The 72,089-nt window shown below is 47.5% G+C and overlaps 2 protein-coding genes and 1 pseudogene across 3 annotated transcripts; all 3 read right to left on the bottom strand.

Moving 5' to 3' along the window:
* Positions 1–27,111: 27,111 nt before the first annotated feature.
* On the bottom strand, positions 27,112–39,388 carry LOC308163326 (histone H3.3A-like; the record flags this gene model as incomplete). Its single annotated transcript, XM_080537523.1, has 2 exons — positions 27,112–27,291; positions 39,149–39,388. 2 exons carry the CDS (start codon positions 39,386–39,388, stop codon positions 27,112–27,114), a joined length of 420 nt encoding a protein of 139 aa, XP_080393649.1.
* A 1,250-nt stretch (positions 39,389–40,638) lies between these two features.
* LOC308163327 (histone H3.3A-like) lies at positions 40,639–41,045 on the bottom strand (annotated as a pseudogene). The gene has a single exon. The product of its transcript is annotated as a histone H3.3A-like (transcript).
* Positions 41,046–65,186: 24,141 nt separating this feature from the next.
* Positions 65,187–71,706, bottom strand: LOC308163737 (histone H3.3A-like; the record flags this gene model as incomplete). Its single annotated transcript, XM_080537926.1, has 2 exons — positions 65,187–65,366; positions 71,467–71,706. The coding sequence occupies 2 exons, from the start codon at positions 71,704–71,706 to the stop codon at positions 65,187–65,189; spliced, it is 420 nt and encodes a 139-aa protein (XP_080394052.1).
* Positions 71,707–72,089: the final 383 nt, after the last annotated feature.

Below are 72,089 nucleotides of genomic sequence, written 5' to 3'. Positions count from 1 at the left end.
ATTAAGCCCTACAGGGCCAGAGGTCAGCCCAGGACCAGGGGTCCCCAGTCTACAGAGGTCCTGAGGACCAGGGGACCCCAGCCTACAGAGGTCCTGAGGACCAGGGGGACCAGGGGTCCCCAGCCTACAGAGGTCCTGAGGACCAGGGGACCCCAGCCTACAGAGGTCCTGAGGACCAGGGGTCCCCAGCATACAGAGGTCCTTAGGACCAGGGGACCCCAGCCTACAGAGGTCCTTAGGACCAGGGGTCCCCAGCCTACAGATCAGCCGTGTGTGTGTGTGCGCGTGTGCATGCGCAGGGGTGATGAGTGAGCTGCGTAATCTCATGACCCATGTTGCTGACCAGGGGCCAGGCACTTACGGAAGGCAGTGGCAGCACCCATCTTACCTTACTTTTTTATTTTATTTTTTATTTTTATTTTATTTCCACATTTATTTTCAAGAGACTTAGGAAATGGGTATTAAAACATTCCTTTTCTCTATTACCTAACAAAAGTGTGCACAACAATAAGTTGCGTACATTGAAGTGTGAAAAAAAACCTTTACCCAATGAAATAGAACAACAAACAGTGTACATTGAACTATGAAAAAAATCTTTACCCAATGAAACAGCCAAAACATGAAGTGTATAAATTGTGTAAATTTGATTACAATAAAATGTAGCTGCTCACTCAGACTGATGACAAGATGAGTGATTATGGAAAACCTTTGGTGAGCCACCGCATAATAATAATAAACTGTAGTCCAGGGGGCCATTCCACTAAAGGTGGATCAGTATAGCTGCGATATAAATAAATGCGGCGCTCAGGCAACTCGAGATTGGAATTCAAGCCTCAGGTGATTCCTCGAACGAGGATCAGCCTTGTGTCATCTGTGTTCACAGAAGACAGGCTTACAAATCTTCGATATGGGCGCGTGCACGCAGACATACGCAGCCCCGAAGAGTCGATCTGTCGAAATGAAGATACTCCACTCTGCAGGGGTACTACATTTGCGCAGCATTCCGAACTATTGATTTTTATGAAGACGGAAAAATAAGATGTAAAATAGTGCAATACTGCTGCAATTAACAAGGCGAGGGAAATGGTTTGGCAAGAAATTGCTGACCGATTAAATGCGTAGGTCATACTAGCCCCAGTTATTGTTATATGTTCATATTTTAATAAATGAATATTACTACTGTGGTGATATCCGCAGCAGGCTACAAACCGTCATATCGCCACAATGGCCTAGTGGTATCGACCGCTGCCATAGGATTTACTCGTCATTTTATATCGGTGGTTCGTTTAATGTTTGGAGCCACTTCAGTTGTGATTTTTCTCAAATTGCTCAAGATCCTCAGCGTCAAGCTTCTCTATTTTCTTGTCTATGGAGGTGGAAAAGTGTAAACAGTTAGTGTGAACCCTGTCTTTTGGATGCATCAATGTCAAATCTTGAGTGCTCAATCTAGACAAAGAAACAAACATACTGAAATGTTTTTCGATTCTGTTGAGAATGTTCATGCTGTGTTTGCTGTCAACCATATTGACTGCAAGCCCCCTCTTGCCAAAACGTCCTGTGCGACCAATCCGGTGAAGGTATGTCTCATTGTCATGATTTTAATCAGATGGTATGGGAAGCGGCTGCCACGGATCTGGTGGTTCTTGTCATATGGACACTGAAGGAGTTTGTTTGGGTCACTGGCATCTTTTATTTCAGTGTCTTCGAAGTGTTGCAGCTCCTCAATTGTAGCAGTGGTCTTCGTGGGAGTGCAAGTTGATCCCAATGTGAAGGCCATGCTTCTACTGCGTCACTCTCAGCTCCAGGTCCATGCATCCACGTGGCAAACGTTTAAATAAATTGAGTCAGTGCGTTAGCGAACTCTGCCGTTTTTGCTTTATACTGTACCATACATCCAGGGTTCGAGTTATGTGGGAGCCAATGGGAGCTCTCTAGACCAGGTTAACACAAAGATCTAATCCTTGAGTTCAGTTGAAAAAAAACTATCTGTAAAAACAGATTAAAAGGCGTTACAGGTTGATTAGGCCTCCAACCCTTCAAGAACTTAGAGGTGCACCTCAGCACTGTCCAGGTCTTCGCTATTCACAGATCTCCTGTCCTCACAGTTCAGGATGTGGTGTGATAGCTCATGTTTGGGCATCAGGTGGCGGGCATTGAAAGGGCAGGTTTTCAATTTATTGGCCAGTTCTGGGTGATTCTTACTGCACTTGATCAGATGGTATGGGAAGCGGCTGCCACGGATCTGGTGGTTCTTGTCATATGGACACTGAAGGAGTTTGTTTGGGTCACTGGCATCTTTTATTTCAGTGTCTTCGAAGCGTTGCAGCTCCTCAATTGTAGCAGTGGGGGGAGACGGCGTCTAAGCACGCTCCCCGCGGATGCGGCGTGCCAGCTGGATGTCTTTTGGCATGATGGTGACACGCTTGGCATGGATGGCGCACAGGTTGGTGTCCTCAAACAGACCCACCAGGTAGGCCTCGCTGGCCTCCTGCAGGGCTCCGATGGCAGCGCTCTGGAAACGCAAGTCGGTCTTGTTAGTCCTGAGCAATTTCTCTGGCACTGAGCTTGCTCAGAAACTCCGCCTCCGCTGCAGACGGACCGTTGGGTCGGTCTGTGGTGATTTTCGCAATGGCGGCGTTAAATACGGCGATGTTATTCGCCGCCGCCGCCGCCTGCGCACCGAGCTCATCAGAGCTTTCTGATTCTGACACCGGCACCAACCACTCAGATGGGTGAGGGCGGCGTGATGTCAGGGCCGGCTGAGCGGGCGGGACCATCCCTACTTGGGGAGGTGCCTGCCCAGAACGCCGCTCTGGGGCCTGTCCGGACGCATCATCGGCAGAGCTATTCGAGTCGGATAGCATCCCCGAGATAGCGCCCGCCAGGGGAACGCTCTCCTTGAACCAGGCCATCCCCTTTCGCCTTTCCGCGACGGAAAGGAGGTGGAAGGGGAGGCAGCTGGGGGAGGCGACCAACGCCGCCTCGGCATGTTCGGGGGCGAGGCAGACGTGGCAGAAGTCGTGCTTGTCCTCCGCTGCTAGGAAATCGCAGCGGCAGGTGTCCCGGAGGAACTTCTTCGTGGTCGGCGGCGGACGATCCATCGCTGAAGGGAAAAGTCTCCTCCGCTGAAAAGTGTCCTCCGCTGCTTGGAAGTCGCAGCGGCAGGCGTCCCGGAGGAACTTCTCCAAAGGCGGCGGACGATCCATATCTTGAAGGGAAAAGTCTGGCGGGTTCTCCAGTCTTAGTAGTCGTCCTTCTCAGTCTTCAGATATAAACCCGTGCTGAACTTTTTGGGAGAATGATGGAGCGAAGTACGCCCCTTTATACAGCACCCCAGGCGGGCGCAGGCATTGAAAAATTCAGTCATTGGCTACTTTAGGTAGCGGGTAAACCAATAGGAGCAGAGCTCCCCTATGGGGCGGAGCTCCACGATATAGAACCAGTCTACGGGTTGTCTGCTTCAGAGCGCTGTGTTTATGACAGAAAGAAGAGGGGGTGGGCAGTGGGAGATGTTGGAGGAGGCGGGCTAGTCTGCCCACCCAATCAGAAGTTAGAAACGGTACCGGTATTTTCTGTGATATTTTTCTAATTGGTGAAGACTATAAATAGGGTCCCCCAATGTTGGGCATTGTTTCTCAGCCCCCCCGAAAAAATTAATATTGGGAGAAAGTATTTGTAAAAAAAATAAAGATAATAATAATTCTCATTAAGATTTTTTTCTCATAATTTTTGATAGGGTGGGCACGACTCATGTCAGGAGACGCAGCAGACAGCCCATTGCTAGAACCGGCCCTGCTGCAACATACTGTACTGTATGTTTCATGCTCCATTTTAGAGTGTGTTTGTGTGTACCAGCTAGCCAAACAAGTGTTAGCTTGTTAGCTAGCTAGCTTTGTTAGAGATATAATAGATTATAGAAAAGGTAAATGCTTTTGTAATGAACGGTAATGTTGTGCGGAATCAAAAAATAATGATAAATTCATTGACTTGTAGATTTGCTGTAGAATAATACTGTGGATTGAAATTATTTCACTAGCCTACTTCTTACAGTACAAGTACAGTACACTGAGAGTCTATGGAAAACCTACACTATAGAAGTGTCCACACCTCTGACCTGAAATTGTCCTTGTATAAGCAATTATATATATAATTTTTTTTCCAGTTAATTCTTAAGTCTTTATTATCAAAATGTATTTCTTAAAACATTTACAAGAATTACTTTTTTTCAAAAGAAAATCTCTTTTTAAAATGGTGCTGTGTCAGGTAACAGCATAATATATTCAAATACAGAAAACAGTATGAAGAAGAAACAGTACAGACATTCACCCTAATGTGTTCAAGAGAAAAAGAAACGTCTGACGAGTGACAAGTAACATAACACAGGAAGTACAAGAAAAGTAAATGCACAACTAATCTCAAATAAGAAGTAAATACAGTAGTGAGTTTCCAGGCTGTGCGCCTATCGGTGGGAGGGAGGTGTGAACATCATGAGGTCGCTGGGACAGACCGACTGCCTTATCCTATCGTTCTCTGGGGTGAACAGCAACATTTCCGACTCAACTGGCTTTGGGGTCCATTGTGTGAACATTGGTGCCTCACTGTGAAAGACTGTGACGGGAAAGGCTGTGGGAGTCATGACTTCCTCCAGAGTCGATTCTCCAGGCTTCGCTACGGGACTATCCATTTGCACGTCGGTTTCCATGGGTGACAAAGACTCTGTAGCAGCAGCCGCTTGTGGCGACAGGCTGTACCTTGCTGCAGGTTGAAGGTAGCGCTCGAAGTCCAACCCTGGAACATCCTCCGTGACTGAGGTGTCAGGGGTTACACTCATGGGGACATCTGCATCAGCATGAACGCCATCAGTGCCAGAGACATGTAAATAGTCCTGCTTTGGTAATGATCGGTAACATTTGGTAATGATCCCGATTTGGTAATGAAACCCCATTGTTCTCCCTGGATGATTGGCAGTACCAGAACAAATTAATTAAAATTAAGCCCTACAGGGCCAGAGGTCAGCCCAGGACCAGGGGTCCCCAGTCTACAGAGGTCCTGAGGACCAGGGGACCCCAGCCTACAGAGGTCCTGAGGACCAGGGGGACCAGGGGTCCCCAGCCTACAGAGGTCCTGAGGACCAGGGGACCCCAGCCTACAGAGGTCCTGAGGACCAGGGGTCCCCAGCATACAGAGGTCCTTAGGACCAGGGGACCCCAGCCTACAGAGGTCCTTAGGACCAGGGGTCCCCAGCCTACAGATCAGCCGTGTGTGTGTGTGCGCGTGTGCATGCGCAGGGGTGATGAGTGAGCTGCGTAATCTCATGACCCATGTTGCTGACCAGGGGCCAGGCACTTACGGAAGGCAGTGGCAGCACCCATCTTACCTTACTTTTTTATTTTATTTTTTATTTTTATTTTATTTCCACATTTATTTTCAAGAGACTTAGGAAATGGGTATTAAAACATTCATTTTCTCTATTACCTAACAAAAGTGTGCACAACAATAAGTTGCGTACATTGAAGTGTGAAAAAAACCTTTACCCAATGAAATAGAACAACAAACAGTGTACATTGAACTATGAAAAAAATCTTTACCCAATGAAACAGCCAAAACATGAAGTGTATAAATTGTGTAAATTTGATTACAATAAAATGTAGCTGCTCACTCAGACTGATGACAAGATGAGTGATTATGGAAAACCTTTGGTGAGCCACCGCATAATAATAATAAACTGTAGTCCAGAGGTAAACAAGTAAAGGTTCATGTTGATGTTGTTGAAGGCCTGATGATCTCCACTGTGGTTGTCAGAACTTTCTTCTGTTAAGCCATGGCGATGCTTAAAATGTCTGTGCTTCTACTCGCAGGACAAGTCTTTGCACTTGTTACAGCACTCTACCTGTTTCTGTACCAGGAAGTCACAGGTGGACGCCCTCTCACAAATGACCGGAGCCTGGATGAGTGGTGACTCGATGGGGACCCCCTGGCATACCCTGTACCTCTCCAGGTCCAGGAGTAGGGTCACCACGTGGGTCACACAGTTCAGACAGGGCGGGTGGAGTTCATAGAGCGGGTGAGTGAGGAGCAGAGACTGTCCCTGCACAGTGACCTGATAGTAAAAGCCCGGGTCGATGTGCAGGATCGTGTCCGTCATGGCAGACAGCTTGGAGCACTGGAGCAGCTGTAGCCGCGGGCCCTCCACCATGATGGCGAACCAGAGGATGGGGAGAGCTGACGTCCTCAGGTTCTCTAACAGCTGCAGCAGCCCTTGGTCCTGGTCCGTCCTGGTGGCGCTCGCCATGCTGTCGGCCAGACTGAAGATCTGAGTGATCTGGGAGATGTTGACCAGTACGTTGGTGTTCTGCATGTTGGCCACCCTGATCAGGCCCTGCTGGATGATCCTCTGGCCCTGGACCTGGACGTTGGGTACGGAGGCCCGGGGGGCCAGCAGCAGGGGGGGGGGCCCGGAGCCAGAGTGCTGCTGCTGCTGCTGCTGCTGTTGGTGCTGCTGACGAAAGCTCTGGATCTGCTGGGGAGACACGGCGATGGGCTGCGCCCCGCTGACCAGGGGTGGCATGACGATCTGGGGGTTCTTATTGGACGGGATGTGCTGGCCGCCGCGCACCAACGGAGGGGGAATGACTGTGCCTGAGCTTCTGCCTGATGACACCTGGAGAGGTCCTTTGCCGGAGGTGATGCTGCCTCTGACCAGAGGAGGGGGCGTGGCCACGGAGCCTGTCGTCATAGGTGTGCCCTCATCTTCCACGTCCGGCTTTCTAGAGTGCGCGTCTACTTCCTGGTCCACGGCTAGTCTCCCTCCGTCCCCTCCATTCAGTCTGCCCTCGGCTGATGCACTCTCATATCTCACAAGAGGATCAGCCTTTCTGAACACAGTGTCTGTTGCTGGAGAAGCTGCATGGTTTCTGATACTGGGGATGCTCTCAGGAAGCCCATTCCTCTGGAATGGTTCCACACTTTCTCTTGTCGCCTGGACTCTCGGTTGGTGATTTCCAAAGTGCCTCTCATGAAAGCGTCGTTTACTACTGCTGGTCTGCTCAACGCCCCTGGCCCAGCGTCCTGTTCCCATGGAACGCTCATCCTCTTCCTCCTCCTCCTCCTCCTCCTCCTCATCAGTGTACTGCAAGTCAATCGGCACTGCTTTACTGCTTTTCCTTGAGGTTGTCTTGCGACCGTATGTATACTGAGGTTTTTGCCTGCCATCCTGCACCCTACAGGGGACCTACAGAGGTCCTGAGGACCAGGGGTCCCCAGCATACAGAGGTCCTTAGGACCAGGGGACCCCAGCCTACAGAGGTCCTTAGGACCAGGGGTCCCCAGCCTACAGATCAGCCGTGTGTGTGTGTGCGCGTTTGCATGCGCATGGGTGATGAGTGAGCTGCGACCAGAGTCGATTCTCCAGGCTTCGCTACGGGACTATCCATTTGCACGTCGGTTTCCATGGGTGACAAAGACTCTGTAGCAGCAGCCGCTTGTGGCGACAGGCTGTACCTTGCTGCAGGTTGAAGGTAGTGCTCGAAGTCCAACCCTGGAACATCCTCCGTGACTGAGGTGTCAGGGGTTACACTCATGGGGACATCTGCATCAGCATGAACGCCATCAGTGCCAGAGACATGTAAATAGTCCTGCTTTGGTAATGATCGGTAACATTTGGTAATGATCCCGATTTGGTAATGAAACCCCATTGTTCTCCCTGGATGATTGGCAGTACCAGAACAAATTAATTAAAATTAAGCCCTACAGGGCCAGAGGTCAGCCCAGGACCAGGGGTCCCCAGTCTACAGAGGTCCTGAGGACCAGGGGACCCCAGCCTACAGAGGTCCTGAGGACCAGGGGGACCAGGGGTCCCCAGCCTACAGAGGTCCTGAGGACCAGGGGACCCCAGCCTACAGAGGTCCTGAGGACCAGGGGTCCCCAGCATACAGAGGTCCTTAGGACCAGGGGACCCCAGCCTACAGAGGTCCTTAGGACCAGGGGTCCCCAGCCTACAGATCAGCCGTGTGTGTGTGTGCGCGTGTGCATGCGCAGGGGTGATGAGTGAGCTGCGTAATCTCATGACCCATGTTGCTGACCAGGGGCCAGGCACTTACGGAAGGCAGTGGCAGCACCCATCTTACCTTACTTTTTTATTTTATTTTTTATTTTTATTTTATTTCCACATTTATTTTCAAGAGACTTAGGAAATGGGTATTAAAACATTCCTTTTCTCTATTACCTAACAAAAGTGTGCACAACAATAAGTTGCGTACATTGAAGTGTGAAAAAAAACCTTTACCCAATGAAATAGAACAACAAACAGTGTACATTGAACTATGAAAAAAATCTTTACCCAATGAAACAGCCAAAACATGAAGTGTATAAATTGTGTAAATTTGATTACAATAAAATGTAGCTGCTCACTCAGACTGATGACAAGATGAGTGATTATGGAAAACCTTTGGTGAGCCACCGCATAATAATAATAAACTGTAGTCCAGGGGGCCATTCCACTAAAGGTGGATCAGTATAGCTGCGATATAAATAAATGCGGCGCTCAGGCAACTCGAGATTGGAATTCAAGCCTCAGGTGATTCCTCGAACGAGGATCAGCCTTGTGTCATCTGTGTTCACAGAAGACAGGCTTACAAATCTTCGATATGGGCGCGTGCACGCAGACATACGCAGCCCCGAAGAGTCGATCTGTCGAAATGAAGATACTCCACTCTGCAGGGGTACTACATTTGCGCAGCATTCCGAATTATTGATTTTTATGAAGACGGAAAAATAAGATGTAAAATAGTGCAATACTGCCGCAATTAACAAGGCGAGGGAAATGGTTTGGCAAGAAATTGCTGACCGATTAAATGCGTAGGTCATACTAGCCCCAGTTATTGTTATATGTTCATATTTTAATAAATGAATATTACTACTGTGGTGATATCCGCAGCAGGCTACAAACCGTCATATCGCCACAATGGCCTAGTGGTATCGACCGCTGCCATAGGATTTACTCGTCATTTTATATCGGTGGTTCGTTTAATGTTTGGAGCCACTTCAGTTGTGATTTTTCTCGAATTGCTCAAGATCCTCAGCGTCAAGCTTCTCTATTTTCTTGTCTATAGAGGTGGAAAAGTGTAAACAGTTAGTGTGAACCCTGTCTTTTGGATGCATCAATGTCAAATCTTGAGTGCTCAATCTAGACAAAGAAACAAACATACTGAAATGTTTTTCGATTCTGTTGAGAATGTTCATGCTGTGTTTGCTGTCAACCATATTGACTGCAAGCCCCCTCTTGCCAAAACGTCCTGTGCGACCAATCCGGTGAAGGTATGTCTCATTGTCATGATTTTAATCAGATGGTATGGGAAGCGGCTGCCACGGATCTGGTGGTTCTTGTCATATGGACACTGAAGGAGTTTGTTTGGGTCACTGGCATCTTTTATTTCAGTGTCTTCGAAGTGTTGCAGCTCCTCAATTGTAGCAGTGGTCTTCGTGGGAGTGCAAGTTGATCCCAATGTGAAGGCCATGCTTCTACTGCGTCACTCTCAGCTCCAGGTCCATGCATCCACGTGGCAAACGTTGAAATAAATTGAGTCAGTGCGTTAGCGAACTCTGCCGTTTTTGCTTTATACTGTACCATACATCCAGGGTTCGAGTTATGTGGGAGACAATGGGAGCTCTCTAGACCAGGTTAACACAAAGATCTAATCCTTGAGTTCAGTTGAAAAAAAACTATCTGTAAAAACAGATTAAAAGGCGTTACAGGTTGATTAGGCCTCCAACCCTTCAAGAACTTAGAGGTGCACCTCAGCACTGTCCAGGTCTTCGCTATTCACAGATCTCCTGTCCTCACAGTTCAGGATGTGGTGTGATAGCTCATGTTTGGGCATCAGGTGGCGGGCATTGAAAGGGCAGGTTTTCAATTTATTGGCCAGTTCTGGGTGATTCTTACTGCACTTGATCAGATGGTATGGGAAGCGGCTGCCACGGATCTGGTGGTTCTTGTCATATGGACACTGAAGGAGTTTGTTTGGGTCACTGGCATCTTTTATTTCAGTGTCTTCGAAGCGTTGCAGCTCCTCAATTGTAGCAGTGGGGGGAGACGGCGTCTAAGCACGCTCCCCGCGGATGCGGCGTGCCAGCTGGATGTCTTTTGGCATGATGGTGACACGCTTGGCATGGATGGCGCACAGGTTGGTGTCCTCAAACAGACCCACCAGGTAGGACTCGCTGGCCTCCTGCAGGGCTCCGATGGCAGCGCTCTGGAAACGCAAGTCGGTCTTGAAGTCCTGAGCAATTTCTCTGGCACTGAGCTTGCTCAGAAACTCCGCCTCCGCTGCAGACAGACCGTTGGGTCGGTCTGTGGTGATTTTCGCAATGGCGGCGTTAAATACGGCGATGTTATTCGCCGCCTGCGCACCGAGCTCATCAGAGCTTTCTGATTCTGACACCGGCACCAACCACTCAGCTGGGTGAGGGCGGCGTGATGTCAGGGCCGGCTGAGCGGGCGGGACCATCCCTACTTGGGGAGGTGCCTGCCCAGAACGCCGCTCTGGGGCCTGTCCGGACGCATCATCGGCAGAGCTATTCGAGTCGGATAGCATCCCCGAGATAGCGCCCGCCAGGGGAACGCTCTCCTTGAACCAGGCCATCCCCTTTCGCCTTTCCGCGACGGAAAGGAGGTGGAAGGGGAGGCAGCTGGGGGAGGCGACCAACGCCGCCTCGGCATGTTCGGGGCCGAGGCAGACGTGGCAGAAGTCGTGCTTGTCCTCCGCTGCTAGGAAATCGCAGCGGCAGGTGTCCCGGAGGAACTTCTTCGTGGTCGGCAGCGGACGATCCATCGCTGAAGGGAAAAGTCTCCTCCGCTGAAAAGTGTCCTCCGCTGCTTGGAAGTCGCAGCGGCAGGCGTCCCGGAGGAACTTCTCCAAAGGCGGCGGACGATCCATATCTTGAAGGGAAAAGTCTGGCGGGTTCTCCAGTCTTAGTAGTCGTCCTTCTCAGTCTTCAGATATAAACCCGTGCTGAACTTTTTGGGAGAATGATGGAGCGAAGTACGCCCCTTTATATAGCACCCCAGGCGGGCGCAGGCATTGAAAAATTCAGTCATTGGCTACTTTAGGTAGCGGGTAAACCAATAGGAGCAGAGCTCCCCTATGGGGCGGAGCTCCACGATATAGAACCAGTCTACGGGTTGTCTGCTTCAGAGCGCTGTGTTTATGACAGAAAGAAGAGGGGGTGGGCAGTGGGAGATGTTGGAGGAGGCGGGCTAGTCTGCCCACCCAATCAGAAGTTAGAAACGGTACCGGTATTTTCTGTGATATTTTTCTAATTGGTGAAGACTATAAATAGGGTCCCCCAATGTTGGGCATTGTTTCTCAGCCCCCCCGAAAAAATTAATATTGGGAGAAAGTATTTGTAAAAAAAATAAAGATAATAATAATTCTCATTAAGATTTTTTTCTCATAATTTTTGATAGGGTGGGCACGACTCATGTCAGGAGACGCAGCAGACAGCCCATTGCTAGAACCGGCCCTGCTGCAACATACTGTACTGTATGTTTCATGCTCCATTTTAGAGTGTGTTTGTGTGTACCAGCTAGCCAAACAAGTGTTAGCTTGTTAGCTAGCTAGCTTTGTTAGAGATATAATAGATTATAGAAAAGGTAAATGCTTTTGTAATGAACGGTAATGTTGTGCGGAATCAAAAAATAATGATAAATTCATTGACTTGTAGATTTGCTGTAGAATAATACTGTGGATTGAAATTATTTCACTAGCCTACTTCTTACAGTACAAGTACAGTACACGGAGAGTCTATGGAAAACCTACACTATAGAAGTGTCCACACCTCTGACCTGAAATTGTCCTTGTATAAGCAATTATATATATAATTTTTTTTCCAGTTAATTCTTAAGTCTTTATTATCAAAATGTATTTCTTAAAACATTTACAAGAATTACTTTTTTTCAAAAAAAAATCTCTTTTTAAAATGGTGCTGTGTCAGGTAACAGCATAATATATTCAAATACAGAAAACAGTATGAAGAAGAAACAGTACAGACATTCACCCTAATGTGTTCAAGAGAAAAAGAAACGTCTGACGAGTGACAAGTAACATAACACAGGAAGTACAAGAAAAGTAAATGCACAACTAATCTCAAATAAGAAGTAAATACAGTAGTGAGTTTCCAGGCTGTGCGCCTATCGGTGGGAGGGAGGTGTGAACATCATGAGGTCGCTGGGACAGACCGACTGCCTTATCCTATCGTTCTCTGGGGTGAACAGCAACATTTCCGACTCAACTGGCTTTGGGGTCCATTGTGTGAACATTGGTGCCTCACTGTGAAAGACTGTGACGGGAAAGGCTGTGGGAGTCATGACTTCCTCCAGAGTCGATTCTCCAGGCTTCGCTACGGGACTATCCATTTGCACGTCGGTTTCCATGGGTGACAAAGACTCTGTAGCAGCAGCCGCTTGTGGCGACAGGCTGTACCTTGCTGCAGGTTGAAGGTAGTGCTCGAAGTCCAACCCTGGAACATCCTCCGTGACTGAGGTGTCAGGGGTTACACTCATGGGGACATCTGCATCAGCATGAACGCCATCAGTGCCAGAGACATGTAAATAGTCCTGCTTTGGTAATGATCGGTAAAATTTGGTAATGATCCCGATTTGGTAATGAAACCCCATTGTTCTCCCTGGATCATTGGCAGTACCAGAACAAATTAATTAAAATTAAGCCCTACAGGGCCAGAGGTCAGCCCAGGACCAGGGGTCCCCAGTCTACAGAGGTCCTGAGGACCAGGGGACCCCAGCCTACAGAGGTCCTGAGGACCAGGGGGACCAGGGGTCCCCAGCCTACAGAGGTCCTGAGGACCAGGGGACCCCAGCCTACAGAGGTCCTGAGGACCAGGGGTCCCCAGCATACAGAGGTCCTTAGGACCAGGGGATCCCAGCCTACAGAGGTCCTTAGGACCAGGGGTCCCCAGCCTACAGATCAGCCGTGTGTGTGTGTGTGCGCGTGTGCATGCGCAGGGGTGATGAGTGAGCTGAGTAATCTCATGACCCATGTTGCTGACCAGGGGCCAGGCACTTACGGAAGGCAGTGGCAGCACCCATCTTACCTTACTTTTTTATTTTATTTTTTATTTTTATTTTATTTCCACATTTATTTTCAAGAGACTTAGGAAATGGGTATTAAAACATTCCTTTTCTCTATTACCTAACAAAAGTGTGCACAACAATAAGTTGCGTACATTGAAGTGTGAAAAAAACCTTTACCCAATGAAATAGAACAACAAACAGTGTACATTGAACTATGAAAAAAATCTTTACCCAATGAAACAGCCAAAACATGAAGTGTATAAATTGTGTAAATTTGATTACAATAAAATGTAGCTGCTCACTCAGACTGATGACAAGATGAGTGATTATGGAAAACCTTTGGTGAGCCACCGCATAATAATAATAAACTGTAGTCCAGGGGGCCATTCCACTAAAGGTGGATCAGTATAGCTGCGATATAAATAAATGCGGCGCTCAGGCAACTCGAGATTGGAATTCAAGCCTCAGGTGATTCCTCGAACGAGGATCAGCCTTGTGTCATCTGTGTTCACAGAAGACAGGCTTACAAATCTTCGATATGGGCGCGTGCACGCAGACATACGCAGCCCCGAAGAGTCGATCTGTCGAAATGAAGATACTCCACTCTGCAGGGGTACTACATTTGCGCAGCATTCCGAATTATTGATTTTTATGAAGACGGAAAAATAAGATGTAAAATAGTGCAATACTGCTGCAATTAACAAGGCGAGGGAAATGGTTTGGCAAGAAATTGCTGACCGATTAAATGCGTAGGTCATACTAGCCCCAGTTATTGTTATATGTTCATATTTTAATAAATGAATATTACTACTGTGGTGATATCCGCAGCAGGCTACAAACCGTCATATCGCCACAATGGCCTAGTGGTATCGACCGCTGCCATAGGATTTACTCGTCATTTTATATCGGTGGTTCGTTTAATGTTTGGAGCCACTTCAGTTGTGATTTTTCTCGAATTGCTCAAGATCCTCAGCGTCAAGCTTCTCTATTTTCTTGTCTATGGAGGTGGTAAAGTGTAAACAGTTAGTGTGAACCCTGTCTTTTGGATGCATCAATGTCAAATCTTGAGTGCTCAATCTAGACAAAGAAACAAACATACTGAAATGTTTTTCGATTCTGTTGAGAATGTTCATGCTGTGTTTGCTGTCAACCATATTGACTGCAAGCCCCCTCTTGCCAAAACGTCCTGTGCGACCAATCCGGTGAAGGTATGTCTCATTGTCATGATTTTAATCAGATGGTATGGGAAGCGGCTGCCACGGATCTGGTGGTTCTTGTCATATGGACACTGAAGGAGTTTGTTTGGGTCACTGGCATCTTTTATTTCAGTGTCTTCGAAGTGTTGCAGCTCCTCAATTGTAGCAGTGGTCTTCGTGGGAGTGCAAGTTGATCCCAATGTGAAGGCCATGCTTCTACTGCGTCACTCTCAGCTCCAGGTCCATGCATCCACGTGGCAAACGTTTAAATAAATTGAGTCAGTGCGTTAGCGAACTCTGCCGTTTTTGCTTTATACTGTACCATACATCCAGGGTTCGAGTTATGTGGGAGCCAATGGGAGCTCTCTAGACCAGGTTAACACAAAGATCTAATCCTTGAGTTCAGTTGAAAAAAAACTATCTGTAAAAACAGATTAAAAGGCGTTACAGGTTGATTAGGCCTCCAACCCTTCAAGAACTTAGAGGTGCACCTCAGCACTGTCCAGGTCTTTGCTATTCACAGATCTCCTGTCCTCACAGTTCAGGATGTGGTGTGATAGCTCATGTTTGGGCATCAGGTGGCGGGCATTGAAAGGGCAGGTTTTCAATTTATTGGCCAGTTCTGGGTGATTCTTACTGCACTTGATCAGATGGTATGGGAAGCGGCTGCCACGGATCTGGTGGTTCTTGTCATATGGACACTGAAGGAGTTTGTTTGGGTCACTGGCATCTTTTATTTCAGTGTCTTCGAAGCGTTGCAGCTCCTCAATTGTAGCAGTGGGGGGAGACGGCGTCTAAGCACGCTCCCCGCGGATGCGGCGTGCCAGCTGGATGTCTTTTGGCATGATGGTGACACGCTTGGCATGGATGGCGCACAGGTTGGTGTCCTCAAACAGACCCACCAGGTAGGCCTCGCTGGCCTCCTGCAGGGCTCCGATGGCAGCGCTCTGGAAACGCAAGTCGGTCTTGTTAGTCCTGAGCAATTTCTCTGGCACTGAGCTTGCTCAGAAACTCCGCCTCCGCTGCAGACGGACCGTTGGGTCGGTCTGTGGTGATTTTCGCAATGGCGGCGTTAAATACGGCGATGTTATTCGCCGCCGCCGCCGCCTGCGCACCGAGCTCATCAGAGCTTTCTGATTCTGACACCGGCACCAACCACTCAGCTGGGTGAGGGCGGCGTGATGTCAGGGCCGGCTGAGCGGGCGGGACCATCCCTACTTGGGGAGGTGCCTGCCCAGAACGCCGCTCTGGGGCCTGTCCGGACGCATGATCGGCAGAGCTATTCGAGTCGGATAGCATCCCCGAGATAGCGCCCGCCAGGGGAACGCTCTCCTTGAACCAGGCCATCCCCTTTCGCCTTTCCGCGACGGAAAGGAGGTGGAAGGGGAGGCAGCTGGGGGAGGCGACCAACGCCGCCTCGGCATGTTCGGGGCCGAGGCAGACGTGGCAGAAGTCGTGCTTGTCCTCCGCTGCTAGGAAATCGCAGCGGCAGGTGTCCCGGAGGAACTTCTTCGTGGTCGGCGGCGGACGATCCATCGCTGAAGGGAAAAGTCTCCTCCGCTGAAAAGTGTCCTCCGCTGCTTGGAAGTCGCAGCGGCAGGCGTCCCGGAGGAACTTCTCCAAAGGCGGCGGACGATCCATATCTTGAAGGGAAAAGTCTGGCGGGTTCTCCAGTCTTAGTAGTCGTCCTTCTCAGTCTTCAGATATAAACCCGTGCTGAACTTTTTGGGAGAATGATGGAGCGAAGTACGCCCCTTTATACAGCACCCCAGGCGGGCGCAGGCATTGAAAAATTCAGTCATTGGCTACTTTAGGTAGCGGGTAAACCAATAGGAGCAGAGCTCCCCTATGGGGCGGAGCTCCACGATATAGAACCAGTCTACGGGTTGTCTGCTTCAGAGCGCTGTGTTTATGACAGAAAGAAGAGGGGGTGGGCAGTGGGAGATGTTGGAGGAGGCGGGCTAGTCTGCCCACCCAATCAGAAGTTAGAAACGGTACCGGTATTTTCTGTGATATTTTTCTAATTGGTGAAGACTATAAATAGGGTCCCCCAATGTTGGGCATTCTTTCTCAGCCCCCCCCCAAAAATTTAATATTGGGAGAAAGTATTTGTAAAAAAAATAAAGATAATAATAATTCTCATTAAGATTTTTTTCTCATAATTTTTGATAGGGTGGGCACGACTCATGTCAGGAGACGCAGCAGACAGCCCATTGCTAGAACCGGCCCTGCTGCAACATACTGTACTGTATGTTTCATGCACCATTTTAGAGTGTGTTTGTGTGTACCAGCTAGCCAAACAAGTGTTAGCTTGTTAGCTAGCTAGCTTTGTTAGAGATATAATAGATTATAGAAAAGGTAAATGCTTTTGTAATGAACGGTAATGTTGTGCGGAATCAAAAAATAATGATAAATTCATTGACTTGTAGATTTGCTGTAGAATAATACTGTGGATTGAAATTATTTCACTAGCCTACTTCTTACAGTACAAGTACAGTACACTGAGAGTCTATGGAAAACCTACACTATAGAAGTGTCCACACCTCTGACCTGAAATTGTCCTTGTATAAGCAATTATATATATATTTTTTTCCAGTTAATTCTTAAGTCTTTATTATCAAAATGTATTTCTTAAAACATTTACAAGATTTTTTTTTTTTTTTTTTAAATCTCTTTTTAAAATGGTGCTGTGTCAGGTAACAGCATAATATATTCAAATACAGAAAACTATATGAAGAAGAAACAGTACAGACATTCACCCTAATGTGTTCAAGAGAAAAAGAAACGTCTGACGAGTGACAAGTAACATAACACAGGAAGTACAAGAAAAGTAAATGCACAACTAATCTCAAATAAGAAGTAAATACAGTAGTGAGTTTCCAGGCTGTGCGCCTATCGGTGGGAGGGAGGTGTGAACATCATGAGGTCCCTGGGACAGACCGACTGCCTTATCCTATCGTTCTCTGGGGTGAACAGCAACATTTCCGACTCAACTGGCTTTGGGGTCCATTGTGTGAACATTGGTGCCTCACTGTGAAAGACTGTGACGGGAAAGGCTGTGGGAGTCATGACTTCCTCCAGAGTCGATTCTCCAGGCTTCGCTACGGGACTATCCATTTGCACGTCGGTTTCCATGGGTGACAAAGACTCTGTAGCAGCAGCCGCTTGTGGCGACAGGCTGTACCTTGCTGCAGGTTGAAGGTAGCGCTCGAAGTCCAACCCTGGAACATCCTCCGTGACTGAGGTGTCAGGGGTTACACTCATGGGTACATCTGCATCAGCATGAACGCCATCAGTGCCAGAGACATGTAAATAGTCCTGCTTTGGTAATGATCGGTAACATTTGGTAATGATCCCGATTTGGTAATGAAACCCCATTGTTCTCCCTGGATGATTGGCAGTACCAATACAAATTAATTAAAATTAAGCCCTACAGGGCCAGAGGTCAGCCCAGGACCAGGGGTCCCCAGTCTACAGAGGTCCTGAGGACCAGGGGACCCCAGCCTACAGAGGTCCTGAGGACCAGGGGGACCAGGGGTCCCCAGCCTACAGAGGTCCTGAGGACCAGGGGACCCCAGCCTACAGAGGTCCTGAGGACCAGGGGTCCCCAGCATACAGAGGTCCTTAGGACCAGGGGACCCCAGCCTACAGAGGTCCTTAGGACCAGGGGTCCCCAGCCTACAGATCAGCCGTGTGTGTTTGTGCGCGTGTGCATGCGCAGGGGTGATGAGTGAGCTGCGTAATCTCATGACCCATGTTGCTGACCAGGGGCCAGGCACTTACGGAAGGCAGTGGCAGCACCCATCTTACCTTACTTTTTTATTTTATTTTTTATTTTTATTTTATTTCCACATTTATTTTCAAGAGACTTAGGAAATGGGTATTAAAACATTCCTTTTCTCTATTACCTAACAAAAGTGTGCACAACAATAAGTTGCGTACATTGAAGTGTGAAAAAAAACCTTTACCCAATGAAATAGAACAGCAAACAGTGTACATTGAACTATGAAAAAAATCTTTACCCAATGAAACAGCCAAAACATGAAGTGTATAAATTGTGTAAATTTGATTACAATAAAATGTAGCTGCTCACTCAGACTGATGACAAGATGAGTGATTATGGAAAACCTTTGGTGAGCCACCGCATAATAATAATAAACTGTAGTCCAGGGGGCCATTCCACTAAAGGTGGATCAGTATAGCTGCGATATAAATAAATGCGGCGCTCAGGCAACTCGAGATTGGAATTCAAGCCTCAGGTGATTCCTCGAACGAGGATCAGCCTTGTGTCATCTGTGTTCACAGAAGACAGGCTTACAAATCTTCGATATGGGCGCGTGCACGCAGACATACGCAGCCCCGAAGAGTCGATCTGTCGAAATGAAGATACTCCACTCTGCAGGGGTACTACATTTGCGCAGCATTCCGAATTATTGATTTTTATGAAGACGGAAAAATAAGATGTAAAATAGTGCAATACTGCTGCAATTAACAAGGCGAGGGAAATGGTTTGGCAAGAAATTGCTGACCGATTAAATGCGTAGGTCATACTAGCCCCAGTTATTGTTATATGTTCATATTTTAATAAATGAATATTACTACTGTGGTGATATCCGCAGCAGGCTACAAACCGTCATATCGCCACAATGGCCTAGTGGTATCGACCGCTGCCATAGGATTTACTCGTCATTTTATATCGGTGGTTCGTTTAATGTTTGGAGCCACTTCAGTTGTGATTTTTCTCGAATTGCTCAAGATCCTCAGCGTCAAGCTTCTCTATTTTCTTGTCTATGGAGGTGGAAAAGTGTAAACAGTTAGTGTGAACCCTGTCTTTTGGATGCATCAATGTCAAATCTTGAGTGCTCAATCTAGACAAAGAAACAAACATACTGAAATGTTTTTCGATTCTGTTGAGAATGTTCATGCTGTGTTTGCTGTCAACCATATTGACTGCAAGCCCCCTCTTGCCAAAACGTCCTGTGCGACCAATCCGGTGAAGGTATGTCTCATTGTCATGATTTTAATCAGATGGTATGGGAAGCGGCTGCCACGGATCTGGTGGTTCTTGTCATATGGACACTGAAGGAGTTTGTTTGGGTCACTGGCATCTTTTATTTCAGTGTCTTCGAAGTGTTGCAGCTCCTCAATTGTAGCAGTGGTCTTCGTGGGAGTGCAAGTTGATCCCAATGTGAAGGCCATGCTTCTACTGCGTCACTCTCAGCTCCAGGTCCATGCATCCACGTGGCAAACGTTGAAATAAATTGAGTCAGTGCGTTAGCGAACTCTGCCGTTTTTGCTTTATACTGTACCATACATCCAGGGTTCGAGTTATGTGGGAGCCAATGGGAGCTCTCTAGACCAGGTTAACACAAAGATCTAATCCTTGAGTTCAGTTGAAAAAAAACTATCTGTAAAAACAGATTAAAAGGCGTTACAGGTTGATTAGGCCTCCAACCCTTCAAGAACTTAGAGGTGCACCTCAGCACTGTCCAGGTCTTCGCTATTCACAGATCTCCTGTCCTCACAGTTCAGGATGTGGTGTGATAGCTCATGTTTGGGCATCAGGTGGCGGGCATTGAAAGGGCAGGTTTTCAATTTATTGGCCAGTTCTGGGTGATTCTTACTGCACTTGATCAGATGGTATGGGAAGCGGCTGCCACGGATCTGGTGGTTCTTGTCATATGGACACTGAAGGAGTTTGTTTGGGTCACTGGCATCTTTTATTTCAGTGTCTTCGAAGCATTGCAGCTCCTCAATTGTAGCAGTGGGGGGAGACGGCGTCTAAGCACGCTCCCCGCGGATGCGGCGTGCCAGCTGGATGTCTTTTGGCATGATGGTGACACGCTTGGCATGGATGGCGCACAGGTTGGTGTCCTCAAACAGACCCACCAGGTAGGCCTCGCTGGCCTCCTGCAGGGCTCCGATGGCAGCGCTCTGGAAACGCAAGTCAGTCTTGAAGTCCTGAGCAATTTCTCTGGCACTGAGCTTGCTCAGAAACTCCGCCTCCGCTGCAGACAGACCGTTGGGTCGGTCTGTGGTGATTTTCGCAATGGCGGCGTTAAATACGGCGATGTTATTCGCCGCCGCCGCCGCCTGCGCACCGAGCTCATCAGAGCTTTCTGATTCTGACACCGGCACCAACCACTCAGCTGGGTGAGGGCGGCGTGATGTCAGGGCCGGCTGAGCGGGCGGGACCATCCCTACTTGGGGAGGTGCCTGACCAGAACGCCGCTCTGGGGCCTGTCCGGACGCATCATCGGCAGAGCTATTCGAGTCGGATAGCATCCCCGAGATAGCGCCCGCCAGGGGAACGCTCTCCTTGAACCAGGCCATCCCCTTTCGCCTTTCCGCGACGGAAAGGAGGTGGAAGGGGAGGCAGCTGGGGGAGGCGACCAACGCCGCCTCGGCATGTTCGGGGCCGAGGCAGACGTGGCAGAAGTCGTGCTTGTCCTCCGCTGCTAGGAAATCGCAGCGGCAGGTGTCCCGGAGGAACTTCTTCGTGGTCGGCGGCGGACGATCCATCGCTGAAGGGAAAAGTCTAAAAAAAAAAAAATGACACTTTTTTGCCGATCAGCAACACTGGATGAACTTTATTCAGTGGCTGGAGAGGTAACCAGGCTAGATGTTTGTACTTCTGCTGTAGTGCACCGACAGGATGGGTGTGCTCTGCCAGACCCAGCTGCTCGGCGGAGAATGCACTCTGGATTATCCGGCTCGAAGGACCATGTCTGGCTCAGTGGTCATCCTGGAAGTAGAAGTCCTCCTCCTCACTGTCGTCAGAAGCAGCCTCCTTATCAGAGAACATCTTCCACACAACAAATGAATCATCTTCCTCACCCGCAACGCATCTGCTCATCGCCCGCTTCAATGATGGAGTTGGTATATAAATCGTGGCAGACCGGGCTTGTTTAGGAACTTTGCTTTGGCCTTTCTTCAATCTTTTATGAAGTCGGTAGAGATAGGTGTCATTGTTTCCGTCCATGGGGCCCATCATCCCAGGGGTGATGTGGAGGCACTTAGGGGTCTTCTTGGCTGAGAAGCCTGAGGTCTTCTCTGGGTCGGTCTGTGGTGATTTTCGCAATGGCGGCGTTAAATACGGCGATGTTATTCGCCGCCGCCGCCGCCTGCGCACCGAGCTCATCAGAGCTTTCTGATTCTGACACCGGCACCAACCACTCAGCTGGGTGAGGGCGGCGTGATGTCAGGGCCGGCTGAGCGGGCGGGACCATCCCTACTTGGGGAGGTGCCTGCCCAGAACGCCGCTCTGGGGCCTGTCCGGACGCATCATCGGCAGAGCTATTCGAGTCGGATAGCATCCCCGAGATAGCGCCCGCCAGGGGAACGCTCTCCTTGAACCAGGCCATCCCCTTTCGCCTTTCCGCGACGGAAAGGAGGTGGAAGGGGAGGCAGCTGGGGGAGGCGACCAACGCCGCCTCGGCATGTTCGGGGCCGAGGCAGACGTGGCAGAAGTTGTGCTTGTCCTCCGCTGCTAGGAAATCGCAGCGGCAGGTGTCCCGGAGGAACTTCTTCGTGGTCGGCGGCGGACGATCCATCGCTGAAGGGAAAAGTCTAAAAAAAAAAAATTGACACTTTTTTGCCGATCAGCAACACTGGATGAACTTTATTCAGTGGCTGGAGAGGTAACCAGGCTAGATGTTTGTACTTCTGCTGTAGTGCACCGACAGGATGGGTGTGCTCTGCCAGACCCAGCTGCTCGGCGGAGAATGCACTCTGGATTATCCGGCTCGAAGGACCATGTCTGGCTCAGTGGTCATCCTGGAAGTAGAAGTCCTCCTCCTCACTGTCGTCAGAAGCAGCCTCCTTATCAGAGAACATCTTCCACACAACAAATGAATCATCTTCCTCACCCGCAACGCATCTGCTCATCGCCCGCTTCAATGATGGAGTTGGTATATAAATCGTGGCAGACCGGGCTTGTTTAGGAACTTTGCTTTGGCCTTTCTTCAATCTTTTATGAAGTCGGTAGAGATAGGTGTCATTGTTTCCGTCCATGGGGCCCATCATCCCAGGGGTGATGTGGAGGCACTTAGGGGTCTTCTTGGCTGAGAAGCCTGAGGTCTTCTCTGGGTCGGTCTGTGGTGATTTTCGCAATGGCGGCGTTAAATACGGCGATGTTATTCGCCGCCGCCGCCGCCTGCGCACCGAGCTCATCAGAGCTTTCTGATTCTGACACCGGCACCAACCACTCAGCTGGGTGAGGGCGGCGTGATGTCAGGGCCGGCTGAGCGGGCGGGACCATCCCTACTTGGGGAGGTGCCTGCCCAGAACGCCGCTCTGGGGCCTGTCCGGACGCATGATCGGCAGAGCTATTCGAGTCGGATAGCATCCCCGAGATAGCGCCCGCCAGGGGAACGCTCTCCTTGAACCAGGCCATCCCCTTTCGCCTTTCCGCGACGGAAAGGAGGTGGAAGGGGAGGCAGCTGGGGGAGGCGACCAACGCCGCCTCGGCATGTTCGGGGCCGAGGCAGACGTGGCAGAAGTCGTGCTTGTCCTCCGCTGCTAGGAAATCGCAGCGGCAGGTGTCCCGGAGGAACTTCTTCGTGGTCGGCTGCGGACGATCCATCGCTGAAGGGAAAAGTCTCCTCCGCTGAAAAGTGTCCTCCGCTGCTTGGAAGTCGCAGCGGCAGGCGTCCCGGAGGAACTTCTCCAAAGGCGGCGGACGATCCATATCTTGAAGGGAAAAGTCTGGCGGGTTCTCCAGTCTTAGTAGTCGTCCTTCTCAGTCTTCAGATATAAACCCGTGCTGAACTTTTTGGGAGAATGATGGAGCGAAGTACGCCCCTTTATATAGCACCCCAGGCGGGCGCAGGCATTGAAAAATTCAGTCATTGGCTACTTTAGGTAGCGGGTAAACCAATAGGAGCAGAGCTCCCCTATGGGGCGGAGCTCCACAATATAGAACCAGTCTACGGGTTGTCTGCTTCAGAGCGCTGTGTTTATGACAGAAAGAAGAGGGGGTGGGCAGTGGGAGATGTTGGAGGAGGCGGGCTAGTCTGCCCACCCAATCAGAAGTTAGAAACGGTACCGGTATTTTCTGTGATATTTTTCTAATTGGTGAAGACTATAAATAGGGTCCCCCAATGTTGGGCATTGTTTCTCAGCCCCCCCGAAAAAAATAATATTGGGAGAAAGTATTTGTAAAAAAAATAAAGATAATAATAATTCTCATTAAGATTTTTTTCTCATAATTTTTGATAGGGTGGGCACGACTCATGTCAGGAGACGCAGCAGACAGCCCATTGCTAGAACCGGCCCTGCTGCAACATACTGTACTGTATGTTTCATGCTCCATTTTAGAGTGTGTTTGTGTGTACCAGCTAGCCAAACAAGTGTTAGCTTGTTAGCTAGCTAGCTTTGTTAGAGATATAATAGATTATAGAAAAGGTAAATGCTTTTGTAATGAACGGTAATGTTGTGCGGAATCAAAAAATAATGATAAATTCATTGACTTGTAGATTTGCTGTAGAATAATACTGTGGATTGAAATTATTTCACTAGCCTACTTCTTACAGTACAAGTACAGTACACTGAGAGTCTATGGAAAACCTACACTATAGAAGTGTCCACACCTCTGACCTGAAATTGTCCTTGTATAAGCAATTATATATATATTTTTTTCCAGTTAATTCTTAAGTCTTTATTATCAAAATGTATTTCTTAAAACATTTACAAGATTTTTTTTTTTTTTTTTTAAATCTCTTTTTAAAATGGTGCTGTGTCAGGTAACAGCATAATATATTCAAATACAGAAAACTATATGAAGAAGAAACAGTACAGACATTCACCCTAATGTGTTCAAGAGAAAAAGAAACGTCTGACGAGTGACAAGTAACATAACACAGGAAGTACAAGAAAAGTAAATGCACAACTAATCTCAAATAAGAAGTAAATACAGTAGTGAGTTTCCAGGCTGTGCGCCTATCGGTGGGAGGGAGGTGTGAACATCATGAGGTCCCTGGGACAGACCGACTGCCTTATCCTATCGTTCTCTGGGGTGAACAGCAACATTTCCGACTCAACTGGCTTTGGGGTCCATTGTGTGAACATTGGTGCCTCACTGTGAAAGACTGTGACGGGAAAGGCTGTGGGAGTCATGACTTCCTCCAGAGTCGATTCTCCAGGCTTCGCTACGGGACTATCCATTTGCACGTCGGTTTCCATGGGTGACAAAGACTCTGTAGCAGCAGCCGCTTGTGGCGACAGAGTGTACCTTGCTGCAGGTTGAAGGTAGCGCTCGAAGTCCAACCCTGGAACATCCTCCGTGACTGAGGTGTCAGGGGTTACACTCATGGGTACATCTGCATCAGCATGAACGCCATCAGTGCCAGAGACATGTAAATAGTCCTGCTTTGGTAATGATCGGTAACATTTGGTAATGATCCCGATTTGGTAATGAAACCCCATTGTTCTCCCTGGATGATTGGCAGTACCAATACAAATTAATTAAAATTAAGCCCTACAGGGCCAGAGGTCAGCCCAGGACCAGGGGTCCCCAGTCTACAGAGGTCCTGAGGACCAGGGGACCCCAGCCTACAGAGGTCCTGAGGACCAGGGGGACCAGGGGTCCCCAGCCTACAGAGGTCCTGAGGACCAGGGGACCCCAGCCTACAGAGGTCCTGAGGACCAGGGGTCCCCAGCATACAGAGGTCCTTAGGACCAGGGGACCCCAGCCTACAGAGGTCCTTAGGACCAGGGGTCCCCAGCCTACAGATCAGCCGTGTGTGTTTGTGCGCGTGTGCATGCGCAGGGGTGATGAGTGAGCTGCGTAATCTCATGACCCATGTTGCTGACCAGGGGCCAGGCACTTACGGAAGGCAGTGGCAGCACCCATCTTACCTTACTTTTTTATTTTATTTTTTATTTTTATTTTATTTCCACATTTATTTTCAAGAGACTTAGGAAATGGGTATTAAAACATTCCTTTTCTCTATTACCTAACAAAAGTGTGCACAACAATAAGTTGCGTACATTGAAGTGTGAAAAAAAACCTTTACCCAATGAAATAGAACAGCAAACAGTGTACATTGAACTATGAAAAAAATCTTTACCCAATGAAACAGCCAAAACATGAAGTGTATAAATTGTGTAAATTTGATTACAATAAAATGTAGCTGCTCACTCAGACTGATGACAAGATGAGTGATTATGGAAAACCTTTGGTGAGCCACCGCATAATAATAATAAACTGTAGTCCAGGGGGCCATTCCACTAAAGGTGGATCAGTATAGCTGCGATATAAATAAATGCGGCGCTCAGGCAACTCGAGATTGGAATTCAAGCCTCAGGTGATTCCTCGAACGAGGATCAGCCTTGTGTCATCTGTGTTCACAGAAGACAGGCTTACAAATCTTCGATATGGGCGCGTGCACGCAGACATACGCAGCCCCGAAGAGTCGATCTGTCGAAATGAAGATACTCCACTCTGCAGGGGTACTACATTTGCGCAGCATTCCGAATTATTGATTTTTATGAAGACGGAAAAATAAGATGTAAAATAGTGCAATACTGCTGCAATTAACAAGGCGAGGGAAATGGTTTGGCAAGAAATTGCTGACCGATTAAATGCGTAGGTCATACTAGCCCCAGTTATTGTTATATGTTCATATTTTAATAAATGAATATTACTACTGTGGTGATATCCGCAGCAGGCTACAAACCGTCATATCGCCACAATGGCCTAGTGGTATCGACCGCTGCCATAGGATTTACTCGTCATTTTATATCGGTGGTTCGTTTAATGTTTGGAGCCACTTCAGTTGTGATTTTTCTCGAATTGCTCAAGATCCTCAGCGTCAAGCTTCTCTATTTTCTTGTCTATGGAGGTGGAAAAGTGTAAACAGTTAGTGTGAACCCTGTCTTTTGGATGCATCAATGTCAAATCTTGAGTGCTCAATCTAGACAAAGAAACAAACATACTGAAATGTTTTTCGATTCTGTTGAGAATGTTCATGCTGTGTTTGCTGTCAACCATATTGACTGCAAGCCCCCTCTTGCCAAAACGTCCTGTGCGACCAATCCGGTGAAGGTATGTCTCATTGTCATGATTTTAATCAGATGGTATGGGAAGCGGCTGCCACGGATCTGGTGGTTCTTGTCATATGGACACTGAAGGAGTTTGTTTGGGTCACTGGCATCTTTTATTTCAGTGTCTTCGAAGTGTTGCAGCTCCTCAATTGTAGCAGTGGTCTTCGTGGGAGTGCAAGTTGATCCCAATGTGAAGGCCATGCTTCTACTGCGTCACTCTCAGCTCCAGGTCCATGCATCCACGTGGCAAACGTTGAAATAAATTGAGTCAATGCGTTAGCGAACTCTGCCGTTTTTGCTTTATACTGTACCATACATCCAGGGTTCGAGTTATGTGGGAGCCAATGGGAGCTCTCTAGACCAGGTTAACACAAAGATCTAATCCTTGAGTTCAGTTGAAAAAAAACTATCTGTAAAAACAGATTAAAAGGCGTTACAGGTTGATTAGGCCTCCAACCCTTCAAGAACTTAGAGGTGCACCTCAGCACTGTCCAGGTCTTTGCTATTCACAGATCTCCTGTCCTCACAGTTCAGGATGTGGTGTGATAGCTCATGTTTGGGCATCAGGTGGCGGGCATTGAAAGGGCAGGTTTTCAATTTATTGGCCAGTTCTGGGTGATTCTTACTGCACTTGATCAGATGGTATGGGAAGCGGCTGCCACGGATCTGGTGGTTCTTGTCATATGGACACTGAAGGAGTTTGTTTGGGTCACTGGCATCTTTTATTTCAGTGTCTTCGAAGCATTGCAGCTCCTCAATTGTAGCAGTGGGGGGAGACGGCGTCTAAGCACGCTCCCCGCGGATGCGGCGTGCCAGCTGGATGTCTTTTGGCATGATGGTGACACGCTTGGCATGGATGGCGCACAGGTTGGTGTCCTCAAACAGACCCACCAGGTAGGCCTCGCTGGCCTCCTGCAGGGCTCCGATGGCAGCGCTCTGGAAACGCAAGTCAGTCTTGAAGTCCTGAGCAATTTCTCTGGCACTGAGCTTGCTCAGAAACTCCGCCTCCGCTGCAGACAGACCGTTGGGTCGGTCTGTGGTGATTTTCGCAATGGCGGCGTTAAATACGGCGATGTTATTCGCCGCCGCCGCCGCCTGCGCACCGAGCTCATCAGAGCTTTCTGATTCTGACACCGGCACCAACCACTCAGCTGGGTGAGGGCGGCGTGATGTCAGGGCCGGCTGAGCGGGCGGGACCATCCCTACTTGGGGAGGTGCCTGCCCAGAACGCCGCTCTGGGGCCTGTCCGGACGCATCATCGGCAGAGCTATTCGAGTCGGATAGCATCCCCGAGATAGCGCCCGCCAGGGGAACGCTCTCCTTGAACCAGGCCATCCCCTTTCGCCTTTCCGCGACGGAAAGGAGGTGGAAGGGGAGGCAGCTGGGGGAGGCGACCAACGCCGCCTCGGCATGTTCGGGGCCGAGGCAGACGTGGCAGAAGTCGTGCTTGTCCTCCGCTGCTAGGAAATCGCAGCGGCAGGTGTCCCGGAGGAACTTCTTCGTGGTCGCCGGCGGACGATCCATCGCTGAAAGGAAAAGTCTAAAAAAAAAAAATTGACACTTTTTTGCCGATCAGCAACACTGGATGAACTTTATTCAGTGGCTGGAGAGGTAACCAGGCTAGATGTTTGTACTTCTGCTGTAGTGCACCGACAGGATGGGTGTGCTCTGCCAGACCCAGCTGCTCGGCGGAGAATGCACTCTGGATTATCCGGCTCGAAGGACCATGTCTGGCTCAGTGGTCATCCTGGAAGTAGAAGTCCTCCTCCTCACTGTCGTCAGAAGCAGCCTCCTTATCAGAGAACATCTTCCACACAACAAATGAATCATCTTCCTCACCCGCAACGCATCTGCTCATCGCCCGCTTCAATGATGGAGTTGGTATATAAATCGTGGCAGACCTGGCTTGTTTAGGAACTTTGCTTTGGCCTTTCTTCAATCTTTTATGAAGTCGGTAGAGATAGGTGTCATTGTTTCCGTCCATGGGGCCCATCATCCCAGGGGTGATGTGGAGGCACTTAGGGGTCTTCTTGGCTGAGAAGCCTGAGGTCTTCTCTGGGTCGGTCTGTGGTGATTTTCACAATGGCGGCGTTAAATACGGAGATGTTATTCGCCGCCGCCGCCGCCTGCGCACCGAGCTCATCAGAGCTTTCTGATTCTGACACCGGCACCAACCACTCAGCTGGGTGACGGCGGCGTGATGTCAGGGCCGGCTGAGCGGGCGGGACCATCCCTACTTGGGGAGGTGCCTGCCCAGAACGCCGCTCTGGGGCCTGTCCGGACGCATCATCGGCAGAGCTATTCGAGTCGGATAGCATCCCCGAGATAGCGCCCGCCAGGGGAACGCTCTCCTTGAACCAGGCCATCCCCTTTCGCCTTTCCGCGACGGAAAGGAGGTGGAAGGGGAGGCAGCTGGGGGAGGCGACCAACGCCGCCTCGGCATGTTCGGGGCCGAGGCAGACGTGGCAGAAGTCGTGCTTGTCCTCCGCTGCTAGGAAATCGCAGCGGCAGGTGTCCCGGAGGAACTTCTTCGTGGTCGGCGGCGGACGATCCATCGCTGAAGGGAAAAGTCTAAAAAAAAAAATTTGACACTTTTTTGCCGATCAGCAACACTGGATGAACTTTATTCAGTGGCTGGAGAGGTAACCAGGCTAGATGTTTGTACTTCTGCTGTAGTGCACCGACAGGATGGGTGTGCTCTGCCAGACCCAGCTGCTCGGCGGAGAATGCACTCTGGATTATCCGGCTCGAAGGACCATGTCTGGCTCAGTGGTCATCCTGGAAGTAGAAGTCCTCCTCCTCACTGTCGTCAGAAGCAGCCTCCTTATCAGAGAACATCTTCCACACAACAAATGAATCATCTTCCTCACCCGCAACGCATCTGCTCATCGCCCGCTTCAATGATGGAGTTGGTATATAAATCGTGGCAGACCGGGCTTGTTTAGGAACTTTGCTTTGGCCTTTCTTCAATCTTTTATGAAGTCGGTAGAGATAGGTGTCATTGTTTCCGTCCATGGGGCCCATCATCCCAGGGGTGATGTGGAGGCACTTAGGGGTCTTCTTGGCTGAGAAGCCTGGGTCGGTCTGTGGTGATTTTCGCAATGGCGGCGTTAAATACGGCGATGTTATTCGCCGCCGCCGCCTGCGCACCGAGCTCATCAGAGCTTTCTGATTCTGACACCGGCACCAACCACTCAGCTGGGTGAGGGCGGCGTGATGTCAGGGCCGGCTGAGCGGGCGGGACCATCCCTACTTGGGGAGGTGCCTGCCCAGAACGCCGCTCTGGGGCCTGTCCGGACGCATCATCGGCAGAGCTATTCGAGTCGGATAGCATCCCCGAGATAGCGCCCGCCAGGGGAACGCTCTCCTTGAACCAGGCCATCCCCTTTCGCCTTTCCGCGACGGAAAGGAGGTGGAAGGGGAGGCAGCTGGGGGAGGCGACCAACGCCGCCTCGGCATGTTCGGGGCCGAGGCAGACGTGGCAGAAGTCGTGCTTGTCCTCCGCTGCTAGGAAATCGCAGCGGCAGGTGTCCCGGAGGAACTTCTTCGTGGTCGGCGGCGGACGATCCATCGCTGAAGGGAAAAGTCTAAAAAAAAAAAAATGACACTTTTTTGCCGATCAGCAACACTGGATGAACTTTATTCAGTGGCTGGAGAGGTAACCAGGCTAGATGTTTGTACTTCTGCTGTAGTGCACCGACAGGATGGGTGTGCTCTGCCAGACCCAGCTGCTCGGCGGAGAATGCACTCTGGATTATCCGGCTCGAAGGACCATGTCTGGCTCAGTGGTCATCCTGGAAGTAGAAGTCCTCCTCCTCACTGTCGTCAGAAGCAGCCTCCTTATCAGAGAACATCTTCCACACAACAAATGAATCATCTTCCTCACCCGCAACGCATCTGCTCATCGCCCGCTTCAATGATGGAGTTGGTATATAAATCGTGGCAGACCGGGCTTGTTTAGGAACTTTGCTTTGGCCTTTCTTCAATCTTTTATGAAGTCGGTAGAGATAGGTGTCATTGTTTCCGTCCATGGGGCCCATCATCCCAGGGGTGATGTGGAGGCACTTAGGGGTCTTCTTGGCTGAGAAGCCTGAGGTCTTCTCTGGGTCGGTCTGTGGTGATTTTCGCAATGGCGGCGTTAAATACGGCGATGTTATTCGCCGCCGCCGCCGCCTGCGCACCGAGCTCATCAGAGCTTTCTGATTCTGACACCGGCACCAACCACTCAGCTGGGTGAGGGCGGCGTGATGTCAGGGCCGGCTGAGCGGGCGGGACCATCCCTACTTGGGGAGGTGCCTGCCCAGAACGCCGCTCTGGGGCCTGTCCGGACGCATCATCGGCAGAGCTATTCGAGTCGGATAGCATCCCCGAGATAGCGCCCGCCAGGGGAACGCTCTCCTTGAACCAGGCCATCCCCTTTCGCCTTTCCGCGACGGAAAGGAGGTGGAAGGGGAGGCAGCTGGGGGAGGCGACCAACGCCGCCTCGGCATGTTCGGGGCCGAGGCAGACGTGGCAGAAGTCGTGCTTGTCCTCCGCTGCTAGGAAATCGCAGCGGCAGGTGTCCCGGAGGAACTTCTTCGTGGTCGGCGGCGGACGATCCATCGCTGAAGGGAAAAGTCTAAAAAAAAAAAATTGACACTTTTTTGCCGATCAGCAACACTGGATGAACTTTATTCAGTGGCTGGAGAGGTAACCAGGCTAGATGTTTGTACTTCTGCTGTAGTGCACCGACAGGATGGGTGTGCTCTGCCAGACCCAGCTGCTCGGCGGAGAATGCACTCTGGATTATCCGGCTCGAAGGACCATGTCTGGCTCAGTGGTCATCCTGGAAGTAGAAGTCCTCCTCCTCACTGTCGTCAGAAGCAGCCTCCTTATCAGAGAACATCTTCCACACAACAAATGAATCATCTTCCTCACCCGCAACGCATCTGCTCATCGCCCGCTTCAATGATGGAGTTGGTATATAAATCGTGGCAGACCGGGCTTGTTTAGGAACTTTGCTTTGGCCTTTCTTCAATCTTTTATGAAGTCGGTAGAGATAGGTGTCATTGTTTCCGTCCATGGGGCCCATCATCCCAGGGGTGATGTGGAGGCACTTAGGGGTCTTCTTGGCTGAGAAGCCTGAGGTCTTCTCTGGGTCGGTCTGTGGTGATTTTCGCAATGGCGGCGTTAAATACGGCGATGTTATTCGCCGCCGCCGCCGCCTGCGCACCGAGCTCATCAGAGCTTTCTGATTCTGACACCGGCACCAACCACTCAGCTGGGTGAGGGCGGCGTGATGTCAGGGCCGGCTGAGCGGGCGGGACCATCCCTACTTGGGGAGGTGCCTGCCCAGAACGCCGCTCTGGGGCCTGTCCGGACGCATCATCGGCAGAGCTATTCGAGTCGGATAGCATCCCCGAGATAGCGCCCGCCAGGGGAACGCTCTCCTTGAACCAGGCCATCCCCTTTCGCCTTTCCGCGACGGAAAGGAGGTGGAAGGGGAGGCAGCTGGGGGAGGCGACCAACGCCGCCTCGGCATGTTCGGGGCCGAGGCAGACGTGGCAGAAGTCGTGCTTGTCCTCCGCTGCTAGGAAATCGCAGCGGCAGGTGTCCCGGAGGAACTTCTTCGTGGTCGGCGGCGGACGATCCATCGCTGAAGGGAAAAGTCTAAAAAAAAAAAATTGACACTTTTTTGCCGATCAGCAACACTGGATGAACTTTATTCAGTGGCTGGAGAGGTAACCAGGCTAGATGTTTGTACTTCTGCTGTAGTGCACCGACAGGATGGGTGTGCTCTGCCAGACCCAGCTGCTCGGCGGAGAATGCACTCTGGATTATCCGGCTCGAAGGACCATGTCTGGCTCAGTGGTCATCCTGGAAGTAGAAGTCCTCCTCCTCACTGTCGTCAGAAGCAGCCTCCTTATCAGAGAACATCTTCCACACAACAAATGAATCATCTTCCTCACCCGCAACGCATCTGCTCATCGCCCGCTTCAATGATGGAGTTGGTATATAAATCGTGGCAGACCGGGCTTGTTTAGGAACTTTGCTTTGGCCTTTCTTCAATCTTTTATGAAGTCGGTAGAGATAGGTGTCATTGTTTCCGTCCATGGGGCCCATCATCCCAGGGGTGATGTGGAGGCACTTAGGGGTCTTCTTGGCTGAGAAGCCTGAGGTCTTCCTGGGTGCTTCCTGGGTGCTTCGTGGGTCTTCCTGGCCCTGAAGCTCAGCTCTGCGTGGTTCAGGCTGCTTTTCCCAGGCAGCAGGTCTGGTGTGGGGCTGCCGTGGTCCTTCGAGCCGGATGAAGGTCTCTCTGGGTCTCTTGTTTGTCTCTGGGACAAACCGACAGGATGGGTGTGCTCTGCCAGACCCAGCTGCTCGGCGGAGAATGCACTCTGGATCTTGTACCTCTTCTTTGGCTCAGCAACGGGGGATATGGTGAAGGATACGGCCGCCCCGTGAAGCACCTGCAGCTCCTGTCTGACTGTGCGGAGGACCAAATCTTCTGGCTTGCCTTTCAGGCCTAACTTCTGTGCTGCGGCCTGGAGAAGGATGGTCCTCTCTGATCCGTCGTCTAAGATAGCATATGCTTCCAATGACCTGTTTCCATTTCTTATGATGACCTTACTGATCTTCAGGAGCACTTTACAGTTGGATACTGGGCGTTCGACATACAGGACTTGGCTAGGTGTGTTCACGAGACAGATATCCGTTGCTGGCACTTCATCCTCTGCTCTCTCGTTCACTTCATGCAGTACAATCAGGTGTCTTCTGTTGCAAGTCTTGCATGGGGTCTTCAGTGTGCACTTAGCTTAACTTAGCTTAGCACGTACCTCCGTGTACGCTCACTGGTGGGCATGTTAGAACAGCTGGGGGAGAGAGGCCGTGTAGAGCTGCATTGTGGTTCCCACGTCCACAGATTGCTGGGTAAGCTACCTCATGACCTCACTGCCAGCTTCAAGAGGTTCATCCACCCCCTGAGAGTAACCATCCCCACGCTCATTGACTTTGCTGAGTGGCTAGAGTATGAACTCGAAGTGCAGGAAGAAATCGTTCAGCTGCTTGAAGTTGGTACAATTGTTCAGAAAGTGGCTGGTGTTGTCGCAGTATGGACAATAGGCTTTCCCTTTCTCCACGTTGCTTTGGTGGCTGGCTGAAGGCTCCGATGCAGGCGCTGTGGGGGGACTTGTCGCTGCAGTCTCATTTGTACCCAGGAGAATGGTGGTGGTCTTGCTGTATTGTGTTGAGTCCCTCTGGTTCTCCCTCCTCCGGTTGGATGACTCGTCCCTCTCGTAGCTGACACACTGAACGAAAAAACCGCTGAAAAGTGTCCTCCGCTGCTTGGAAGTCGCAGCGGCAGGCGTCCCGGAGGAACTTCTCCAAAGGCGGCGGACGATCCATATCTTGAAGGGAAAAGTCTGGCGGGTTCTCCAGTCTTAGTAGTCGTCCTTCTCAGTCTTCAGATATAAACCCGTGCTGAACTTTTTGGGAGAATGATGGAGCGAAGTACGCCCCTTTATATAGCACCCCAGGCGGGCGCAGGCATTGAAAAATTCATTCATTGGCTACTTTAGGTAGCGGGTAAACCAATAGGAGCAGAGCTCCCCTATGGGGCGGAGCTCCACAATATAGAACCAGTCTACGGGTTGTCTGCTTCAGAGCGCTGTGTTTATGACAGAAAGAAGAGGGGGTGGGCAGTGGGAGATGTTGGAGGAGGCGGGCTAGTCTGCCCACCCAATCAGAAGTTAGAAACGGTACCGGTATTTTCTGTGATATTTTTCTAATTGGTGAAGACTATAAATAGGGTCCCCCAATGTTGGGCATTGTTTCTCAGCCCCCCCGAAAAAATTAATATTGGGAGAAAGTATTTGTAAAAAAAATAAAGATAATAATAATTCTCATTAAGATTTTTTTCTCATAATTTTTGATAGGGTGGGCACGACTCATGTCAGGAGACGCAGCAGACAGCCCATTGCTAGAACCGGCCCTACTGCAACATACTGTACTGTATGTTTCATGCTCCATTTTAGAGTGTGTTTGTGTGTACCAGCTAGCCAAACAAGTGTTAGCTTGTTAGCTAGCTAGCTTTGTTAGAGATATAATAGATTATAGAAAAGGTAAATGCTTTTGTAATGAACGGTAATGTTGTGCGGAATCAAAAAATAATGATAAATTCATTGACTTGTAGATTTGCTGTAGAATAATACTGTGGATTGAAATTATTTCACTAGCCTACTTCTTACAGTACAAGTACAGTACACTGAGAGTCTATGGAAAACCTACACTATAGAAGTGTCCACACCTCTGACCTGAAATTGTCCTTGTATAAGCAATTATATATATATTTTTTTTTCCAGTTAATTCTTAAGTCTTTATTATCAAAATGTATTTCTTAAAACATTTACAAGAATTACTTTTTTTCAAAAAAAAATCTCTTTTTAAAATGGTGCTGTGTCAGGTAACAGCATAATATATTCAAATACAGAAAACAGTATGAAGAAGAAACAGTACAGACATTCACCCTAATGTGTTCAAGAGAAAAAGAAACGTCTGACGAGTGACAAGTAACATAACACAGGAAGTACAAGAAAAGTAAATGCACAACTAATCTCAAATAAGAAGTAAATACAGTAGTGAGTTTCCAGGCTGTGCGCCTATCGGTGGGAGGGAGGTGTGAACATCATGAGGTCGCTGGGACAGACCGACTGCCTTATCCTATCGTTCTCTGGGGTGAACAGCAACATTTCCGACTCAACTGGCTTTGGGGTCCATTGTGTGAACATTGGTGCCTCACTGTGAAAGACTGTGACGGGAAAGGCTGTGGGAGTCATGACTTCCTCCAGAGTCGATTCTCCAGGCTTCGCTACGGGACTATCCATTTGCACGTCGGTTTCCATGGGTGACAAAGACTCTGTAGCAGCAGCCGCTTGTGGCGACAGGCTGTACCTTGCTGCAGGTTGAAGGTAGCGCTCGAAGTCCAACCCTGGAACATCCTCCGTGACTGAGGTGTCAGGGGTTACACTCATGGGGACATCTGCATCAGCATGAACGCCATCAGTGCCAGAGACATGTAAATAGTCCTGCTTTGGTAATGATCGGTAAAATTTGGTAATGATCCCGATTTGGTAATGAAACCCCATTGTTCTCCCTGGATGATTGGCAGTACCAGAACAAATTAATTAAAATTAAGCCCTACAGGGCCAGAGGTCAGCCCAGGACCAGGGGTCCCCAGTCTACAGAGGTCCTGAGGACCAGGGGACCCCAGCCTACAGAGGTCCTGAGGACCAGGGGGACCAGGGGTCCCCAGCCTACAGAGGTCCTGAGGACCAGGGGACCCCAGCCTACAGAGGTCCTGAGGACCAGGGGTCCCCAGCATACAGAGGTCCTTAGGACCAGGGGACCCCAGCCTACAGAGGTCCTTAGGACCAGGGGTCCCCAGCCTACAGATCAGCCGTGTGTGTGTGTGCGCGTGTGCATGCGCAGGGGTGATGAGTGAGCTGCGTAATCTCATGACCCATGTTGCTGACCAGGGGCCAGGCACTTACGGAAGGCAGTGGCAGCACCCATCTTACCTTACTTGTTTATTTTATTTTTTATTTTTATTTTATTTCCACATTTATTTTCAAGAGACTTAGGAAATGGGTATTAAAACATTCCTTTTCTCTATTACCTAACAAAAGTGTGCACAACAATAAGTTGCGTACATTGAAGTGTGAAAAAAAACCTTTACCCAATGAAATAGAACAACAAACAGTGTACATTGAACTATGAAAAAAATCTTTACCCAATGAAACAGCCAAAACATGAAGTGTATAAATTGTGTAAATTGGATTACAATAAAATGTAGCTGCTCACTCAGACTGATGACAAGATGAGTGATTATGGAAAACCTTTGGTGAGCCACCGCATAATAATAATAAACTGTAGTCCAGGGGGCCATTCCACTAAAGGTGGATCAGTATAGCTGCGATATAAATAAATGCGGCGCTCAGGCAACTCGAGATTGGAATTCAAGCCTCAGGTGATTCCTCGAACGAGGATCAGCCTTGTGTCATCTGTGTTCACAGAAGACAGGCTTACAAATCTTCGATATGGGCGCGTGCACGCAGACATACGCAGCCCCGAAGAGTCGATCTGTCGAAATGAAGATACTCCACTCTGCAGGGGTACTACATTTGCGCAGCATTCCGAATTATTGATTTTTATGAAGACGGAAAAATAAGATGTAAAATAGTGCAATACTGCCGCAATTAACAAGGCGAGGGAAATGGTTTGGCAAGAAATTGCTGACCGATTAAATGCGTAGGTCATACTAGCCCCAGTTATTGTTATATGTTCATATTTTAATAAATGAATATTACTACTGTGGTGATATCCGCAGCAGGCTACAAACCGTCATATCGCCACAATGGCCTAGTGGTATCGACCGCTGCCATAGGATTTACTCGTCATTTTATATCGGTGGTTCGTTTAATGTTTGGAGCCACTTCAGTTGTGATTTTTCTCGAATTGCTCAAGATCCTCAGCGTCAAGCTTCTCTATTTTCTTGTCTATGGAGGTGGAAAAGTGTAAACAGTTAGTGTGAACCCTGTCTTTTGGATGCATCAATGTCAAATCTTGAGTGCTCAATCTAGACAAAGAAACAAACATACTGAAATGTTTTTCGATTCTGTTGAGAATGTTCATGCTGTGTTTGCTGTCAACCATATTGACTGCAAGCCCCCTCTTGCCAAAACGTCCTGTGCGACCAATCCGGTGAAGGTATGTCTCATTGTCATGATTTTAATCAGATGGTATGGGAAGCGGCTGCCACGGATCTGGTGGTTCTTGTCATATGGACACTGAAGGAGTTTGTTTGGGTCACTGGCATCTTTTATTTCAGTGTCTTCGAAGTGTTGCAGCTCCTCAATTGTAGCAGTGGTCTTCGTGGGAGTGCAAGTTGATCCCAATGTGAAGGCCATGCTTCTACTGCGTCACTCTCAGCTCCAGGTCTATGCATCCACGTGGCAAACGTTGAAATAAATTGAGTCAGTGCGTTAGCGAACTCTGCCGTTTTTGCTTTATACTGTACCATACATCCAGGGTTCGAGTTATGTGGGAGCCAATGGGAGCTCTCTAGACCAGGTTAACACAAAGATCTAATCCTTGAGTTCAGTTGAAAAAAAACTATCTGTAAAAACAGATTAAAAGGCGTTACAGGTTGATTAGGCCTCCAACCCTTCAAGAACTTAGAGGTGCACCTCAGCACTGTCCAGGTCTTCGCTATTCACAGATCTCCTGTCCTCACAGTTCAGGATGTGGTGTGATAGCTCATGTTTGGGCATCAGGTGGCGGGCATTGAAAGGGCAGGTTTTCAATTTATTGGCCAGTTCTGGGTGATTCTTACTGCACTTGATCAGATGGTATGGGAAGCGGCTGCCACGGATCTGGTGGTTCTTGTCATATGGACACTGAAGGAGTTTGTTTGGGTCACTGGCATCTTTTATTTCAGTGTCTTCGAAGCGTTGCAGCTCCTCAATTGTAGCAGTGGGGGGAGACGGCGTCTAAGCACGCTCCCCGCGGATGCGGCGTGCCAGCTGGATGTCTTTTGGCATGATGGTCACCAGTGTTGGGCAATATTACTTAGTAGAGTAATATATTAGTTATTACATATTACTCCTTAGGAAAGTAATATCCTTATATTACTTATTACTTGGAATCAAGAGTAATAATATTACTTTACTTTTATATTACATATTACTTTCCCCCTTTCCACCCGCAAAAATATGTACAACAACACAATGGTTTAGCCAGCTCCTTTTCTTGAACTGAATCCAATTTATTGGAATAATAAACTGAATAAGTGCAAACGGAATAAGTGCAAACACTTATCTACAATTTAGACTCCATCTTCACGTATTCTTTGTCAAGCCACAGAGAAAACTATTTTCTCTGTGGCAGCTCAACACCGGATCTCACAGGTATTTTTCGTATGATCTTTCTAAACGAGGGCGAGTCGACTGTGGATAACGGTAACATCTCCTCTACTACATACTCAGCGACAAGGTTTTTCAGATCGTCTCCACTAAATGCGGCATCTTTCTTGAAATCCAGTTTCTGTTGTTTTGCTGGCGTGGCCTCCGTGTTATCGGCAGGGGCTTTCGCAACCAGTTTAACTTTGTCGTGGGCCTTTTCCAGGTGCTTCAACAGGTTGGATGTAGTATTTTTCGCGGAAGACAGTAGTTTTCTTCCCGCACAAAGTTTGCAACGGAGATTAATATTGTTGTCATCCTTGACAGACACAAAGTCAAAATAGTGTCGATACTTCCAGCCGTGGAAAGTAAAACGCTGTTTATCATCATCCGCCATGGTTTGATTTGTATTGAGAAACGCCGCCACGCTGTCAGTTGTCAACACACTAGGCTACGTCATAAATGTGTGCAGGCTGCGGCACGTTCTAAAAGGAACAGATCTATAAGCTACTATGCACCTCAGCGCAGTGTGCTGATAGCTTGTATATCTGTTCTATCTTTGCACGCAACAACCCCGGTACTATACATGAATTATACGTTTAACAGCCATTGTAACGGGTAACGAGGCCCTAATTTGGCGGAGTAACGAGGTATAATATTACTTTTTCGCAGAGTAGTCTCGTTATATTACTCGTTACTGGGTAAAGTAATAATATTACAGTAATATATTACTTAGTAACTCGTTACTGCCCAACACTGATGGTGACACGCTTGGCATGGATGGCGCACAGGTTGGTGTCCTCAAACAGACCCACCAGGTAGGCCTCGCTGGCCTCCTGCATGGCTCCGATGGCAGCGCTCTGGAAACGCAAGTCGGTCTTGAAGTCCTGAGCAATTTCTCTGACCAGGCGCTGGAAGGGCAGCTTGCGGATCAGCAGCTCAGTGGACTTCTGGTACCGACGGATCTCTCTCAGGGCCACGGTACCAGGCCTGTAACGATGGGGCTTCTTGACTCCACCGGTGGAGGGGGCGCTCTTACGAGCAGCCTTGGTGGCCAGCTGTTTACGTGGAGCCTTTCCTCCAGTGGACTTACTTGGGTCAGATTCTGTCTGCTTGGTACGAGCCATTGCAACGAGTTATCACCCTGAAATCTAAAATGCTTTGCATATTCAGGCTTGGCTAACATCTAATTTCGTATAATGTTCAAATAATTAAATACATCCTTAAAGTGACTGATGTCCAAAAGCACAAATTTGAGGTACCTTTGTCCAACTGCATAAATAGATGCATTCAACGATGAGTGTTTAATGTTTGGAGCCACTTCAGTTGTGATTTTTCTCGAATTGCTCAAGATCCTCAGCGTCAAGCTTCTCTATTTTCTTGTCTATGGAGGGGGAAAAGTGTAAACAGTTAGTGTGAACCCTGTCTTTTGGATGCATCAATGTCAAATCTTGAGTGCTCAATCTAGACAAAGAAACAAACATACTGAAATGTTTTTCGATTCTGTTGAGAATGTTCATGCTGTGTTTGCTGTCAACCATATTGACTGCAAGCCCCCTCTTGCCAAAACGTCCTGTGCGACCAATCCGGTGAAGGTATGTCTCATTGTCATGATTTTAATCAGATGGTATGGGAAGCGGCTGCCACGGATCTGGTGGTTCTTGTCATATGGACACTGAAGGAGTTTGTTTGGGTCACTGGCATCTTTTATTTCAGTGTCTTCGAAGCGTTGCAGCTCCTCAATTGTAGCAGTGGTCTTCGTGGGAGTGCAAGTTGATCCCAATGTGAAGGCCATGCTTCTACTGCGTCACTCTCAGCTCCAGGTCCATGCATCCACGTGGCAAACGTTGAAATAAATTGAGTCAGTGCGTTAGCGAACTCTGCCGTTTTTGCTTTATACTGTACCATAGATCCAGGGTTCGAGTTATGTGGGAGCCAATGGGAGCTCTCTAGACCAGGTTAACACAAAGATCTAATCCTTGAGTTCAGTTGAAAAAAAACTATCTGTAAAAACAGATTAAAAGGCGTTACAGGTTGATTAGGCCTCCAACCCTTCAAGAACTTAGAGGTGCACCTCAGCACTGTCCAGGTCTTCGCTATTCACAGATCTCCTGTCCTCACAGTTCAGGATGTGGTGTGATAGCTCATGTTTGGGCATCAGGTGGCGGGCATTGAAAGGGCAGGTTTTCAATTTATTGGCCAGTTCTGGGTGATTCTTACTGCACTTGATCAGATGGTATGGGAAGCGGCTGCCACGGATCTGGTGGTTCTTGTCATATGGACACTGAAGGAGTTTGTTTGGGTCACTGGCATCTTTTATTTCAGTGTCTTCGAAGCGTTGCAGCTCCTCAATTGTAGCAGTGGGGGGAGACGGCGTCTAAGCACGCTCCCCGCGGATGCGGCGTGCCAGCTGGATGTCTTTTGGCATGATGGTGACACGCTTGGCATGGATGGCGCACAGGTTGGTGTCCTCAAACAGACCCACCAGGTAGGCCTCGCTGGCCTCCTGCAGGGCTCCGATGGCAGCGCTCTGGAAACGCAAGTCGGTCTTGAAGTCCTGAGCAATTTCTGGAAGGGCAGCTTGCGGATCAGCAGCTCAGTGGACTTCTGGTACCGACGGATCTCTCTCAGGGCCACGGTACCAGGCCTGTAACGATGGGGCTTCTTGACTCCACCGGTGGAGGGGGCGCTCTTACGAGCAGCCTTGGTGGCCAGCTGTTTACGTGGAGCCTCTCCTCCAGTGGACTTACTTGGGTCAGATTCTGTCTGCTTGGTACGAGCCATTGCAACGAGTTATCACCCTGAAATCTAAAATGCTTTGCATATTCAGGCTTGGCTAACATCTAATTTCGTATAATGTTCAAATAATTAAATACATCCTTAAAGTGACTGATGTCCAAAAGCACAAATTTTAGGTAACTTTGTCCAACTGCATAAATAGATGCATTCAACGATGAGTGTTTAATGTTTGGAGCCACTTCAGTTGTGATTTTTCTCGAATTGCTCAAGATCCTCAGCGTCAAGCTTCTCTATTTTCTTGTCTATGGAGGGGGAAAAGTGTAAACAGTTAAGCCTGATTTATACTCCTGCGTCGAATTTACGGGCGGCTACGCCGTAGCCTACGCGAGGGCTCTCCAAGTTTATAGTTCGACGTTGGTCCGCGGACCGCGTCGCGTTGGTCGGTGTACTCATAGCGGCATAATAGCGATCAAAAAACTTGCTTGTTGTAAAGAAAATGTCTATAATGCATTGAAATGACAGTAAACTAAGATAATAAGATGGTTATCATACATTTTCAAATCTTTCAAATCTTTATTAATGTTATGGCTTTACCACCAGCTGAAATAAACATCATTTAGAAAAGTGAATAGAAATACAAAATAAATCTCAAAAGATATGTACAAATTTAAAATTCACAATATATCAGATAATCTGACTATTACCATTGCACACAAAGAGAAAATCACAGAACAGTCTCTGGTGAGGCTCCACGAAGGAGAAGAGAGGGTTCCAGTACCATGTCCTCCAACAGTGTGCTCCTCCATGTGTCTGGTGACTGAGTCCATATAGACACACTTCTGATGTTTCTCTTCATCCTCTCCTCCTTCCTCCTCCTCCTCTTTCACCATCACATCTACCTTCTCTTCCTCCTCTACCACCAGAAGATACACATTCCCTTTCTCTTCTGACTCCAAGTCTTTTTCACTGGCTTTTGTACAGTGTTGCTTTTTGCTCTGCACTTCTGCCTTTGTCCTCCTCAGGAAGTATGGACTTATGATGGCCATGAGGTTCTCTGACATCCTGAGTCCCAGTGCCTTCTCACCAGGGGTGGCATCCTTCTCCCTTGCACGGGTGCAGCGTGTGGAGGTGCCCACGGTTGTTCTATATGGAGGGTCGGTGACATTATTCTCTTGTGGCGATGTTTTCTTGTTAGCTGCTATCATTCCCACACTGTTGGCAGATTGTTTTGTATTGTATAGAATGGAGATACATGTTTCAAACATTGAAGGCTTTTGGGTTTGGCCAAACATTTCTGAGATGGATTGAGATCCTTTATGAAGACCCGGAGGCAGCGGTGAACACAAACGGTCTAATATCATCCTATTTTACACTTGGTAGAGGCACTCGGCAGGGCTCGGCGCTGTCACCAGGTCTCTTCTGTCTAGCCCTCGAACCCCTTGCAGTAATGATTCGTAACAACCCGAATATTCCAGGAATTAGAATAAATGTGTCCACGCATAAGCTTATGTTATATGCGGATGACATATTATGGCTTGCCTCGGACCCAGGTAGATCTGTCCCAGCACTTTTAGACAACATCGAGTCCTTCTCCAAGCTATCAGGGTACAAGGTCAATTGGTCTAAGTCCGAGGCTCTTCCACTAACTTCGTATTGCCCTAAGACTTTATTCCAGGCAGGGTCTTTTCAGTGGCCTATGGAAGGTATAAAATACCTAGGTATCCTTTTTCCTCATCAAACCAGCAAAATAATAGAAAAAAATGTCGACCCACTTTTTAAGAAAATTGCTTTAGATACAGAAAGGTGGTCAACACTATTTCTATCATTATGGGGGAAAGTCAATGTCCTGAAGATGAACTGTATCCCGAGATTGAATTACCTGCTCCAATGCCTTCCTATTGCCATACCCCAGGTGTATTTCAAAAGGTTTGACCAAATTTGCAAAAAGTTTCTATGGAATGGTAAACGTGCTAGGATAAAGTTGGAAAAGCTCCAAGTCCCGATCAATAAGGGTGGTATGGGTTTACCTAAACTAATATTGTTTCACTATGCCTACTGCCTGAGACACATTGCTCAATGGACACTGCCACCTGAAAGGGCCCCTCCTTGGTTTGAGATTGAGCAAAAATTGCTTTCCCCTATTGCCCCTATAAATTCTATGTCCAGCAAATTATCATTTGAATTACGATCCCATCCTATAATAGCCAACCTCTACAATGTATGGAAGAAAATATCTAAGTCCTTTAAAGTAAATGTCTATCTTAACTCTGAATCCTGTATTTGGAATAACCCCAAATTGCAAATAAATAAGTGTTCCTTTATATGGAAGAAATGGGTAAGAAAAGGAATTGTAACATTAACAGACATATATGGGGGAGATGGTCTGAAATAATTTGAGGAGTTGGTTAATGAATATGGGTTGCCTAGACATGATTTTTGGAAATACTTGCAACTCCGCCATTTGCTGGACAGTATTCTAGGTAAAGGAATCACACCTCAACAGTCAACTCTTCTGTCTGAGATTACAAAGATAATGGGTATGGGACATGAGGCGGCTATCTATTATAAAATGGTTTTCCAACAGACGGTTAAGGTATCCTATGCATTGATGGTCATTTGGTCAGTTGATTTGAAAATTGATTTCACAGAAAAAGAATGGGACAAAATATGTGAGAACATTAAGAGAGTATCGAGAGACATTAAAATTAGATTGATCCAGTTCAAGGTTCTTAACCGGTTCTACTGGTTAGGGTGACCAGATGTCCCGCTTTGCGCGGGACTGCACAGCATTTTCACGACTTTTGGTGCGTCCCGCACAAAGTTGCAGCAGAACGTCCAGATTCTATGGAACGTCTTCAGCCTATCAGGAAACAGCATTAATGTTCTCATGGCAACGGACATTGCCCCACGTGGACATAGGGAGCTGGCTGAATGTGTGAACCAGCTGCTGACTCAAAGGTCGTAAAGTGAAACTTATTGTGTCAACACTATCTAGTTTTCGTTTTTTTTTTCACAACACCAACTTGAAGTTTTAAAGTACCCACTCGATATAATAAACAATAGTTTAACGATCACTAAAAACTTATAATGTTTGGATTGGATTCACTGTTCTCGTTTGCCGTAGGCTACTGATAAGTGACCACTTTCGTTTTAGGACGAAAAGTGTTCAAAAGCAAGGACTACAATGTATGACACATCATTTGAAAGCTTACAATCTGTAGTGTCAGGCTATCTAAAAACTGAAAAATGACAATTTGGCAATTGGTTTATCCTTTGACTAGCTGTTATCACTGTCATTGTGTGTTGTTTTCGTTGTTGTTTTCGTCTAGTGTGTGTGCGCGTTAGCCAGCCTTGACAGCTATGTCAATGCATTTGTGTTGCAAATGGGAGGCAAGTTAGCTAGCTAGATAGCCTACATACGGTACTCAATCATCTACAGGCCTAACACTGTCAGGCTACTTTTCTTTATTAATATACTAAATTGATACTGCACTTTGACCTCACTTTCTGCTCCATACAGATACTTTATTGTGAGGTTCACATTCAAATAAGATATATTTGTTTTTATCTGCAAAGTCTATTGGATGCTACTGAATAAACCAAACAGAATAGGAAACAGAATGGAAATGCACATATATTTAAAAAAAAATTGGATAGACATAGCTCTCTCGGCCGGGGGGGCGGGGGGATGCTACCAGGGGCACCTAAAGTTCGATCCAGGCCTGTTGAGAGGGTGTCCCACATTGTCCCACACAAACATACTCCTTGTCCCACATTTGGTTTGTTGGGACCTGGTCACCCTAGACCCCCTCCAGGATGTTCAGGCTGAAGCTCAAGGACAATGCTGATTGCTGGAAATGTTGCAGGCCGGAAGGGACCCTGGTTCACTTACTGTGGGAATGTCCTATGATTCAAAATTACTGGCGAAAGATCCACGAATGGGTGCAAAACATTACCCAGGACAACTTTGAGTTTTGTCCGAGACTGTATGTTCTCAGTGATCCACAAATGACGTCTCTATGTGGAGCTGCAGAATTTATTCAGACCAGTATAATGGTTGGAAAACAAATCATTATGAGACACTGGAGGAACGCAGGGGAACCGTCTTTCCAGGAATGGCTTATGGAGTTGGCAAAGGTGGCAGCATACGAACAAATGTCCTTCAGGACTATGGACAGAAATGAACAATACACAGCAAAATGGGGAGGCTACTTGAGATATATTGCTAGTCGGTTGTAAGACTTAAGTTGACAAATTGGATGAGTGATGAATGTAATCTAGGGGTGCTTTTTTATTTATTTTTATTTTTATTTTATATTAGTTTTTTTTCTCTGTATTATTTCTGTTTGATGACAGAAAGACTTATTCGGTGATATTGTTACCATTTTATACAAAAGTTGTGTAAGTCAAGAAATGTGTTAATTGACAAATTCAATAAAATAACTGATTACAAAAAAAGATCCAGTCTTTAAACACAGACAGATCAACGGCTCTGACCTCTTTGAGGAACAAGATTCGACGACATGAGACGTCCAGGGCACACGCAATAGCCCAGGAGCTCACTGAAAAGGGTGGACAGGATTTGCTTGGAAATTTGTTGAGAGCTGTGTCAGAGACTGTGTTGGCTGAGACAGATGCTGTATTCAGAACAGCATACTATCTTGCAAAGATGAACCGACCTTTCACTGACCATGATGATCTCATTGAGCTTCAGGAAAAGAATTGTGTCAACATGGGTACTAGTCTGCACTCAAGGTACAGTTCCACAAAAATTGTGGAACATATAGCAAAAGAGATGCAGAAAAAAATTGTTCATAGTCTTGTGTCATCTTCAAGCAAGTTGTCTGTTCTCATTGACGAGGCTACATCTCTCAGCCACAAATCTGCCATGATTGTCAGCCTGAAAGCCTCAGTAGATGGAGCTACTCCTGAATTTTTGTTCCTGGAGCTGGTTGAGCTGGAGAGCCAAAGGGCAGAGGGCATAGAAGAAGCTCTACTGAGCTGTTTGGACATTGCAGGCTTCAGTGAAGAGTGGCTTCAAAAGAACTGGGTCTCATTTATTTCTGATGGAGCAAGTGTCATGTTAGGCAAGAAGTCTGGTGTGGCAACCAGGCTGACTGCAAGGTACCCTAACCTCTTCACATGGCACTGCATGAACCACCGTTTGGAACTGGCTGTATCTGATGCTGTGGATGAGGTTCAGGCAATCAACCACTTCAAAGCGTTCATGGAGAAGATCCACAATCTCTACAGTCAGTCTAATAAAAATTCACGGGAGCTTCTGGAAGCAGCACAAGAAGTGGGCTCACAAGTCCTGAAAATTGGCAGAGTTTTAAGTACACGATGGGTGGCCAGCAGCTTCCGTTCTGTACAGGCTGTGTGGAGGTCGTATGAAGCACTCAACAGGCACTTTGAAAATGCTGCAGAAGACCAAACAAGAAACAGCAAAGAGAGACAAACTTACAGAGGCCTGGCACGTCGTATGCAAAGCAAGGAATTCCTGTGTGACCTTGGACTCATGTATGATGCACTGTCTGAACTTGCAACCCTATCTCAGCAACTCCAGTTTGGGATCAGTTCCCCTGGAGTCAAATGCAAAGCTCACACCAATCAATGCAAAGCAGTTCCTCCAAAGTCTGATCAACAACATGGAGAAGCGCCTCTCATTTGAAGGTGAAATGCTTCTTGATCTCAATGTTCTGGATACAGGAAACTGGCTAACAACACCTGGCATACGGCATGGTGAGACACAGGTAAAGCGACTGTGCAGGCGGTTCAATCTTTGTGAAGCGCAAGCAGTTAATGGTATGAGAGATTTCCTTGAGCACCCAGACAGTGAGCCTGAAAGCCTAAAGCCACTCATACGATGCATGCAGACCATCCCTTGCAGCACTGCCGAATGTGAAAGGGGCTTCAGTCTCATGAACAATATATGCACGGACAAGAGATCTACACTGTTGTTGTCCAATGTCAGTCATTTGATGATGATCAGCATCAATGGGCCCCCTGTAAGACTTTTTGAGCCAAGGAAGTACATCACAACATGGTTGAGAAGCCATCGTTCTGCCACACAAGCAAGGAGGCAATGCAAACCTCAGATGGCCGAGTACAAGCATATTTGGAAAGCTTTGTAGACTACCAGGCTGTTTGTTTTTTTCTTATTTGAAGCGTTTGACTTGTAGCAGTTCTTGTGGCAGTTCTTGTAGCAGTTCTTGTGGAAGTTCTTGTAACAGTTCTTTCTTTCTTGCATTTAAGCTGAGAGTACATAGTGATGGTGATTAACACTAAACAGTCGAAAATCAGTCCACCCCCCTGCTGTAAATGCCATTGGTTGTTAAAGTCTTGTTTTGTTTATAATAAATTGAAATGTTTGTAAACACATAACCAGTCGTTCAGAATGCTCTCATATATGTGTAGATGCATACTGTATGCATAAGTGAGTATGGTGGTGCTTATGGGGTGTCGCTACGGGACGGGTGTCGCTCCAGGACACGTCGCTCTGGGACGGGTGAGCATAAAGCTGTGAGGGAAAAATCACAGTATACCCACTAGAAAAAACTAGACTACACCACTGAATCAATGGGTAGTCTGCCATTGATTCATCAGACCTTAGAGGATTATTCTGCCTCTATAACTAAAAGGTCTGATCTGAACCTGATCAAATAAACAATTCTATATATATATATGAACATAAAAAGAGCATGAACACATCTCTTCTCCTAAACATAACCTTTTTTCTTTTTCAACATCTCCATTCTCTTTAGAAATGTCTCTCTCTTTTTCATTATTTATTTTTTTACAAGTCCAACCTAGTTGGTTTCACCACAACTCTCCCAGACCTGGTTCTAGGAGTAGCTGGTGGTTCTGGGACATTCTGGTCCCTTTTTTCTGCCGAACTCTGCTTTGGGACACATCCCAGAGGTTGCTCACTCAGTAGGGGTGTAAATCACCAGCTTCATCACGATACGATATTATATCGATTTGTTTGTATGATGATACAATGTTTGACGATATCACAATGTCAGTCACGATACAATTTCGATTCGATTCGATTCAAGATCGATATGACGATATGATCGATATGACGCGATATCATATGCCAATCTAACACAATTATCAACTCACAAAAACAACTAGAATATGATTTGACCATTTTATTTGTGAGCTCTTCCAGGTATCCAGCATTTAAATCATATTGTATTATACAGTATTCTTCTGTTACAAAAAGAAAAATAGACCCGTTCACTAGTCTCACAAACAAGAGATATTCAGCTTTAAAACATTAATGTCCTATGAAACAAAACTGGAAGAACTTGTCCCCCCTTTTTTAAGGCAGGATTTTTGTAAACATTCACTTTTTTACTGTCTCATAAACACAGTATTTTTAACAGTTAGAACTGAACCAAGGTCACCATTTAACCTACAGTATATTTGTGCAATAATAATAAATAATAATAAAATAATAATAAATAATAAGTGCAAATGCAGTAATATAATACAAGAATATGAACACAGAACAAAGGCTACAGAAGGTAGAAGAGTTGTATGTACACTGCGCATGACAGTAGTTCAGTATGTTAGTCCACTGGTGCTATTGAATGTATTTCCAAGTCGCACAGAAATATTCACTCGCAAATGCGACCAAAACAGTCGCAATGTCGAGCCCTGCCTTTTGCTCTAATGAAACGCAGAGTATGTCAGCAAGTTTGCACTAACTTTTCTAATTTTATTATAAAAGACAGTCATTGGTGAGGATCAGAGCAGCACACTGATTTGTTTTTAATGCATGCTGTTTCATTTTTGCATTTATCTTGCCATTGAGCTTTGAAAGAAAATTAGATTTTGCTGTTTACCTGTTAAAAAAAAGAAGGCAAAAAAATACTTTTCAATGTATTACTGAAAGAGCCTTGAGAAAATATTGCAACATATTTTATTTATGTTTTACTTAGGCTAATTTAATGATTAATGTTAAGTGCAATATAGGCTGTGTTATTGGTATTGGTTCAATATGTGCAATAATTGCGAGTTTTAATAAACATTGAACCAGCCCGGCCCTCCACTTGTACATTTTTTTTTATTTTGGCCCCCTGTGTATTTGACTTTGACATGACTGCTTTACAGTAATGCCCCAAATGACCAGAAAAAGTAGCTAGATTTGTCGCTGGTCGCTTTTGACTAATTAAGTCGCCATGGGGGTCTGGAAAGTCGCCAGATATAGCGACAAAGTCACCAACCAGTCTACGGGTTGTCTGCTTCAGAGCGCTGTGTTTATGACAGAAAGAAGAGGGGGTGGGCAGTGGGAGATGTTGGAGGAGGCGGGCTAGTCTGCCCACCCAATCAGAAGTTAGAAACGGTACCGGTATTTTCTGTGATATTTTTCTAATTGGTGAAGACTATAAATAGGGTCCCCCAATGTTGGGCATTGTTTCTCGGCCCCCCCGAAAAAATTAATATTGGGAGAAAGTATTTGTAAAAAAAATAAAGATAATAATAATTCTCATTAAGATTTTTTTCTCATAATTTTTGATAGGGTGGGCACGACTCATGTCAGGAGACGCAGCAGACAGCCCATTGCTAGAACCGGCCCTGCTGCAACATACTGTACTGTATGTTTCATGCACCATTTTAGAGTGTGTTTGTGTGTACCAGCTAGCCAAACAAGTGTTAGCTTGTTAGCTAGCTAGCTTTGTTAGAGATATAATAGATTATAGAAAAGGTAAATGCTTTTGTAATGAACGGTAATGTTGTGCGGAATCAAAAAATAATGATAAATTCATTGACTTGTAGATTTGCTGTAGAATAATACTGTGGATTGAAATTATTTCACTAGCCTACTTCTTACAGTACAAGTACAGTACACTGAGAGTCTATGGAAAACCTACACTATAGAAGTGTCCACACCTCTGACCTGAAATTGTCCTTGTATAAGCAATTATATATATTTTTTTTTTCCAGTTAATTCTTAAGTCTTTATTATCAAAATGTATTTCTTAAAACATTTACAAGAATTACTTTTTTTCAAAAAAAAATCTCTTTTTAAAATGGTGCTGTGTCAGGTAACAGCATAATATATTCAAATACAGAAAACAGTATGAAGAAGAAACAGTACAGACATTCACCCTAATGTGTTCAAGAGAAAAAGAAACGTCTGACGAGTGACAAGTAACATAACACACTCCTAAGTAGCACCACCGCCACTCTGCGCCGGTGAGGGCTCCATGGGGATGAGATGGCGCCGGTTTCGCCGTACTCTCCCATGTCTTGAGCTCGGTTTTAACATGAATTGTGGAACACAGGACATGTTAGATGCTTTACAGCACATGTGTCAAAGCCAGATCAGGCCCGTGAATGAGTTCTCTCTTGCCCGCGGGATGATATTTAATTACTATTAAAACCGGCCCGCAGTATTCTGTGCCCTTAGCACCATAACACTACAAGTCCCAAGATGCACTGCGAGTGCATTGGCGCGTAGCGAGTGCCCGCGAGCGAGCGCGACCCCGCGTCTTCTCTTCACTTCAGTACTCGTCATGAGCAGCAGCAGCACAGTGATTCCAAGATGGCTGCACACATTGTTTGCTGGTGAAATCTTTAATTCCAATCCTTCATATATCTTGGCAATCCTCTGTATTTTTGTTATCAAAACTTCACAATTGAAGGTTTGAGTCTTTTGTTCTCTAACAATCAATAAATTGGACACCAAAAAGTGAAAGTTAAGACCAACATTGGACTAGGCACAGGCTTCAGCCCAACACCACACCGCATTAGCACTGCTGCTAAGCTGCATCCATCTAGCCAAGGCCCTGGTCGCTGGACTCCTGTCCAGCCCAGCCAACACCACCAGGCCCAGGCTCTCCTGCCTCTCCTGTGTATTTGACTTTGACATGACTGCTTTACAGTAATCCCCCAAATGACCAGAAAAAGTAGCTAGATTTGTCGCTGGTCGCTTTTGACTAATTAAGTCGCCATGGGGGTCTGGAAAGTCGCCAGATATAGCGACAAAGTCGCCAACCAGTCAGGAACGTTCCCAAAGGCAGAGAAGGTGTGGTAGAGAGCGTTGCTGTCGATAGACTTGTCTCCGTTCTCGACGAAGACGATGTTGCTCAGAGAAGGGTCAGGCTGAGACGCCATGGTGAGGCAGTAGGCAGCGGAGGCTGGGGCCCCGCACCTGGGTCTCTGATAAATCCCTGCAGGTGGAGGTGATCTTAGACCTAACCCGTTTAACCATGGCTCTCTCCAGAGCTTGCGCAGGCCCACAAACAGCGGCTCATGTTCATGTCAGCCACGGCCATGGTGGCCACCGCCTCAGGGGAGGAGAAGAGCCTGGAGCCGTGGCCCTGGCCCTGGCTGTGTCCACCCTCCGTCGCCACCTTTGCACTTGGGATTGTTCCGAAGGTGGAGAACACGTAACTGACTGTTTCCGTAACGAGCAGAGTGGATGTGTGGTGTCTCCTTATGTTTTCATTTCATTTAATTTATTTATTTTTGCACATGAGATTGTCATACATTTTTATGTGCCCTATACAATTAATTAATTTCCCCATGGGCAAAAAAGGAGCAGGAAGAAGAAAATCTTATAATTACCTGCCCCCTATTCATCATCAACAAAAATTACACTTGATGGTCGGCGCACAACCAGAATTTGCACAAAATAATTTATATATTACAAGAATTAACAATTAAACCTACCAAGACCAACAAAGAAACAAACAATGAGCAAATGAACAATAATTTGAAAAAAAAATGTGTGGATTGAAGCACAGTTACTAACGTAAACGTTAGACACTGGCAGTATATCACATTGTCCTCCTGATTAGCGTAAAATCTAGTCACTAGGTGCCTGTAGTTACTAACGTAAACGTTAGTTACTGGGAGTATATCACATTGTCCTCCTGATTAGCGTAAAATCTAGTCACTAGCGTAAAAGTTCACCAACTGTGGGACAGTGAGTGGAAGGGGGTGTGTCTTCTTACTTATATTTGCTCTGCTTCTCTTTTTTTGTTCAGTTGTCATTAGATTTAGCTAGAGTAAAGACCAAACTAATGTAGGCTGGGTTGCACCAACCTGGTTTATTTTTTGGTCAAGATCACCATAATATACCAAGATAAGCATCCACTACATAGCCACTGAATGGACTATATATACCCATTATTATTATTATTATTATTATTATTATTATTATTATTATAATGATCAGATAAGACCAACTCCTTTACCCACATAATGCACATGCATTGCTGCAGTGAATTTTTCTGGGTTTCTGGAAGAACATTTCTAGTGCCTCCTGGTATGGTGAAGTCAGAGACCTCTGGCCCATTTATTTATTGATATCCGCATACAGATGTTCCCCCTGTTTTGTCTTGACCTGCAAATACATTTACACATTTTAAATGTGATGGCTTAAAAATATATCTTAAAACAGTAAATGCCATTATGTGTGAGATATTTCTTACCCTGTTCATGGTGGAGAAGTCCCTTTCACAGTTTACACTGCTGGCTGGGACCGCCAGGGCAATGGCAGCCAGCTTGCTTATGGTTGGTATGAGGGTCCCAAACTCTTCATATTTTGAGGACAGCTCTGACAATATGGCCAGCTGAGTCTTGTTCTGAAAAGGTTCACATGATTAACACATGATAATGTCATGTGAAAATGTTTGTCAGACATAAAGTTACCTTGAGTGGACCAGAGACCACTTCACTTGTTCAGCGGTGTGCATGAGCACTTTAGTTGGTGAGTGTAGCTGCCTGTGGACCCAGTATCCCAAAAGCAGCCAAGACTCCCACCTCACTGAACATAAAATTCATGTAAAGCTATGGTGATGTAGAGCACATAGAAAATATTTGGTGCTTTTGTCCGGCGTGTCGCCCTCGTTTTGCTAAGCTGCCGCACTAACTGGAGTGTGTGTGATTTGCTCAGAGTGGATGTGTGGTGTCTCCTTATGTTTTCATTTCATTTAATTTATTTATTTTTGCACATGAGATTGTCATACATTTGTATGTGCCCTATACAATTAATTAATTTCCCCATGTGCAAAAAAGGAGCAGGAAGAAGAAACATCTTATAATTACCTGCCCCCTATTCATCATCAACAAAAATTACACTTGATGGTCGGCGCACAACCAGAATTTGCACAAAATAATTTATATATTACAAGAATTAACAATGAAACCTACCAAGACCAACAAAGAAACAAACAATGAGCAAATGAACAATAATTTGAGAAAAAAAATGTGTGGATTGAAGCACAGTTACTAACGTAAACGTTAGACACTGGCAGTATATCACATTGTCCTCCTGATTACTGTAAAATCTAGTCACTAGGTGCCTGTAGTTACTAACGTAAACGTTAGTTACTGGAAGTATATCACATTGTCCTCCTGATTAGCGTAAAATCTAGTCACTAGCGTAAAAGTTCACCAACTGTGGGACAGTGAGTGGAAGGGGGTGTGTCTTCTTACTTATATTTGCTCTGCTTCTCTTTTTTTGTTCAGTTCTCATTAGATTTAGCTAGAGTAAAGACCAAACTAATGTAGGCTGGGTTGCACCAACCTGGTTTATTTTTTGGTCAAGATCACCATAATATACCAAGATAACCATCCACTACATAGCCACTGAATGGACTATACCCATTATTATTATTATTATTATTATTATTATTATTATTATTATTATTATTATTATTATTATAATGATCAGATAAGACCTGCTGTCGGCCAGACTGAAGATCTGAGTGATCTGGGAGATGTTGACCAGTACGTTGGTGTTCTGCATGTTGGCCACCCTGATCAGGCCCTGCTGGATGATCCTCTGGCCCTGGACCTGGACGTTGGGTACGGAGGCCCGGGGGGCCAGCAGCAGGGGGGGGGGGCCCGGAGCCAGAGTGCTGCTGCTGCTGCTGCTGTTGGTGCTGCTGACGAAAGCTCTGGATCTGCTGGGGAGACACGGCGATGGGCTGCGCCCCGCTGACCAGGGGTGGCATGACGATCTGGGGGTTCTTATTGGACGGGATGTGCTGGCCGCCGCGCACCAACGGAGGGGGAATGACTGTGCCTGAGCTTCTGCCTGATGACACCTGGAGAGGTCCTTTGCCGGAGGTGATGCTGCCTCTGACCAGAGGAGGGGGCGTGGCCACGGAGCCTGTCGTCATAGGTGTGCCCTCATCTTCCACGTCCGGCTTTCTAGAGTGCGCGTCTACTTCCTGGTCCACGGCTAGTCTCCCTCCGTCCCCTCCATTCAGTCTGCCCTCGGCTGATGCACTCTCATATCTCACTAGAGGATCAGCCTTTCTGAACACAGTGTCTGTTGCTGGAGAAGCTGAATGGTTTCTGATACTGGGGATGCTCTCAGGAAGCCCATTCCTCTGGAATGGTTCCACACTTTCTCTTGTCGCCTGGACTCTCGGTTGGTGATTTCCAAAGTGCCTCTCATGAAAGCGTCGTTTACTACTGCTGGTCTGCTCAACGCCCCTGGCCCAGCGTCCTGTTCCCATGGAACGCTCATCCTCCTCCTCCTCCTCCTCCTCCTCATCAGTGTACTGCAAGTCAATCGGCACTGCTTTACTGCTTTTCCTTGAGGTTGTCTTGCGACCGTATGTATACTGAGGTTTTTGCCTGCCATCCTGCACCCTACAGGGGACCTACAGAGGTCCTGAGGACCAGGGGTCCCCAGCATACAGAGGTCCTTAGGACCAGGGGACCCCAGCCTACAGAGGTCCTTAGGACCAGGGGTCCCCAGCCTACAGATCAGCCGTGTGTGTGTGTGCGCGTTTGCATGCGCATGGGTGATGAGTGAGCTGCGACCAGAGTCGATTCTCCAGGCTTCGCTACGGGACTATCCATTTGCACGTCGGTTTCCATGGGTGACAAAGACTCTGTAGCAGCAGCCGCTTGTGGCGACAGGCTGTACCTTGCTGCAGGTTGAAGGTAGCGCTCGAAGTCCAACCCTGGAACATCCTCCGTGACTGAGGTGTCAGGGGTTACACTCATGGGGACATCTGCATCAGCATGAACGCCATCAGTGCCAGAGACATGTAAATAGTCCTGCTTTGGTAATGATCGGTAACATTTGGTAATGATCCCGATTTGGTAATGAAACCCCATTGTTCTCCCTGGATGATTGGCAGTACCAGAACAAATTAATTAAAATTAAGCCCTACAGGGCCAGAGGTCAGCCCAGGACCAGGGGTCCCCAGTCTACAGAGGTCCTGAGGACCAGGGGACCCCAGCCTACAGAGGTCCTGAGGACCAGGGGGACCAGGGGTCCCCAGCCTACAGAGGTCCTGAGGACCAGGGGACCCCAGCCTACAGAGGTCCTGAGGACCAGGGGTCCCCAGCATACAGAGGTCCTTAGGACCAGGGGACCCCAGCCTACAGAGGTCCTTAGGACCAGGGGTCCCCAGCCTACAGATCAGCCGTGTGTGTGTGCGCGTGTGCATGCGCAGGGGTGATGAGTGAGCTGCGTAATCTCATGACCCATGTTGCTGACCAGGGGCCAGGCACTTACGGAAGGCAGTGGCAGCACCCATCTTACCTTACTTTTTTATATTATTTTTTATTTTTATTTTATTTCCACATTTATTTTCAAGAGACTTAGGAAATGGGTATTAAAACATTCCTTTTCTCTATTACCTAACAAAAGTGTGCACAACAATAAGTTGCGTACATTGAAGTGTGAAAAAAAACCTTTACCCAATGAAATAGAACAACAAACAGTGTACATTGAACTATGAAAAAAATCTTTACCCAATGAAACAGCCAAAACATGAAGTGTATAAATTGTGTAAATTTGATTACAATAAAATGTAGCTGCTCACTCAGACTGATGACAAGATGAGTGATTATGGAAAACCTTTGGTGAGCCACCGCATAATAATAATAAACTGTAGTCCAGGGGGCCATTCCACTAAAGGTGGATCAGTATAGCTGCGATATAAATAAATGCGGCGCTCAGGCAACTCGAGATTGGAATTCAAGCCTCAGGTGATTCCTCGAACGAGGATCAGCCTTGTGTCATCTGTGTTCACAGAAGACAGGCTTACAAATCTTCGATATGGGCGCGTGCACGCAGACATACGCAGCCCCGAAGAGTCGATCTGTCGAAATGAAGATACTCCACTCTGCAGGGGTACTACATTTGCGCAGCATTCCGAATTATTGATTTTTATGAAGACGGAAAAATAAGATGTAAAATAGTGCAATACTGCCGCAATTAACAAGGCGAGGGAAATGGTTTGGCAAGAAATTGCTGACCGATTAAATGCGTAGGTCATACTAGCCCCAGTTATTGTTATATGTTCATATTTTAATAAATGAATATTACTACTGTGGTGATATCCGCAGCAGGCTACAAACCGTCATATCGCCACAATGGCCTAGTGGTATCGACCGCTGCCATAGGATTTACTCGTCATTTTATATCGGTGGTTCGTTTAATGTTTGGAGCCACTTCAGTTGTGATTTTTCTCGAATTGCTCAAGATCCTCAGCGTCAAGCTTCTCTATTTTCTTGTCTATAGAGGTGGAAAAGTGTAAACAGTTAGTGTGAACCCTGTCTTTTGGATGCATCAATGTCAAATCTTGAGTGCTCAATCTAGACAAAGAAACAAACATACTGAAATGTTTTTCGATTCTGTTGAGAATGTTCATGCTGTGTTTGCTGTCAACCATATTGACTGCAAGCCCCCTCTTGCCAAAACGTCCTGTGCGACCAATCCGGTGAAGGTATGTCTCATTGTCATGATTTTAATCAGATGGTATGGGAAGCGGCTGCCACGGATCTGGTGGTTCTTGTCATATGGACACTGAAGGAGTTTGTTTGGGTCACTGGCATCTTTTATTTCAGTGTCTTCGAAGTGTTGCAGCTCCTCAATTGTAGCAGTGGTCTTCGTGGGAGTGCAAGTTGATCCCAATGTGAAGGCCATGCTTCTACTGCGTCACTCTCAGCTCCAGGTCCATGCATCCACGTGGCAAACGTTGAAATAAATTGAGTCAGTGCGTTAGCGAACTCTGCCGTTTTTGCTTTATACTGTACCATACATCCAGGGTTCGAGTTATGTGGGAGCCAATGGGAGCTCTCTAGACCAGGTTAACACAAAGATCTAATCCTTGAGTTCAGTTGAAAAAAAACTATCTGTAAAAACAGATTAAAAGGCGTTACAGGTTGATTAGGCCTCCAACCCTTCAAGAACTTAGAGGTGCACCTCAGCACTGTCCAGGTCTTCGCTATTCACAGATCTCCTGTCCTCACAGTTCAGGATGTGGTGTGATAGCTCATGTTTGGGCATCAGGTGGCGGGCATTGAAAGGGCAGGTTTTCAATTTATTGGCCAGTTCTGGGTGATTCTTACTGCACTTGATCAGATGGTATGGGAAGCGGCTGCCACGGATCTGGTGGTTCTTGTCATATGGACACTGAAGGAGTTTGTTTGGGTCACTGGCATCTTTTATTTCAGTGTCTTCGAAGCGTTGCAGCTCCTCAATTGTAGCAGTGGGGGGAGACGGCGTCTAAGCACGCTCCCCGCGGATGCGGCGTGCCAGCTGGATGTCTTTTGGCATGATGGTGACACGCTTGGCATGGATGGCGCACAGGTTGGTGTCCTCAAACAGACCCACCAGGTAGGACTCGCTGGCCTCCTGCAGGGCTCCGATGGCAGCGCTCTGGAAACGCAAGTCGGTCTTGAAGTCCTGAGCAATTTCTCTGGCACTGAGCTTGCTCAGAAACTCCGCCTCCGCTGCAGACAGACCGTTGGGTCGGTCTGTGGTGATTTTCGCAATGGCGGCGTTAAATACGGCGATGTTATTCGCCGCCTGCGCACCGAGCTCATCAGAGCTTTCTGATTCTGACACCGGCACCAACCACTCAGCTGGGTGAGGGCGGCGTGATGTCAGGGCCGGCTGAGCGGGCGGGACCATCCCTACTTGGGGAGGTGCCTGCCCAGAACGCCGCTCTGGGGCCTGTCCGGACGCATCATCGGCAGAGCTATTCGAGTCGGATAGCATCCCCGAGATAGCGCCCGCCAGGGGAACGCTCTCCTTGAACCAGGCCATCCCCTTTCGCCTTTCCGCGACGGAAAGGAGGTGGAAGGGGAGGCAGCTGGGGGAGGCGACCAACGCCGCCTCGGCATGTTCGGGGCCGAGGCAGACGTGGCAGAAGTCGTGCTTGTCCTCCGCTGCTAGGAAATCGCAGCGGCAGGTGTCCCGGAGGAACTTCTTCGTGGTCGGCGGCGGACGATCCATCGCTGAAGGGAAAAGTCTAAAAAAAAAAAATTGACACTTTTTTGCCGATCAGCAACACTGGATGAACTTTATTCAGTGGCTGGAGAGGTAACCAGGCTAGATGTTTGTACTTCTGCTGTAGTGCACCGACAGGATGGGTGTGCTCTGCCAGACCCAGCTGCTCGGCGGAGAATGCACTCTGGATTATCCGGCTCGAAGGACCATGTCTGGCTCAGTGGTCATCCTGGAAGTAGAAGTCCTCCTCCTCACTGTCGTCAGAAGCAGCCTCCTTATCAGAGAACATCTTCCACACAACAAATGAATCATCTTCCTCACCCGCAACGCATCTGCTCATCGCCCGCTTCAATGATGGAGTTGGTATATAAATCGTGGCAGACCGGGCTTGTTTAGGAACTTTGCTTTGGCCTTTCTTCAATCTTTTATGAAGTCGGTAGAGATAGGTGTCATTGTTTCCGTCCATGGGGCCCATCATCCCAGGGGTGATGTGGAGGCACTTAGGGGTCTTCTTGGCTGAGAAGCCTGAGGTCTTCTCTGGGTCGGTCTGTGGTGATTTTCGCAATGGCGGCGTTAAATACGGCGATGTTATTCGCCGCCGCCGCCGCCTGCGCACCGAGCTCATCAGAGCTTTCTGATTCTGACACCGGCACCAACCACTCAGCTGGGTGAGGGCGGCGTGATGTCAGGGCCGGCTGAGCGGGCGGGACCATCCCTACTTGGGGAGGTGCCTGCCCAGAACGCCGCTCTGGGGCCTGTCCGGACGCATCATCGGCAGAGCTATTCGAGTCGGATAGCATCCCCGAGATAGCGCCCGCCAGGGGAACGCTCTCCTTGAACCAGGCCATCCCCTTTCGCCTTTCCGCGACGGAAAGGAGGTGGAAGGGGAGGCAGCTGGGGGAGGCGACCAATGCCGCCTCGGCATGTTCGGGGCCGAGGCAGACGTGGCAGAAGTCGTGCTTGTCCTCCGCTGCTAGGAAATCGCAGCGGCAGGTGTCCCGGAGGAACTTCTTCGTGGTCGGCGGCGGACGATCCATCGCTGAAGGGAAAAGTCTAAAAAAAAAAAAATGACACTTTTTTGCCGATCAGCAACACTGGATGAACTTTATTCAGTGGCTGGAGAGGTAACCAGGCTAGATGTTTGTACTTCTGCTGTAGTGCACCGACAGGATGGGTGTGCTCTGCCAGACCCAGCTGCTCGGCGGAGAATGCACTCTGGATTATCCGGCTCGAAGGACCATGTCTGGCTCAGTGGTCATCCTGGAAGTAGAAGTCCTCCTCCTCACTGTCGTCAGAAGCAGCCTCCTTATCAGAGAACATCTTCCACACAACAAATGAATCATCTTCCTCACCCGCAACGCATCTGCTCATCGCCCGCTTCAATGATGGAGTTGGTATATAAATCGTGGCAGACCGGGCTTGTTTAGGAACTTTGCTTTGGCCTTTCTTCAATCTTTTATGAAGTCGGTAGAGATAGGTGTCATTGTTTCCGTCCATGGGGCCCATCATCCCAGGGGTGATGTGGAGGCACTTAGGGGTCTTCTTGGCTGAGAAGCCTGAGGTCTTCCTGGGTGCTTCCTGGGTGCTTCGTGGGTCTTCCTGGCCCTGAAGCTCAGCTCTGCGTGGTTCAGGCTGCTTTTCCCAGGCAGCAGGTCTGGTGTGGGGCTGCCGTGGTCCTTCGAGCCGGATGAAGGTCTCTCTGGGTCTCTTGTTTGTCTCTGGGACAAACCGACAGGATGGGTGTGCTCTGCCAGACCCAGCTGCTCGGCGGAGAATGCACTCTGGATCTTCTACCTCTTCTTTGGCTCAGCAACGGGGGATATGGTGAAGGATACGGCCGCCCCGTGAAGCACCTGCAGCTCCTGTCTGACTGTGCGGAGGACCAAATCTTCTGGCTTGCCTTTCAGGCCTAACTTCTGTGCTGCGGCCTGGAGAAGGATGGTCCTCTCTGATCCGTCGTCTAAGATAGCATATGCTTCCAATGACCTGTTTCCATTTCTTATGATGACCTTACTGATCTTCAGGAGCACTTTACAGTTGGATACTGGGCGTTCGACATACAGGACTTGGCTAGGTGTGTTCACGAGACAGATATCCGTTGCTGGCACTTCATCCTCTGCTCTCTCGTTCACTTCATGCAGTACAATCAGGTGTCTTCTGTTGCAAGTCTTGCATGGGGTCTTCAGTGTGCACTTAGCTTAACTTAGCTTAGCACGTACCTCCGTGTACGCTCACTGGTGGGCATGTTAGAACAGCTGGGGGAGAGAGGCCGTGTAGAGCTGCATTGTGGTTCCCACGTCCACAGATTGCTGGGTAAGCTACCTCATGACCTCACTGCCAGCTTTAAGAGGTTCATCCACCCCCTGAGAGTAACCATCCCCACGCTCATTGACTTTGCTGAGTGGCTAGAGTATGAACTCGAAGTGCAGGAAGAAATCGTTCAGCTGCTTGAAGTTGGTACAATTGTTCAGAAAGTGGCTGGTGTTGTCGCAGTATGGACAATAGGCTTTCCCTTTCTCCACGTTGCTTTGGTGGCTGGCTGAAGGCTCCGATGCAGGCGCTGTGGGGGGACTTGTCGCTGCAGTCTCATTTGTACCCAGGAGAATGGTGGTGGTCTTGCTGTATTGTGTTGAGTCCCTCTGGTTCTCCCTCCTCCGGTTGGATGACTCGTCCCTCTCGTAGCTGACACACTGAACGAAAAAACCGCTGAAAAGTGTCCTCCGCTGCTTGGAAGTCGCAGCGGCAGGCGTCCCGGAGGAACTTCTCCAAAGGCGGCGGACGATCCATATCTTGAAGGGAAAAGTCTGGCGGGTTCTCCAGTCTTAGTAGTCGTCCTTCTCAGTCTTCAGATATAAACCCGTGCTGAACTTTTTGGGAGAATGATGGAGCGAAGTACGCCCCTTTATATAGCACCCCAGGCGGGCGCAGGCATTGAAAAATTCAGTCATTGGCTACTTTAGGTAGCGGGTAAACCAATAGGAGCAGAGCTCCCCTATGGGGCGGAGCTCCACGATATAGAACCAGTCTACGGGTTGTCTGCTTCAGAGCGCTGTGTTTATGACAGAAAGAAGAGGGGGTGGGCAGTGGGAGATGTTGGAGGAGGCGGGCTAGTCTGCCCACCCAATCAGAAGTTAGAAACGGTACCGGTATTTTCTGTGATATTTTTCTAATTGGTGAAGACTATAAATAGGGTCCCCCAATGTTGGGCATTGTTTCTCAGCCCCCCCGAAAAAATTAATATTGGGAGAAAGTATTTGTAAAAAAAATAAAGATAATAATAATTCTCATTAAGATTTTTTTCTCATAATTTTTGATAGGGTGGGCACGACTCATGTCAGGAGACGCAGCAGACAGCCCATTGCTAGAACCGGCCCTGCTGCAACATACTGTACTGTATGTTTCATGCACCATTTTAGAGTGTGTTTGTGTGTACCAGCTAGCCAAACAAGTGTTAGCTTGTTAGCTAGCTAGCTTTGTTAGAGATATAATAGATTATAGAAAAGGTAAATGCTTTTGTAATGAACGGTAATGTTGTGCGGAATCAAAAAATAATGATAAATTCATTGACTTGTAGATTTGCTGTAGAATAATACTGTGGATTGAAATTATTTCACTAGCCTACTTCTTACAGTACAAGTACAGTACACTGAGAGTCTATGGAAAACCTACACTATAGAAGTGTCCACACCTCTGACCTGAAATTGTCCTTGTATAAGCAATTATATATATATATTTTTTTCCAGTTAATTCTTAAGTCTTTATTATCAAAATGTATTTCTTAAAACATTTACAAGAATTACTTTTTTTCAAAAAAAAATCTCTTTTTAAAATGGTGCTGTGTCAGGTAACAGCATAATATATTCAAATACAGAAAACAGTATGAAGAAGAAACAGTACAGACATTCACCCTAATGTGTTCAAGAGAAAAAGAAACGTCTGACGAGTGACAAGTAACATAACACAGGAAGTACAAGAAAAGTAAATGCACAACTAATCTCAAATAAGAAGTAAATACAGTAGTGAGTTTCCAGGCTGTGCGCCTATCGGTGGGAGGGAGGTGTGAACATCATGAGGTCGCTGGGACAGACCGACTGCCTTATCCTATCGTTCTCTGGGGTGAACAGCAACATTTCCGACTCAACTGGCTTTGGGGTCCATTGTGTGAACATTGGTGCCTCACTGTGAAAGACTGTGACGGGAAAGGCTGTGGGAGTCATGACTTCCTCCAGAGTCGATTCTCCAGGCTTCGCTACGGGACTATCCATTTGCACGTCGGTTTCCATGGGTGACAAAGACTCTGTAGCAGCAGCCGCTTGTGGCGACAGGCTGTACCTTGCTGCAGGTTGAAGGTAGCGCTCGAAGTCCAACCCTGGAACATCCTCCGTGACTGAGGTGTCAGGGGTTACACTCATGGGGACATCTGCATCAGCATGAACGCCATCAGTGCCAGAGACATGTAAATAGTCCTGCTTTGTTAATGATCGGTAAAATTTGGTAATGATCCCGATTTGGTAATGAAACCCCATTGTTCTCCCTGGATGATTGGCAGTACCAGAACAAATTAATTAAAATTAAGCCCTACAGGGCCAGAGGTCAGCCCAGGACCAGGGGTCCCCAGTCTACAGAGGTCCTGAGGACCAGGGGACCCCAGCCTACAGAGGTCCTGAGGACCAGGGGGACCAGGGGTCCCCAGCCTACAGAGGTCCTGAGGACCAGGGGACCCCAGCCTACAGAGGTCCTGAGGACCAGGGGTCCCCAGCCTACAGAGGTCCTTAGGACCAGGGGACCCCAGCCTACAGAGGTCCTTAGGACCAGGGGACCCCAGCCTACAGAGGTCCTTAGGACCAGGGGTCCCCAGCCTACAGATCAGCCGTGTGTGTGTGTGCGCGTGTGCATGCGCAGGGGTGATGAGTGAGCTGCGTAATCTCATGACCCATGTTGCTGACCAGGGGCCAGGCACTTACGGAAGGCAGTGGCAGCACCCATCTTACCTTACTTTTTTATTTTATTTTTAATTTTTATTTTATTTCCACATTTATTTTCAAGAGACTTAGGAAATGGGTATTAAAACATTCCTTTTCTCTATTACCTAACAAAAGTGTGCACAACAATAAGTTGCGTACATTGAAGTGTGAAAAAAAACCTTTACCCAATGAAATAGAACAACAAACAGTGTACATTGAACTATGAAAAAAATCTTTACCCAATGAAACAGCCAAAACATGAAGTGTATAAATGGTGTAAATTGGATTACAATAAAATGTAGCTGCTCACTCAGACTGATGACAAGATGAGTGATTATGGAAAACCTTTGGTGAGCCACCGCATAATAATAATAAACTGTAGTCCAGGGGGCCATTCCACTAAAGGTGGATCAGTATAGCTGCGATATAAATAAATGCGGCGCTCAGGCAACTCGAGATTGGAATTCAAGCCTCAGGTGATTCCTCGAACGAGGATCAGCCTTGTGTCATCTGTGTTCACAGAAGACAGGCTTACAAATCTTCGATATGGGCGCGTGCACGCAGACATACGCAGCCCCGAAGAGTCGATCTGTCGAAATGAAGATACTCCACTCTGCAGGGGTACTACATTTGCGCAGCATTCCGAATTATTGATTTTTATGAAGACGGAAAAATAAGATGTAAAATAGTGCAATACTGCCGCAATTAACAAGGCGAGGGAAATGGTTTGGCAAGAAATTGCTGACCGATTAAATGCGTAGGTCATACTAGCCCCAGTTATTGTTATATGTTCATATTTTAATAAATGAATATTACTACTGTGGTGATATCCGCAGCAGGCTACAAACCGTCATATCGCCACAATGGCCTAGTGGTATCGACCGCTGCCATAGGATTTACTCGTCATTTTATATCGGTGGTTCGTTTAATGTTTGGAGCCACTTCAGTTGTGATTTTTCTCGAATTGCTCAAGATCCTCAGCGTCAAGCTTCTCTATTTTCTTGTCTATGGAGGTGGAAAAGTGTAAACAGTTAGTGTGAACCCTGTCTTTTGGATGCATCAATGTCAAATCTTGAGTGCTCAATCTAGACAAAGAAACAAACATACTGAAATGTTTTTCGATTCTGTTGAGAATGTTCATGCTGTGTTTGCTGTCAACCATATTGACTGCAAGCCCCCTCTTGCCAAAACGTCCTGTGCGACCAATCCGGTGAAGGTATGTCTCATTGTCATGATTTTAATCAGATGGTATGGGAAGCGGCTGCCACGGATCTGGTGGTTCTTGTCATATGGACACTGAAGGAGTTTGTTTGGGTCACTGGCATCTTTTATTTCAGTGTCTTCGAAGTGTTGCAGCTCCTCAATTGTAGCAGTGGTCTTCGTGGGAGTGCAAGTTGATCCCAATGTGAAGGCCATGCTTCTACTGCGTCACTCTCAGCTCCAGGTCCATGCATCCACGTGGCAAACGTTGAAATAAATTGAGTCAGTGCGTTAGCGAACTCTGCCGTTTTTGCTTTATACTGTACCATACATCCAGGGTTCGAGTTATGTGGGAGCCAATGGGAGCTCTCTAGACCAGGTTAACACAAAGATCTAATCCTTGAGTTCAGTTGAAAAAAAACAATCTGTAAAAACAGATTAAAAGGCGTTACAGGTTGATTAGGCCTCCAACCCTTCAAGAACTTAGAGGTGCACCTCAGCACTGTCCAGGTCTTCGCTATTCACAGATCTCCTGTCCTCACAGTTCAGGATGTGGTGTGATAGCTCATGTTTGGGCATCAGGTGGCGGGCATTGAAAGGGCAGGTTTTCAATTTATTGGCCAGTTCTGGGTGATTCTTACTGCACTTGATCAGATGGTATGGGAAGCGGCTGCCACGGATCTGGTGGTTCTTGTCATATGGACACTGAAGGAGTTTGTTTGGGTCACTGGCATCTTTTATGTCAGTGTCTTCGAAGCGTTGCAGCTCCTCAATTGTAGCAGTGGGGGGAGACGGCGTCTAAGCACGCTCCCCGCGGATGCGGCGTGCCAGCTGGATGTCTTTTGGCATGATGGTGACACGCTTGGCATGGATGGCGCACAGGTTGGTGTCCTCAAACAGACCCACCAGGTAGGCCTCGCTGGCCTCCTGCAGGGCTCCGATGGCAGCGCTCTGGAAACGCAAGTCGGTCTTGAAGTCCTGAGCAATTTCTCTGGCACTGAGCTTGCTCAGAAACTCCGCCTCCGCTGCAGACAGACCGTTGGGTCGGTCTGTGGTGATTTTCGCAATGGCGGCGTTAAATACGGCGATGTTATTCGCCGCCGCCGCCGCCTGCGCACCGAGCTCATCAGAGCTTTCTGATTCTGACACCGGCACCAACCACTCAGCTGGGTGAGGGCGGCGTGATGTCAGGGCCGGCTGAGCGGGCGGGACCATCCCTACTTGGGGAGGTGCCTGCCCAGAACGCCGCTCTGGGGCCTGTCCGGACGCATCATCGGCAGAGCTATTCGAGTCGGATAGCATCCCCGAGATAGCGCCCGCCAGGGGAACGCTCTCCTTGAACCAGGCCATCCCCTTTCGCCTTTCCGCGACGGAAAGGAGGTGGAAGGGGAGGCAGCTGGGGGAGGCGACCAACGCCGCCTCGGCATGTTCGGGGCCGAGGCAGACGTGGCAGAAGTCGTGCTTGTCCTCCGCTGCTAGGAAATCGCAGCGGCAGGTGTCCCGGAGGAACTTCTTCGTGGTCGGCTGCGGACGATCCATCGCTGAAGGGAAAAGTCTCCTCCGCTGAAAAGTGTCCTCCGCTGCTTGGAAGTCGCAGCGGCAGGCGTCCCGGAGGAACTTCTCCAAAGGCGGCGGACGATCCATATCTTGAAGGGAAAAGTCTGGCGGGTTCTCCAGTCTTAGTAGTCGTCCTTCTCAGTCTTCAGATATAAACCCGTGCTGAACTTTTTGGGAGAATGATGGAGCGAAGTACGCCCCTTTATATAGCACCCCAGGCGGGCGCAGGCATTGAAAAATTCAGTCATTGGCTACTTTAGGTAGCGGGTAAACCAATAGGAGCAGAGCTCCCCTATGGGGCGGAGCTCCACAATATAGAACCAGTCTACGGGTTGTCTGCTTCAGAGCGCTGTGTTTATGACAGAAAGAAGAGGGGGTGGGCAGTGGGAGATGTTGGAGGAGGCGGGCTAGTCTGCCCACCCAATCAGAAGTTAGAAACGGTACCGGTATTTTCTGTGATATTTTTCTAATTGGTGAAGACTATAAATAGGGTCCCCCAATGTTGGGCATTGTTTCTCAGCCCCCCCGAAAAAAAAAATATTGGGAGAAAGTATTTGTAAAAAAAATAAAGATAATAATAATTCTCATTAAGATTTTTTTCTCATAATTTTTGATAGGGTGGGCACGACTCATGTCAGGAGACGCAGCAGACAGCCCATTGCTAGAACCGGCCCTGCTGCAACATACTGTACTGTATGTTTCATGCTCCATTTTAGAGTGTGTTTGTGTGTACCAGCTAGCCAAACAAGTGTTAGCTTGTTAGCTAGCTAGCTTTGTTAGAGATATAATAGATTATAGAAAAGGTAAATGCTTTTGTAATGAACGGTAATGTTGTGCGGAATCAAAAAATAATGATAAATTCATTGACTTGTAGATTTGCTGTAGAATAATACTGTGGATTGAAATTATTTCACTAGCCTACTTCTTACAGTACAAGTACAGTACACTGAGAGTCTATGGAAAACCTACACTATAGAAGTGTCCACACCTCTGACCTGAAATTGTCCTTGTATAAGCAATTATATATATATTTTTTTCCAGTTAATTCTTAAGTCTTTATTATCAAAATGTATTTCTTAAAACATTTACAAGATTTTTTTTTTTTTTTTTTAAATCTCTTTTTAAAATGGTGCTGTGTCAGGTAACAGCATAATATATTCAAATACAGAAAACTATATGAAGAAGAAACAGTACAGACATTCACCCTAATGTGTTCAAGAGAAAAAGAAACGTCTGACGAGTGACAAGTAACATAACACAGGAAGTACAAGAAAAGTAAATGCACAACTAATCTCAAATAAGAAGTAAATACAGTAGTGAGTTTCCAGGCTGTGCGCCTATCGGTGGGAGGGAGGTGTGAACATCATGAGGTCCCTGGGACAGACCGACTGCCTTATCCTATCGTTCTCTGGGGTGAACAGCAACATTTCCGACTCAACTGGCTTTGGGGTCCATTGTGTGAACATTGGTGCCTCACTGTGAAAGACTGTGACGGGAAAGGCTGTGGGAGTCATGACTTCCTCCAGAGTCGATTCTCCAGGCTTCGCTACGGGACTATCCATTTGCACGTCGGTTTCCATGGGTGACAAAGACTCTGTAGCAGCAGCCGCTTGTGGCGACAGGCTGTACCTTGCTGCAGGTTGAAGGTAGCGCTCGAAGTCCAACCCTGGAACATCCTCCGTGACTGAGGTGTCAGGGGTTACACTCATGGGTACATCTGCATCAGCATGAACGCCATCAGTGCCAGAGACATGTAAATAGTCCTGCTTTGGTAATGATCGGTAACATTTGGTAATGATCCCGATTTGGTAATGAAACCCCATTGTTCTCCCTGGATGATTGGCAGTACCAATACAAATTAATTAAAATTAAGCCCTACAGGGCCAGAGGTCAGCCCAGGACCAGGGGTCCCCAGTCTACAGAGGTCCTGAGGACCAGGGGACCCCAGCCTACAGAGGTCCTGAGGACCAGGGGGACCAGGGGTCCCCAGCCTACAGAGGTCCTGAGGACCAGGGGACCCCAGCCTACAGAGGTCCTGAGGACCAGGGGTCCCCAGCATACAGAGGTCCTTAGGACCAGGGGACCCCAGCCTACAGAGGTCCTTAGGACCAGGGGTCCCCAGCCTACAGATCAGCCGTGTGTGTGTGTGCGCGTGTGCATGCGCAGGGGTGATGAGTGAGCTGCGTAATCTCATGACCCATGTTGCTGACCAGGGGCCAGGCACTTACGGAAGGCAGTGGCAGCACCCATCTTACCTTACTTTTTTATTTTATTTTTTATTTTTATTTTATTTCCACATTTATTTTCAAGAGACTTAGGAAATGGGTATTAAAACATTCCTTTTCTCTATTACCTAACAAAAGTGTGCACAACAATAAGTTGCGTACATTGAAGTGTGAAAAAAAACCTTTACCCAATGAAATAGAACAACAAACAGTGTACATTGAACTATGAAAAAAATCTTTACCCAATGAAACAGCCAAAACATGAAGTGTATAAATTGTGTAAATTTGATTACAATAAAATGTAGCTGCTCACTCAGACTGATGACAAGATGAGTGATTATGGAAAACCTTTGGTGAGCCACCGCATAATAATAATAAACTGTAGTCCAGGGGGCCATTCCACTAAAGGTGGATCAGTATAGCTGCGATATAAATAAATGCGGCGCTCAGGCAACTCGAGATTGGAATTCAAGCCTCAGGTGATTCCTCGAACGAGGATCAGCCTTGTGTCATCTGTGTTCACAGAAGACAGGCTTACAAATCTTCGATATGGGCGCGTGCACGCAGACATACGCAGCCCCGAAGAGTCGATCTGTCGAAATGAAGATACTCCACTCTGCAGGGGTACTACATTTGCGCAGCATTCCGAATTATTGATTTTTATGAAGACGGAAAAATAAGATGTAAAATAGTGCAATACTGCCGCAATTAACAAGGCGAGGGAAATGGTTTGGCAAGAAATTGCTGACCGATTAAATGCGTAGGTCATACTAGCCCCAGTTATTGTTATATGTTCATATTTTAATAAATGAATATTACTACTGTGGTGATATCCTCAGCAGGCTACAAACCGTCATATCGCCACAATGGCCTAGTGGTATCGACCGCTGCCATAGGATTTACTCGTCATTTTATATCGGTGGTTCGTTTAATGTTTGGAGCCAGTTCAGTTGTGATTTTTCTCGAATTGCTCAAGATCCTCAGCGTCAAGCTTCTCTATTTTCTTGTCTATGGAGGTGGAAAAGTGTAAACAGTTAGTGTGAACCCTGTCTTTTGGATGCATCAATGTCAAATCTTGAGTGCTCAATCTAGACAAAGAAACAAACATACTGAAATGTTTTTCGATTCTGTTGAGAATGTTCATGCTGTGTTTGCTGTCAACCATATTGACTGCAAGCCCCCTCTTGCCAAAACGTCCTGTGCGACCAATCCGGTGAAGGTATGTCTCATTGTCATGATTTTAATCAGATGGTATGGGAAGCGGCTGCCACGGATCTGGTGGTTCTTGTCATATGGACACTGAAGGAGTTTGTTTGGGTCACTGGCATCTTTTATTTCAGTGTCTTCGAAGTGTTGCAGCTCCTCAATTGTAGCAGTGGTCTTCGTGGGAGTGCAAGTTGATCCCAATGTGAAGGCCATGCTTCTACTGCGTCACTCTCAGCTCCAGGTCTATGCATCCACGTGGCAAACGTTGAAATAAATTGAGTCAGTGCGTTAGCGAACTCTGCCGTTTTTGCTTTATACTGTACCATACATCCAGGGTTCGAGTTATGTGGGAGCCAATGGGAGCTCTCTAGACCAGGTTAACACAAAGATCTAATCCTTGAGTTCAGTTGAAAAAAAACTATCTGTAAAAACAGATTAAAAGGCGTTACAGGTTGATTAGGCCTCCAACCCTTCAAGAACTTAGAGGTGCACCTCAGCACTGTCCAGGTCTTCGCTATTCACAGATCTCCTGTCCTCACAGTTCAGGATGTGGTGTGATAGCTCATGTTTGGGCATCAGGTGGCGGGCATTGAAAGGGCAGGTTTTCAATTTATTGGCCAGTTCTGGGTGATTCTTACTGCACTTGATCAGATGGTATGGGAAGCGGCTGCCACGGATCTGGTGGTTCTTGTCATATGGACACTGAAGGAGTTTGTTTGGGTCACTGGCATCTTTTATTTCAGTGTCTTCGAAGCGTTGCAGCTCCTCAATTGTAGCAGTGGGGGGAGACGGCGTCTAAGCACGCTCCCCGCGGATGCGGCGTGCCAGCTGGATGTCTTTTGGCATGATGGTCACCAGTGTTGGGCAATATTACTTAGTAGAGTAATATATTAGTTATTACATATTACTCCTTAGGAAAGTAATATCCTTATATTACTTATTACTTGGAATCAAGAGTAATAATATTACTTTACTTTTATATTACATATTACTTTCCCCCTTTCCACCCGCAAAAATATGTACAACAACACAATGGTTTAGCCAGCTCCTTTTCTTGAACTGAATCCAATTTATTGGAATAATAAACTGAATAAGTGCAAACGGAATAAGTGCAAACACTTATCTACAATTTAGACTCCATCTTCACGTATTCTTTGTCAAGCCACAGAGAAAACGATTTTCTCTGTGGCAGCTCAACACCGGATCTCACAGGTATTTTTCGTATGATCTTTCTAAACGAGGGCGAGTCGACTGTGGATAACGGTAACATCTCCTCTACTACATACTCAGCGACAAGGTTTTTCAGATCGTCTCCACTAAATGCGGCATCTTTCTTGAAATCCAGTTTCTGTTGTTTTGCTGGCGTGGCCTCCGTGTTATCGGCAGGGGCTTTCGCAACCAGTTTAACTTTGTCGTGGGCCTTTTCCAGGTGCTTCAACAGGTTGGATGTAGTATTTTTCGCGGAAGACAGTAGTTTTCTTCCCGCACAAAGTTTGCAACGGAGATTAATATTGTTGTCATCCTTGACAGACACAAAGTCAAAATAGTGTCGATACTTCCAGCCGTGGAAAGTAAAACGCTGTTCATCATCATCCGCCATGGTTTGATTTGTTTTGAGAAACGCCGCCACGCTGTCAGTTGTCAACACACTAGGCTACGTCATAAATGTGTGCAGGCTGCGGCACGTTCTAAAAGGAACAGATCTATAAGCTACTATGCACCTCAGCGCAGTGTGCTGATAGCTTGTATATCTGTTCTATCTTTGCACGCAACAACCCCGGTACTATACATGAATTATACGTTTAACAGCCATTGTAACGGGTAACGAGGCCCTTATTTGGCGGAGTAACGAGGTATAATATTACTTTTTCGCAGAGTAGTCTCGTTATATTACTCGTTACTGGGTAAAGTAATAATATTACAGTAATATATTACTTAGTAACTCGTTACTGCCCAACACTGATGGTGACACGCTTGGCATGGATGGCGCACAGGTTGGTGTCCTCAAACAGACCCACCAGGTAGGCCTCGCTGGCCTCCTGCATGGCTCCGATGGCAGCGCTCTGGAAACGCAAGTCGGTCTTGAAGTCCTGAGCAATTTCTCTGACCAGGCGCTGGAAGGGCAGCTTGCGGATCAGCAGCTCAGTGGACTTCTGGTACCGACGGATCTCTCTCAGGGCCACGGTACCAGGCCTGTAACGATGGGGCTTCTTGACTCCACCGGTGGAGGGGGCGCTCTTACGAGCAGCCTTGGTGGCCAGCTGTTTACGTGGAGCCTTTCCTCCAGTGGACTTACTTGGGTCAGATTCTGTCTGCTTGGTACGAGCCATTGCAACGAGTTATCACCCTGAAATCTAAAATGCTTTGCATATTCAGGCTTGGCTAACATCTAATTTCGTATAATGTTCAAATAATTAAATACATCCTTAAAGTGACTGATGTCCAAAAGCACAAATTTGAGGTACCTTTGTCCAACTGCATAAATAGATGCATTCAACGATGAGTGTTTAATGTTTGGAGCCACTTCAGTTGTGATTTTTCTCGAATTGCTCAAGATCCTCAGCGTCAAGCTTCTCTATTTTCTTGTCTATGGAGGGGGAAAAGTGTAAACAGTTAGTGTGAACCCTGTCTTTTGGATGCATCAATGTCAAATCTTGAGTGCTCAATCTAGACAAAGAAACAAACATACTGAAATGTTTTTCGATTCTGTTGA

Source organism: Nansenia antarctica, assembly GCF_963989245.1.
Source record: "Nansenia antarctica genome assembly, chromosome: 8".
Classification (NCBI taxonomy): domain Eukaryota; kingdom Metazoa; phylum Chordata; class Actinopteri; order Argentiniformes; family Microstomatidae; genus Nansenia; species Nansenia antarctica.
Note: the sequence above shows the minus strand (reverse complement) of the source record. Positions and strands in the feature narration are given on the sequence as shown.